Below are 52,281 nucleotides of genomic sequence, written 5' to 3'. Positions count from 1 at the left end.
TGTTGGCATTTAATGACATGGATTCTCTTAAAAAAATTAAAAAAAATAAGAAAACAACAACAAAATAACTTGCTTTCACAAAAAAAAAAAAAACCTATTAAGCTCGTATATGAATTAGACGTAAAAATTATATATATATTTTTAATTAATTATGGTTGTGATCAAAGTAACATAAAAGAGTTTTACCTAAAAATGTAAGAAATTTAGAAATTAAATAAATTATACTATCTATAATTATTTAGTAATACAATTTGGTATAGAATTTTTTGATACTCTCTACATTCAAAAAACATACAATATTTTTAACTGAATATTATCTCATAATAAAATAATTATTTATTTTTAAACTAATCATATATTTTTATATTTACTCTTGTTTAATAAGATATTTTATTTTAAAATAAATATAAATTATTCATTTAATAAAAACACTTTTAAAAAAAGTAATAATTACACTGTAAAAAATATCTTATATTTTTAACATACAACATCTTAAAAAATGCATACATTTTGTAACGAAGAAAATATACGATATGTTTTTTAATGTCTTATAACAACAGAGCACTATATGGTAAGTTAATTGTTGATAAAACAACTATATTATCCAATTCATATTGCCAACATCATTTAATCTTATTGTTATTCAAAGTAAGAAATCTAGAACTCATAAATTAAAATGCCTTGAGTTGACTTTTTTTGTGTGCTCCCACCTCTTTTAAATTTAGAGTATTTTTAATTATGTCACAAATAAAATACTCCCTTTGTTTTAAAGAAGATATTTCCACCTACTACCCACTTATCAAAAGAAACAGTTAAGCAGGTAAATTTTTTTTATGTTTTCCCAACTTTGTCCTCCTTTTAAGTGCGTATGGAAGGGGCCATATTGTTAATAAAGGGATGAGTAATTTTAATATATTTTTATTGGTATTTTAAGGGGGGTTGATGTCATCTTGGAAACCCATGACACGCCTGTATATTGAAACATTAAATTTTCAAAAACACGTTTTATATTGAAGATTGAGGGAGTGATTTTATAAGCCTACCTCTTCTTAAAAGAGAGAATTTCAGCTAAGAATTAAGAATGCAACTTAATTATTAATAAGTCTTAAAAATTTTTAAAATTTTATTTAGTTCAAAAGGACTAAAATGCAAATAATTTTAACTATATAAAGATTAAAATACTCTTCACTTATTATACAAAATTATAAGTTATTAATTTTCTTATTTTATTTGTTAATTTACTCATATAAGCTGTAAATTACATTCATTTATCAAAAAAATAGTAATATCAATTCTTGATTTATTAATATTAATTTATAATTTATAACTGATATTAATAAATTAACAAATAAATTTGATAATTTAACAATTAATATTACTATTTGTAATTGAATAATTGATATCAAGTCTTGCATAATCATTAATATGTCAATTCATATAATTTATAACTTATATTACTAAATTAATAAATAAAATAAAGTAATAATTTTGTATAACATGTCTTGTCAATGTTAAAATTATTTTTACTTTAATTCTCGTGAGTTGAATTAAAATTTTAATTTTTTTAAATCTACTAATAACTAAGTTTCATCTATAGTTGTTAATTGAAATTCTTCTTTTTAAAATTATAAACTAAAAAATATCCTAGAATGCTGTAATGAAGGGCTAATATACAGCACCATCAATTTATTGTCAAAGAAACTAATGGGACCCGCAAAACTACCCACATAATGTCACCCTCCTCCGGATGGTAAGTCAATTAAGTGGGTTATAAATGATGAAAAGCAACCTCTTCAACCATTCAACAAACAATTAATGTGATTTTTTTCAGGCAAAAAAAAAAAAAAACCACTCAACAAACAGTTAATGTGATTTTTTTAGGCAGCCCTAACCTAAAAAAATCACATTAATTGTACTAAAATGATCATTTATTCATTCATTTTGGATTCTAACATGGGGCTAAAATTTTTAAGTCTTAGAAACATGCTATAGCTATTATATATCTCCAATCCTACCCTAAACCTTTAAAAATTATAAAAAATTGAAAATTGATTTTCAAGTATATGGAAAGATCACTAATTCACTTTGCCTTCTGACTAAAACAAGATGCTCTCTTTTGGGAAGATGTTAGGATCATCTCTATGTAAGAACTTAAATAATATACTCTCTAATTTTATTTATAAGGTACATTCTAGAAGATTTATTTGATTATATTTATGATATAACTTTTTAGATAATACTTAAAAGATACTTTTAAAATTATTCTTTATTAAAAAAATAATATGACATTATTTTTTAAATTTATTATATAAAAATATATTTAAAATTTTATACATGTTTATTTTATATATTTTTATATTAATATTAATGGGGTTAATAAAAATGATGCAAACCATTGCAAAAGTTAACATTAGCCATCTCAAGCCTCAACCACATGCGTCAACTTTACCGGATTGTAAGGTGAGGGAAAGATAATATAAACAACATACAACCTACAAAACACCAGGCTGCTTTCACGTCATAGCTTTATGTTTTTGTTCCTTTTATTTTCTAGTATTCATGATTCCATATAGTCTTTTTTTTTTTTTTTGGCCAACGTATTCATGATTCTATATAGAAATAGGAATTCTTCCCACTACGCCCGGTGAGCCTAGCCACTTGAACCATCACCTTTTAAAAAGCAAGAAAAGTATCCGAAATGATATTGAGAAAGCTAGCACAACCTTCTACTAGAATCAAGGACAAGAAGGGAGGAAAATCCATTTAGTGGCTTGGGAAACCATGAAGCAAGATAAGAAGATTGGCGGCCTCGTTTTCAAAGACTTCCAACAGAATTGGGCATTCATTATGCAATTATGTTGGAACTTGCGAACAAAACCAGACGCTTTTTGGGTTAAATGTCTTAGAACAAAGTATATATGTGGAGAAAGGGGCCTTCCAAGGGTTGTAAAGAAAAAGAAGGCATCAGTAGCCTGCAACAATATTATATCGATTTGGGATAACTTGATGAAAGGAATGGGAAAGAAAGTGAACGATGGCAAAACTATAAGATTTTGGTAGGATTTGTGGACTCCACTCTAAGAATCACTTGTGCACTATGCATCTTAGAATCTTTCTTTGCTAAACAAAGAGGCAACTGTTAATCATTTTGTTCTAACCAATGATGATTGGAATGATGAGGAATGGACTCAATACTTTTCCAACTAGGTGATTCAAAAAATTATGATGGTGAACCCTCCATGCAAGGGAAATGAGGATTTGTTTGTTTGGAGATCATTCTCAAATGGATGATTTAGTGTTAAGGCAGCCTATAACTATTTGCAAAATCCCAATATGACATTATAAGAACCTATCTGGAAGAAAATGTGGCACTAGCAAGTCTCTAAAAGAGTGAAATGCTTCTTTTGGCAAATTTCTCATGAGAGACTTCCTACAACCTACTCAAAGAAAAACATGGTTTATCACTTAATGAATGTTGTCCATTTAAATGTGAGATTGCTATAAAGTTTGGCTTTCCTTAATTAACCCTATATATTTGTCTTCTTTTCTTTCTTTTAATTTGAAGAGTGGCTAACATACAACTCACAACAAAATTGGATAGAGTTGACAATCAACAATGGCCTTGGATTAAAGTTTTTTGCTTTGTGTTGCGAATGTTATGGAAGAATTGATGCAAGAAAGCTATAGAAGGAAAACATCTCAATGCGTCTAAAATTGTTTAAAGCATCAAATTCCATTTGATGGAAATAAAGGAAAATGGGAAATTCAAACATAAAATTTTTTAGAAGATGGAACGCTTGGAGGAGAAATGGAGACATCCCTTGACTGGTTATTATAAGCTTGCTACAAATAAGTCAATCAATCAAGAGGGATACGCTACTTGCAAAGGAGTTATTAGGAATTTAAGTAGAGATTGGATTATCAGACTCCAAAAACAACTTGATTTCTTATCATCTATAGCCTCTAAATTCTAAAGACTCAAGGAAGGATTAAAAATTAGTAAACAGTATAATTTTACTCAGATTCACTATCATGTTGATTGCATAACTTCAATTCAACTTTTGCAATAGAGATATGTGCCAAATCATCTACTTAGGCAAAAGATACATGAGGCTAAACATCTCCTCTCTTTGGCTGAAGACATACATGTCTAATACTCTAATAGAGAGACTAATCATGTGGCAAATTATCTTGCAAAGGAGCACATAATGTGACTGGTCGGTTTCTCCTTTTGAATACACCCTCATTAGATTGTCTTGATTTCTATCATCTAAATAAAAATATGTAATCTATTTTGATTGCTCTTCCTTAAGAGTTAGGAATTTCCAAATTTAGGCTTGCCTTGTAATTTAAAAAAAAAAAAAGAAATAGGAATTCTTCTTCTATATAGAAATAGGAAATTGCATTCGAGCAATTCAATGATTGTCCCCTAACATTCAAAAACATATGACTTTAAGAAAGCTCATCCTGCATAACTAAACCATTGCAATTCATTATGCCTCTAGAGGGAGGAATACCTACATTGATTGGTTGGCTCACCAACAATCAATAAAAGTTTGATACTACCATGTATAATGATCCACTTTTTGAATACAAAGATTTATTATTAGTTGATTTAACTCAGCTTTTGCTTTTATTCATCTAAGACTTCATTGTACCCTTTGGATTAAAGAAGAAACAGAAAAAAGAAAATGAAAATTCTTGAAGCCTCAATTTGTTGTAAATTTCAAGATATTGAAAATTACACTAATTATTGAACCGGTTAAAATAATAGTTTAAAAATTAATAGTTCAATTGTAATCAACTTGAGATCAGATTAGTCATGATTAAAATAATATAATTTAATTAAAATATATAAAGTATTCATATTTAACTATAAAAATAATATTTAAATAAAAAAGTCATCAATTCTCAAGTAAATGGAATATTTATCCATAAAATCTTATATATGTCTTATATAAAAATTAATTATGAGTTTGTAACAATAATAAAATACAATATTAAAAATATTAATTAAAAGATTTAGATTTTATTTAGCATCACAGTTCAAAAGGAAGAAGGAAAGAAGGCAAAAAAACGGAGGGGGGGGGGAATCTAACAAGAGTCAGCCCATTATTGACTAGGTTTTCCCAAGTCAAAACCAGGTTACAAGGACCAATTTGCTCGATCAACCAGATCGCTAAGTGACCGGTTTAGCAGTTCAGAGGTCAACGGGCAAGCAAACAAAGTCATACATAAAAGAACAATTCAAGCCTTTCACCAAGGAGCCACTCTTTGTAAAATAAATGGTTGAATTTGGAGGACAATTTGGATATTACAGCTTTATCTAGAATGAAAAGAAAATAAGAAAAAAAAATTAAGAGATAAAATTAGAAAAAAAATATATTTTTCATTTTTATTTTTCTCTAATTTTTTTAAAGGAGAATAACTAAAGGATAAAACTTTATGCTGTAGAGAAAAATGCATTTCTTTTACTTTTTTTTATTTTTTTTTCCATTCCAAACGAATGATACATCTATATATGATAAATAATTTAACAATATACAATTTTTATAAATCATAAATAATAGAATTTACTTTTCAAAAATTCCCTACACTCAGTTCTCCAAATTAATTTGCAAAAGTACTTTATGATAATTTTTATTACAAATATATAGTACTTAATGTGCTAAGAAGGATTAACTTGGAGACAACGGCAAATTTCTGATACAACCCAATGTTTCTTCCGGATTTGTCAGTTGCAATAAGTCGCGGCTGTCCCTTTTCTAATACTAAATAACGTAACAAGAAAAAAAAAACTCAAATAAAATCATAACAAACCTCAACCAATAAATTATACTCTTTCTTTTAAAAAATTTAAAATATTATTAATCAAATCTTATCCTCAATAAAATAACTACTTATTTTTAAGTCAATCCAATCTTTTTATATTTATTTTTGTTTAATAAGATACTTTATCCTAAAAAAATATAAAGTAATCTATTCAATAAGAACATTTTTTTAATAAAAAGTAATAATTACACTTAAAAAAAATGAAAACATCTTATATTTTTAAACATATAACCTTTTTAAAAATATTTTATATTTTTTAACAAAGGAATATAATTTATTTTTATATTTTTTTCCTATTTTGTAACATGCTAAAAATTAAAGTACAAAAAACTATCTGTCATTAAATTGTTCTTTACAATTGTTTAAGGGTTAATGAACCAATCATTGTTGAACTTCAAAGTAATCCATTACGATTAAAATAATATAATTAAATTAAAATATATAAAAAATATTCATATATAACCTTGAAAACAATAATATTTAAATAAAAAACCATTATAAAAACAAAATTACTAAACCCCAAATTTGACAGTGTTACTTTTTCATTTTAACTCAACAAATGTTGCAGGCTTGAAAAGAATAAAAACAAAATCCAAACCAATCGACTCATCCAAACCCCTTGACTAAACTGACCTTAATACCGGTTCACTGGTTCCCTAATCTAGTTACCGAACACAGATTGGGTTGTAATACTGTTAAAAACCCACCTAAATAAAAAGATCGGGGAATTAGCAAAAAGACCCCATGGACATAACAATTCCTTAGTTCAAGAATATTAGGAGAATTTCATTAAAAGTCTTTGGATGATACAATATATTTTCTATTGAAGTTACAATTTTTATTACAAATAACATTATTAGAATAACAAATTAGGTTATAATTTTTACAAATATCATAATTGAAATAACAAATTAAATTATACTTTTTTACAAGTAATATTGGTTAAAAAAACGAGCCGATTTACAATTTTATAAGTAATATTAATATAATAATAAGTTAAATTATAATTTTTACAAATAACATTATTAAAATAATGAATCAAGTTATAACTTTTACAAATAATATTATGACAATAATAAAAAATTATATTTATTTTAATAATATTACTTATAAAATCTAAAACTTGACTTGTTATTCGAGTAATATTGCTTGTAAAAATCATACTTTACTTATTTTAATAACAATGCTAATTATATTTAAAAAACATTTTAGTTATTTAATCAAGAGAATTTATTTCATTTCGGTCTTCCAACCTTATAGTAAAATTTCAAAAATTTTTGGGCCTCAATTGAAATTATGTCACATCCAAGGATCTTTAATAAAATTCTCCCCGATAAGGGAAAATTGCATTGAATGACCACTATAGCACCTTAATTATGAAAAAGGATCAAGAGTTATTAATTTACTCTGAAGTCCCTAAAATGACATCCGATAAAAGACAAGCATGCATCTGAAAAATCATAACTATAGTAATTTAACAAGCACGGATGTCGGAAACACCGAGTATAATGGTCTAAAAAGTGTGGTAGTAAAAAAATAACAAATGTATTATTTTGACAAGCATGCATAAACAAAATGATAGATAATCATAACGTCTTAACAAACATGGGGGTGAAAAATAACAAATGTAATATTCTAAAGCGCATGGTGGTAAAAAATGACAAATAACCACAGTTTGACAAGCAGAAGAATAAGAAATAATAAGCATGATGATAAAAAATAACAAGTATAGTTGTTTTCATCTTTTCTCCTTCAATTTTTTTGTTAGATGTCACGTCAGGGATTACAGAAAAAATTCATAATGTTTCGGTCTTTTTCGCAATTAATATGATACAACCGTCCTTTAATACGATTTTCCCTAATAATAACACAAATCAAATTGTCCAAGTCTACGAGATCCCAGAACTTAAAAAACAAGAGGCACAGGATCCCTATGCACAAACAAGATGTACAAGTCTATAAGATCCAAGATCCTGGAAGGAGGATCCTAATTCGTGATCACCATGCTAGTGACAAGAGAAAAAAGCTGCAAATAGAGATGTGGGAATTGGCTTTCACAGTTTCACGTGATAACGGAAGACAAGGGATGGCATCTGAGTCAGACATGACTATTACATAACACTCTAATGGTGTCCAACATGTTTTTAACTGGGGAGAGATACTTAAACAATATATATTACACTCAAGATTAAGAACACGATTGTTTTACACAAATTTAATTTATAAAATCAAGTTAATCAATTAATATGCTTGGCCTTTACACCTTGGAGCGCATAGATATGATAAAATATAATGTAAAAAATTTAAAATACATGAGAAAGTGAGAAAATTTACCAGTGTGTAATTTTGAATTGGAAAAAATTTATATATTTGGTCTTATAGTGATTGTTTCTAATTAATTCATGACATATGAATCTTTTATTTCATGACAAACTCTTATTAATCTTATTAACACATCAAAATCTACTTATTTTAATTTAATTGAATAAAAATATATTAATATATAATGTTAAGTACTTAAGCTTTGCCTTTTTAATGAATGCAAAGAGGTAAATAATTACTATTAAATCACAGATTAATGATTATTGATGATGCAAGAGTTAATCATGCAAATATCAGAACATATTGGTAAACTTGTCATAGAGTCATGATTATGAAAATAAAATCTAAGGAAGAATCCCTTGAAAGTGACTTAACGACTGAAAACCCCCTACAATCTTTTAGCCCGCCAATGGAAGAAAACAAAACAGACCAAAGAGAATCATACAGTGTTCTAGTTCCTCTCTTTCTTCTCTTTTTCTAATTTTTTTTATGTGGATCATTGATAAAAAAGAACCCAAATGCTGAAAAACAAAAATCATAAAAATTGCATAAAGGCAGCAAACAAAGAGAATAAAGCGAGCAAGATCCATCCTCTTTGACAATGTTGATTCAGAAGAAACCACCCAAGTGGGATCATGAAACCTAGATTGGACAGCGATTAAAGTAAAAAGGGTAGCACTAAAAAGTACTAATTTTAGTTAAAAAGGCTATAACCACTCAAACGCGGGTCTCAAATTCAAATTCATGTAAATACCAAAAAAAAAAAAAAGTGCTTTGAAAAAACTACTCCCAATTAAATCTGACAATGCTTAAATTTAATCTAGTTAGATAACTAAGGGGTAAAAAGGGTAGCATAATGGATGAGAATTCATGAGTTTACCTTTTACCCCTTCCTTCACTCTTTCCTACTCCCTCCATTAAAAAATGTAAAGCACTTTCTGAAGAATTAAATGTTCAAAAATGTAAGGCATTTTAAATATTTTGAAGTGTAATCATTGTCTTTTTTTTAAAAATACCCCTACTGATAAGTAATTTTATATTTATTGTAGAGCATTTAATTAGAGTAAATATGAAAAGATAAAGTTAGTTTGAAAGTAGGTAACTATTTTATTGAAGGGTGAGAATCAATTAAAAATGACTTATATTTTTGAACGGAGGGAATATGCCTTTGGGCCCATTTGGATTTCAATTGAGTATAATTAATTATAAAAATAATTGGTTAATATAATTAATTTTAATTATAATTGATTATGTCATAATACAATTTGTTTGGATACTAAAATTGATTTTAACTTTACAAATTACTATAAAGGACATTTCTTTTTAAAATTAAATTATTGATAAAGTTGTATTTAATATGATTAAACTTATTAAACTTTATTTTAGAAGTAAAATATATTATTTAACAGTAAGATTGAATTTATAAGCAACCTCTCAAAACTTATTTCAAAACTTATTTCAAAATGTGATTCTGTCTTAATAATCAATAATCAATAAATTATGCTTCTTACTCTATGGCACATGGTTTCAGAGAAAACCAATAAAACCAATCGAACAAACTCAATGAATTCTTTGGGGAGAGGTACAGACAACAGCATTTACTAGCAGAGAACTTCCTAATATCAGAAATGTGTTCTGAGTAAATATGCAGCAGAATCATACGTGGAAGATTCAGTCCACATTTAGGGGGCCCCAGGAAGTAGGATTCTTAAGGAGATATGTACTAATGTGAATGATTAAGATAAAGCATCCGAAGATCCTTACAGTGATTGCATGTCCATGGCAATAAAGGAGGGTCCAGGCAGTAAGAATGGATTTGTCGAATATGGCAAAGATGGCAACGCATGAGCAGATCCTCAGGTTCTCGCCCCCGGCAAGCAACACAAGCACCTGTCTGTGAAGACTGTATAAAGAATAGAAAAGACGCATCAATACAAAAGAAATTAAGTGTACATAAACTTCCTGTCAAATCCGGACAAAAATGAATAATTCAAACATGTTGCAAAATAATACATAGTTGAAGAAAACGTCTCAGAAATAAACATTATAAAGGTCTAAAGTGGATAGCCTACAATTGGAACACGCCAATAGGATTAACTTTTGTTGACACAATCCCCATAATCGCGAATGAGTTTTTATTTTCAATTTAGTGTGATTAAATTTCGTAAGATTTCAAGCAGCAGTAGACATGTTATAACCTCAATAGAGCCTAAAAAGGCGGGATCAATCATCTCATATATGGCCATTCATAAAATGTTGAAAAAGACTTTAATCTCGTTGATTTTTTTAAAATCTAGATATTCGTTAATGACACATCAACTAACGCTTGAATCTCAATGATTTCAGTAACAACTAACTACTAAACTTCGCTAATACAAAATTTAGTCACTATATTCATAACAAACCAATGCAAAGCCACTCCCAAATGCCAAACGATTCATTTCAGTTATTACCAAAGCAAAAATCCCTGCAGGCAAAACAGATTATTGCCATGAAGGCAAGAAGTTGTGTACACAAATGTTGGGACAGAAAACGCCTAAAAGTTATTCTTTTTTATTAATTGGAAGCTGTCTACTCATATATTATGGCTTGGCAACTTCTTTAATCATATGGCACTGAGCATGCCCCACACGTCACCTATACGCAGTCCATCAGAATGCAAGACATATATAAACCATCCAAGTTAAGCAAAAGAGAATGGCAAGATCATACTAAATTCCTTTAGATCACTCTATTGCAGATTATATATATATATATATATATATTCAGAAACATAAGGTAACAAAAATAAGTTTTTCTACAGCAATTAGATTGTCTGAAATCAGAAGCATAAAGCTGTGAATATTACGAGGGTAAGAATACCTCAAAACCATAATACGGTTGTTCTCGATCCATAAGAAAAATAATATCCGAGATTGGAACGCCGCATGGGATTGTTTGGGAATATATCTTTTGATCCCGGGCTGCATCCTCATATTTAATGATGCTCTCAAACCTTGACTTGCACAAGGGACATGTTGAGATTTTTCCCATTGCAGTCTACAGATATTGACAACCCCTCATAAGAATAAAATTCAAACATAATTAAACTGCTAATATGCTATGGAGGGCAAAAAACCAAAAACAAGGGAGAACATTTGAATATCACATACCATTTATTTTATCAACTAAGTGAATAGAGAGGACATTAGGAATCGCATTTCATTGACATAAATTACACAGTACAATGTTGATGCATATATACACTCACAGGTGACAATCAAGGGATGAGAAATACAGAAAGAAGTCGTATTCAAGTCAGCACCTAATCACTCACTCTTAAGAATTTTACACAAATATTTACCTTAAATATTAAATATTATCACGTGCCTACAAATTGAAATTGTTAACAAATTTTGGTAGAAAAATCAGCATTGTGAATTTGATGGCTCTTAAAATTCTCCAACAAGACATCAGAAGACGTTTGGATTTATGGAAAGCACTTTAGTAGGATCAAAGAAATTGAATTTAGAATTAAAATCAACAGAAAATAATATGCAAAAGAGAAGATTATGGCAACCAATGAAGAGAACAGAAAGACAAACCATTTTTTATTAGCATGATTAAGAGAAGGAAAAAAACAAAAGGAATAGATAATTTACCCTGTGATCAACCCAACTCTGAATACAAGAATAACAAAACCTATGTCCACATGGCAAAACCCCCCGTGTTGAGCTGAATTCCGTCAAACATATGACACATGACAACTCTGTTGAAATAGGTAAATTAGCCTCATTACCATTCTGGATACCATCTGTGAATTTTTCAAAACCATCATCTACTGATGTTTTCTCTGTAGTAAGCAAGGCATCTTGTACGCATAGAGTTGAAATTCTTGAACTTGATAAATCATTTGAATCATTGATTTGTCCAGTGGCATTTGATGCTCCATTGATAGCTATGTTCTGATTATTTGACACAATATCTGATCCTTCTCTGCCTTCTAAAATAATATCAGAAGAGACGCCACCAGAAAGGCTAGAGGAGGCTGCAGCATCGGTATTTAATGTATCCGTTCTGCTAAGGTACTCCTCAGAGCTCAAATCATGTATGGGAGCTGACAATCCTCGAATATTCTTTTTCACAAGCCTTCTTCTGTGGCGAGAAGGACCAGCATTAGTAGCCACCCCATTACAATTGGAGATCTTTCTTTTTGCTGTCATTGACTGTCTGGAAGAAAAAGTTGTTGGCTCCTGCTTTTTAAGAGAAAGGAAGACAATAAGATCAACAGATGTTTTAAAAGAAAAAAAAGTATCCTAAATCACCTGTAAACATATTTCCATGATTTTTCATGAGCATTTCCATCATGTTCCTAGTACACCACCCATGCTTTTAACTGTAATTTCATTTGAGAATGTACCAACATAAATATTCTAAAGCACATGCGTTCAGTAGAGGGGATAAAAGATAGTCAAAAGAACCCGTACAGCTAGTGCATCAGTTTTTTTTACATTCCCTATTTTGCATCAGCTGCTACTGCTTAAAACAAATTCCTTGAGCAGAGTACTCAAGTCAGACATAGGATATGTCATCAGCTTCAGGTAACCACTTCAAGAACCAATGTTTTTGTCAAAATTTCAAAGCAAGAATATTTGTAGCAACACGTAATCAAAGTCTAAATTAATCTACTAAAGCACCATCATAAACATTTCAGAAGATAGGTTGAGAGTACAAATGTACAACTGGAAGTAGCAATTATTAAAAGACAGCAAAGAAAAGGGGAGAGAGATCCAAATCTAATAGATACCTTGTTCATTAAATAAGAAACTTCCCGGACAGAATTTCCAGAAGATCCAGAACTGATATCAGTCGTTTGATTTTTGGAGCCAATGTCATCTGACCCATGATCAAGCACTTTATTCTTAGTCAAGCTACTTGCCTCGACAATAAGTGGAACTTGCAGCAATATTAGCCCCACTTCTTCTCCACTGCAAGAAAGTAGAACCTAAGGACAGCTTAGTTTCAAATTCTACAGATGTAACTAACATCAAAATTATTTTTTGAACTTCAGAATTTATTATGTAATAGCTTTAAACCACAAAATAGTAGTTTTGAATCATCTCAAAGCCAAATGAGTCGTGTCAGATTGAATCAATTTATGAACTTTCAATTGTCATTTCAATGTTTCAGAGGTGATAGTGGATGCTGAAAACGATTTTGAATCATCAAGATTCAAGTTTTCCTTTTACTGAAGCAGAAGCCATAGTTCATTATTCTCTAATGAGAAGAAAATATCAAATTCACCTTTTCGATCTATAAGGTTCCTCTGGAACACGCCTTCCTTGCTTTAAGCAGTCTTCAATCCACTGGTGATTTATTATAACTATTCTGAATTTCCGAGCAAGATTATATTTCTTTCCTTCAAATCGCCAACAAATCTGACCATTTTCAACAAAATCAAAAACCATGAACCATCAACTAGTTTCTCCAACTAAATACACAAGCAACTATTCCTCCAGAGACTTGTCTGTTTATTGTCCCGCAGTCTATAATTCTTTGCTATTCCTATTGAATTCATCTCTTACGTTCATTTGTTTACTTCTGATTTTTTCTTTTTCAAAAAGGTATACTAACCAGGTGCGTGATTGATTTTGACATTGCGCCAACATAATTCGCACCAGCATTTGTAATCAACTTAATAAGGTTGAATCGCTCTGTTCCATGGTAACCACTCACTGTAGCCACCACGGACTCCATACCTTGAATTGGAAATGAAATGGATCCTGTAAAATCGTGGCATTAATATGATGCCAGTACAAACAGCAAAAAATCATTATCATGAATGAGACAGCCCAAAGAATAAATTGCTGAAACGTGAAAACCAAATAAATAACCTCAGACCAGAAAGAGTGCCTTATAACCAAAATCCTACGCTGAAAATGAAAAAAAAATGAACGGCGTCTATCAAGACGAGAATCCGCCTAACCTAGAACAAATATTTTTCGAAGAAATCACCGGAATTTTCAGTTTCATTTCCCTAGAAAGCCTCAATTCAAAACGAAAAAGAAAACTACGAAGGACTGCATTTTCCCTTTCGAAAGCTTTCTCTTCTACTACGACCAAATTAAAAGCCCTACGAAGATAATCCCTTCCTGATGAAATTGAAATTGAATAAGAGATGCCATGGACTGAGACAGAGAAAAGAGATAATAACCTTGAGGTTGCTGTCGAAGCTGATCTTCTTCCATGCTATTCCAGAATCAGTATTGTGCCGGGAAACCGAAAATTTTAAATCACAAAGGAGCAGAGGGTATTTATAGAACCCGAAATGTCGACGTCGGCTTTCAACGGGTCCGGTTTTGTCATTCAAATCAGGTAGGAACCGGTTTGAAAGGAATTTTTTATTTCTTTTTCCCATATAAAAAGCCAATAAAAGGCAAGCCGGACGAGCTTATTTTGGAAGTATTGGGAGCAAATTTAAAGTATTTTATCTTATATAAAAAATTTATATAATCAAATTTAATTTTAATACTTTCAAGTTTTAGGTTTACAAATACCAAATTTTTTCTAAAAAATATTTTTTTATTTTTAAATCAATTTTAATTTTGAAATAACTTTATTAATCATAAAATATTATTCTGACTTATTTAAAAAATAATAATTTATCAACCTTATATATTATTGTTTCGTTATATTATATGTAATTTATTTATAAATATTTTTTTACTTGTAAATTAATGTATTAGTTGTTTAAATATTACTTTTACCATAATCATATATAAATATTTTATATATTTTAATTAAATTATAATATTTTAATTATTATCAAGTTAATATTATTTCAATCATAATTAGATTACTAACTTAAAATTATTACCTCAATTAGTTTAAAGTTTTTAACAATTTTTGGGTAAAATGTATTTTTTATTTTTAAGAATATGAAAAAAATAGTGATCATTGTATTATATAAATTAAAATCGTTTAATTATAAAAAAATACTATTTTTAATTATTTTTTATAAATTTTTATATTTTTTAATCCTTACATATGAGGAGTATTTATTCTAATTTATTCTTAATATTTAATCAAGTCTTACGTGGACAATAATCAAATAATTATTTAAAAATATTATTCTATTTATTATAGTTATCTAATAGTAGAGTTAAGAATTTTTACATGTCTAAATTTTATTTTAAAAATATTTTAAATTTAAATTTTTACTTTAAAATTAATTATCTTATTTTGTAACAAATACAAAATATATTTTTTTGGATACTCAAATGATATACAAGACTCAAAACTTTTTTAAAAAATAAATGTGTCTTCAAATATAAAAATAAATATTAAAATATATTTTAAATATTATTTTGAGATATTTTATTAATAAAAAATAATAAAAATATGAAAGTATAAATATTTTTTATTTTTTAAAAAATAATTATAGTAATAAACTCAAATATATAATATTTTAATATAAAATGGCATAGAAGTCAAATAATTAATTAATATTTATTATATTTTATATTTTTTAAAAATATTATTTTTATTCTAATATTTGGGTTAAGCAGGAATCTGATTAAGCTAGCTTAAATTTTTTTTGAGCCTATTCGAGTTAACTCATATAGGCATGAACATTAAAAAATATTTTTTTGGCCCAACCCTAAATTTTTTAGGTTGGTTTAGGTTGACCTATTGAGCATGTCTAAAATGCCGGCTCTATATCCTTGTAAATAGTAAATAAATGGCTGAAAAGAATAATATAGATTAAAAAATAAATTAAAATCTAAATTATACAATTGTTTCATTATCCTTTCCATCAACTCCAAAATTTGAGTCATATACAGATAATTTACCTGGCTTTTTTTTAACCTGAATATTTAGTTATTTACATGGCTTTAAAAAACATCATAGTAAACACTTTTACATTTTCTTATTTATGCAATTAACATTTTGTCATCATGAAATCCACTATATTGCTTATGAAGCGTGATATCTAATTAACATTCGCAATATACCTTAAACTTCATTTTTTTTTCAGAAAAAGTTTTTTTTTTAATTTTCAAACTTTGAGTTGATGTGATTTAATCCCTTACATTTAATTTATATTTATATGAAGGGAAATTTTTTATTAAAAAATTTAGATCAATTGGATCTTGATTGTTTTAAAATCAAGGCATGTCTCTAAACTCAAATAACACTTATAGAGATACTTACAATCAGCCACTAACAAGATTTTCATATTAAGAGTAGTATTTGAGTTCACAATTTTGTGAATTATGAGCTAAATTTTTATAATTAGATCAATAGTTGTTCATGCTATTATCTGTATATACATAATTTGAGAGTTTGGAAAATATGTATAACTACATAGCTGGACTGGTGCATCCATAACAAACTGTAATGTTGAGAGCTAATGAACTTATGGCTCTAGCTCTACACATTTATTTAATATAAAGATTTATTCTTTAATTATTACATTTTAAAATATATTGTTATATATATATATATATATATTAATATAGAATGATGGATGTTTAATTTAATTGGAAACCATTAGCACTTGGATTAACTAATAAAGGTTGTTTTAACTTAACAAGAAGTCTCGAGTTTGAGTCTTAAAAATGTAACAATATAAGTGGCCAAGGATGCTTACCCTTATAATACTTGTCATACCTCAATCTAGATTAGTTTGGATCTCATTAAGTTTTCATAACTCAAGTGAAGCATGCCCAGGACACCGAGTGCTCAATAATTTAATGGAAAAATATAAAATTACTTGGAAAACAGCCCATATTTTTTTTACCGTTATTGACAATTATATTTATTAATTTTTACTTCAAAATATGAGTACAGAAAAATTAATCTTTTTAATTGTTTTATTTGCTACCTTCTAAAATTAAATTATTATATTTTGTGGCCAAGTTTATCTCATTTCAATTCCTCTTCCATCTAATATGAGAGGCTTCACGTTTACGCTCAAAATTCGCCCTCCTTATCAATTCAGGTTTTTAAATAAAAGCTAAAAATGATTCCCGCGCACATGATTAGTCATATTTTTTTGAAAAAATTATGTATAAATTTCGTGGAACAAAGTTATTTACTAATAAATTTTATGAAATTTAAAAACAATAACCAAGTCCCTTAAAATTTGAATGTAATTTGAAATTAGATTATAAAAACAATAATGCCTCTATCAAATATATATTATATCAATCAAATAATTAATTTACAACTACTTCATCAATAATTTACAATTATAATTTTAACTTTTATAACTGTAACTTCATATATCCAATAGTTAAACAATCATGTGTTTTTAACAAAATTTAACATTAATTTTTTTTTCAAATTAATATGAATTGTTTATAACTATTTTACTAGTAATTTATAATTATAATTTTAACATTGTGCAAATGTAACTTCATATATTCAATAGTTAAATATAAAATTACAGTTGTAAAGTGTTGAAGTTATAATTATAAATTACTGATGAAATAGCTATAAATTATGACTGATGTAATGTACATATGTTTAATATGGGTATTATTATCTTTTTATTTTAATTTCAAATCACACTCAGGTTTCAAAAATCTAATTATAGTTTTTAAATTTTATGGCACTTAAATAAGTCTACTTTATGAGAGCTATATGTAAAAGCGCGCGCGCACAGTATGTTATCAAAAAAAAAAAACAGTATTCCCATTATTAAAAAACATTGTTTTAATTGAACGGCATATACTATTTTGTGTTTCTTTTAATATTTCACAAATAAATGGTAGCATATTGATTTATGTCTCGCCTATTAACTGCATATAATTTGATAGTCACTCTCTCAAACCACCCAGAGATTATATTAATGGTCCGACACTTATTTAACTAAAAATACAAAATTGAAACTGATATTATTTTTTAAATAAAAATTAATCACGTTATTAAATCTCGTGTTTCACTGTGACATCGTGTAAATCCTCATTTTCAATCATATTAGCTCTCGTTGGACGAAAAATAAAAGTATCAGCTCCCTTTCAATATTTCTTCCTCACTCGTAATAGATATAGGAATGCAATTGTTTCGGTCTATTGTTCTTTCATCATCCCCACCTGTTTGGTGGCATAGAAAAAGTCGATGAAAAAATTATAGGAGAATAATAAATAAAGAATTCATAAGAAAATTAATAATAAATAATAAATTTTTTTTAAAGATTTTCGTACACGTGAGAAAAAGTGTATTGAATTTAAAAGCTTTACTTGTGAAAAAATCCTAAAATAATATTAATGTTTTTACAAGATATTTATTTATCATTTTTCCAAAATCAGTGGAGGGCATATTTGGGAGTTGCTCTGCTTTCTCTTTGATTATATTGTGCTCATCCTACGCTCTTGAATCAACCAGAAAAATGAAATTTTCTTCATCAGCCATTACTTTAATTAAGGCAAGGTTCAATCCATGGAGAAATTAAGGAGCTTGCAATAAGCCGTGGAACTTTAAAAATATCTTTTTAAAGGGAAAAAAATATATCGAGAAGTTTAAAAAGGAAAACAAACCTTGAATTATGAAATCTCAATAATAAACTATAATCTTTATTAGCAATTAAAAAATATAAATAATCAATTGAGAAATTAACTAAATACATTTGAGATTATTTATAATGTCTATTAAAAAATTATAAAAGTCAATTATGAATATATATATATATATATATATATTTTACTATCAATGCACTAACAAACCACTTAAAAAATCAAGTAACCACATTTAAAATTATTTGTCACGTTATTTAAAAGTTTACAATAATTATGAATTATAAGCCAATCATTTATAATTTTTTTGTTGTCAATATATAAATAAATTGCTTGAAAAATTTATTAAAAATAATTAAAATTATTTGCAACATCAATTAAAAATTTACAAAATATTAATTGCAATAGCAAGTCAATAACTTATAATGTACTATTGCTTAGGAAGTCTTTGTGGCATTAATTAAAAATTTACTAAATTTCATTCTGAATCTCAAGCTAATTAACAAAAAATAATTTATCACAAATAAAAACCATAAATTATTATTATAATTTTAAAAATTCAAGATCTACAATTATCATTAATATTCATTCTTTTTTTTTTGCAGCAAAATATTCTTATAATATTCTAATTGTCATTTTCCTAAGAAAAAATTGGATTTAACATAGATGCAAAAATTTAACCACAAATTATTTTCTGAAGACCACTTAATAACATATATTATAAGATAGTGCGAAGTGAATCATGAACTAATAAAATCAGAGCAACAGGCACCTCCCATTTATTTTCAACTAACATCCTTCTATTTGACCAATTGTTTGACTTGAAAAAAAAAATACCAAGCCACATGTCATCAATTCATTTGATCCCCTCATTTGTCGAAAAAAATACCTAAACTATGAATGAAGTCAAAATTTTGAACTTCAAGGCGTGAAGGTTCACATACCTTCCGCCTCTCACCACAGCCCCAACTTCATGGCGTGAAGGTTCATATACTTCAAGCTATGAAATAGTCAAAATTTTGAACTTGAATTTCCTTCATTTTCATGCTTACTTTGTGAATCTTCTGTGCAATGAGATTGATATCTTCCATCAATCTCTCTTTATTGCTTCAACAGAGACTCTAAAATTTCGTACAGTATAATTATTTATGCTCAAAACAATATCTGAAGGTGATTATTGAAGCAACCACGTTTTTAAAAAATTATGCTTGTCATGTTCCATCAACAACAGAGACAGAGAACAGTGGAGAACATGGCCTCCTGTCGCCGTAAGCAAAAAGCAACCTCGAAGCCGAGGAAGCCAGTGGCGCAACAGCATATGCCAAACTTCCAATGACCAGCAGCTCCGCCACAACACGCTCGACCATGTCTGCAGCACCGACCTTAGGGATTATATAAAGATACAGAGACCCAAGAAAGTACAAGCACTCAAACAAGATTAAATCGATTCAAAATCCAAATTTGTTTAACCAAGCGAATTCAAAACCAGTGTTATTTTAAATAGTGAAGCACAAAGATTTGATCTCCGTGTTATCCACTGGAATCATTTTGCTGCAATGAGGAGGCAAGGGCATTGATCTGGCCAAAAGGTAAGACACGGAAGAAAGAAAGAAAAGAAAGAACAAACCGACAGAGGAAAAGGTGAAGAGGGAGAGGGAGAGGTAGAGAGAGTGAGAGAGAAGCTAGAGGGTTAGAGAGAGTGAGTGAGGATCGGGGAGTGAGGGAGAAGATGTAAATGGGCCCCACAGTACAAAATAAACGGAGATACCCATTGGTCCATTTTAACAATTCAAGATTTATTTGGCACGTCATAGCATAAGCTAGTCACTGATTCTCAAAAAATAATTCATAATTAAATTTATATATTTACCATCGGATTTATCACCATCAAATTGTAGGCTGTATAATCTTAGGTTCATCTCTGATATATACATGTCAACATATAAGTTAAATCCTTATTATATATTAACTATAATTTTAACTATAATTAATCAATTGATCTCTATAATTTTAACTCAATTATAATACAATTCCAAACTTCAACTAGTTAAAACTCACTTCTTATAGTTTTAAGCTTTAACTCATTGAAATTCAGTCCCTTTAATTTTGACTTAATAAAACAATCCTTATATTTTAACAACTCAATCCCTATAATAAAGGTTAAAAAAAAATCCTTATAATTTTAACAATTTAAAACACGAGTCCTTCAGTGTCAAGAAATAATTTTAGGGGAAAATGACAATTAAGAATCTCATAAGACCATTAATTACAATTAGATACCTTAAAACCATGATCTTTACTTGAAAATTAGAATTAAAAACACAAGTTCACAAATTTGCCCTCAAATTTCACTTAGAAAATTAAAAAAAAAAACACTACTGAAATTGCTATTATGAATTAGAATTATTGTTAACCTTAATTGAGAAAACAAATATCCACACTTAAAAATGGGTTGTTTCCTGGTACAATACTAAAATTCACTTGTGAAATTTTTGAAAGACATTTGTGAATATACAATAATCACTTAAAAATTTACCATAATTGCTTTTGAATATAAAACCAATCATTTGTGAATCTTTATGCTAACCACTTGGAAAATCAAGAAAATGTACCACTAAAATTACTACCATGGATTGAAACTATTGTTAATCTCAATTAGAAAAACAAGATCCTAAATATTATGGGTTGGGAATTGGGACTACTAAAATTACTATTAAAGGTTGAAATTATTGTTAATTCTATTTCCAAGTATAGATCTTAGTTTTTCCAACTAAAATTAATAATTGTCTAACATATAATAGTAATTTCAGTAGCATCTTTTCCTAATTCTCCAAGTGAGACTCGATCAACTGTTTTAATTCCAAGTAAGAACCATAATTTATTATTGAAATTTCAATAATTCAAAGTTCCTAATTATGATTAATGGTCTTGTGAGGTCCTTAATTGTCATTTTCCCTAACTTTAGCCCTTATAATTTTATTTTTCTAAAATATAAAAACCAATATTGTAAATGAATAAAGCTACAGGGACTAAGCTATGTCAAGTCAAAACTCAGAGACTAAATTTCAACCGAGTCAAAAATTGTAGAATCCAAGTAATATTGAATCAAAGATCAAAGACTTAGTTTTAACTAAAACAAAATTGTAAAAACTAAATGATTAATTTTTTCAAAAAAATAACTACCTATTCTTTGCTGCATACCAGCATGGATTCCAAATGAAGGTTGTCCTTTGAAGATTAACTTTACATACACACATACACATACATGATAGTGCTTCTGTTAAAGGTCACAGTAAACAAAAGTGGACTTGTGTAAGAAATCAGTTCGGTCATCAAAGATCATAAATGCAAATTTTTATCATTACATCACAAAGAGTGGACGCAGTTTGGCACAATTTATTAAAACATCTAAATGGAGCCGCATGCATTGTGCATAGCCTAATAAGCAGGCAATATTATTCATGACCTATAATAATGCAACTCAAGTTTTTTAAAATACATCGTACATTCCACCAATCAGTAGAAACTAACCAACTCTACGTGTGCATCCACATGGAAGAACAAACACTTTCATGTCTTCGATCCTAGTGAAAAGGGCTATAGCCACTTAAGAATGAGATTATTGGGTTCGAGTCTGGTGAATGCAAAAAAACATCTTTGAGAGTTGCTTCTAATTTAGCCCAGCAATGGTCGAATCAAACCCAGTCAAATAGTAATTAAAAAAAAGCTCATCCTTGAGAAATATGTAATGATTGTAATAAGCGACTACATCTGGTTGAAAAGATCGGAGATGAACCACCTATCCCATTGATTAGCATATTTCAGTTCAATAAGGACTCGTAAATTTAATTTTGCAGATAATTATAATTGGGGGTGAACAAAAAGTCACGTAATCTAAATGTACCTTTCTTTTTGATTCGTTGCAGGCACGTGTCGTGCAATATTTCAAGCAAAATTCTTCCACCCACCCACAAGACATTCCTAATGAAAAAGCATCCCAATAAAATCGCTTGAAGGGGACTGCACTCAGAAACAAGAACCAGAAGATAGCATTAGGGCCAATATCAAGTAAAACTACAAATCGTGGCCACAAGGGAATGCATTCCCTAAAAGACAAACAAGTGGATTCTGCATTCTGCACTGCTTCAATCTAACCCCATTGTGCAAATTTCTACATGCACAATGAGTTAATGTCCAAAAAGACTTTGCTCAATAGTCACTAACCATATTGCAAATTTATTCTTTTGCAGTATAAACAATTTCATGTCAACTAGAACTCAATGCATAATCAAGGTCAAATACCAATTACAAAAGGCTAAAATCCAGAACCTTTCAATACAAGAAAATTTGGGAGATTTGCAGGCACTAAGTTCAGGTCTATATTGGGTTTTTCAGAATTTCAAGACATCAACAAATGTTGATAAAAGCTATACATGCTAATTATATGCTCCAGGGCTTTTTTATTTTCTGTGATTAACTTGATTTCAAAATTTAAACATGAACTCCAGGAAAAATTATCTGCAAATGTTCCACTGCAATATATGGTAAATTTGTTATCACATAAAAATTTCAGAAAAAACTGTAATGACCGTTCAACTGATTTCCTACTCAGAAGCATCAATTTGTCAGGAGAACTTTGCCCAGAGTCAGAGAACTCATTTGGGCCTACCTTAGGCATCTGCAATGATTCATGCTGTAAGATGCGTCTTGTTGATAACTGAATCAATAAACGTCAAACCAGTATTGAAACATTGAATTGATTAACTGTAACTAACTGTTTGTAACCATATTTGATAGATAGACATAATCTGAGAAAGCATGAAACAACTTCTACATAGATAGATCATATCGAGCCCGTATACTTCCCCCAGGAACATGTCAAAGTGCAATCCTCATCCCTTGAATTTGCTCATCAAACAATCTACCGTTGAGTTGCTCACAACAACCAAAATTCCTTATGACATATGACATTTATTTTCTTTGTACTATAATATTAAAAATTTGAGATAGAAAATAATAAATTAAAATCATTTGCATTCTCTGAATTAATGCATCACCAGTGATGTAACAAGCACAACAAATAAGAGAAACTGCAACGATGAAGGAGCAAAGCTAAAACCTATTCCCTAAGTCCTCCAAGACAAAAGCCTGACCAAAACAAACAAAAGATTAAGGAAACATAGTGACATGATAAAATTACAGACCGAGTTCTCAACTTCTCATCATAATGGGATTATTATATCATCAATCTAATTCATCAACTCAATGTATAAATCCAGCAAAGCGATCAGAATATCAGAATACTAAAAAATAAGGAGCCTAACAGCAAATATAGCATAGTTCCTTTTACTCCTACTACAACTGACAGTTAATGAAAAGAATATGGATAGTTGTGAGGAGATCCAGTAAGCTATTTCCTGTCATTTGTGCTTATAAGTTATACAAGAGAGATACATATTAAAACCCAAACTTGGTCATAAATTCCAAAATATATATACATATATATTATTCTGTATCTTACATTACCATTACTAAGTCTAAGTGAAGGTTAAAAATAGGCCTTAAAAAGACGAAGAAGCCTCACAGAAGAATATAATTACATGAGAGAAGGATAAGAGAGCCTCCTAAATAAGTAAGAATCCAAAAAGGGGGAAATGACAAAAAGGAAAGATAAAAACAAGAACTTGACAAAATAAATATGCAACTGAATCCCCACTCATATTAATCAAATAGATTCCCCGAAAAATTCTGAAAAGAACAAGGGAATCAAGATGCAGGAACCCTTCCCATTAGTCGTTTAGAGCCATCAAGGTGCCTTTAAAAATTTCTAGCATTCCTTTCTAGTCATACATGCCACGCAAATAAATATGCTATAAACTATCAGCCCAACAAATAATTGGATAACAATGCCAGAGGCTACATGGATGTAATTAATGAAAGAGACACACGCACCACACAAATACATGACCTCTTAGTACCATGAACAGTAAAAATTACATCCAGACCAAAATATGTATAAATTCATAAGGGCAAATGCAACTGAGGCGAGATGAAACTCACATGATTTTCAGGTGAAATGAAGGAAGATATCAGAGGCAGTACAAAATTATTTGTTTGCCAAAAATTCAAGGTCAATTACAATAATAAATTATAATATGAAATATTCCATATGACACATCCTATAAGGACTAATAAATGAGAGTAGGTTCCCATATCATCTATTAACTTACAAACACCTCATTATTGTTGTTTTGAGATTTTGACCACTGTGGCTTAACATCAGAGGATACCTAAAATGATGACATCTCTTCTCCTACTTTAAAAGAAAGCGTGCATCACCAGGAACGTCCTGAACTTCCAAAATCAAGCTGCCATCCGTTGAGGGACTTGTAACTGCTGCTGACTTGATTCCTCAACATGAGGAGGGAATTCAGAAGGGGGCTGATAAGGTCTGACTGCATCAACTGATGGTCCAGAGACTGAATGATTTGATGGTGAAATTTGAGCTGCTTCCCCGGAACGTGGATAATGTTGTCCTGCCATTGGGCATAGAATTAAAAATTAAAAATTAAAAAACAATCATGTACAGTATCTTGCCAAATTGTTTTGAGTAAATTAACTCGTAAGGAACTATTAATCCAACTGATTATTCGGGAACCCAAGTAGCTTGTGGAACAGTACCTGAGGGTGCATAATATGGTGGTGATGTTTGAACTTGCTCCCCAGATGATGGATAATGTTGCCCTGCAGGATGAGGTGAAATCCTTGATGCAGGCATATGAGGGCTAGACATTTGATAAGATCCACCCCATGAAGGTTGATGTGTACCTATCATTTGAGGCTGTGGTTCTTGCTGCTGTCCCATCATTGGAGATGGAGGTGCAGAAGGTGGTCCTGCAGGATGCGGTGGAATTCCTGATGCTGGCATATAAGGGCCCATCATATGATGAGATGCACCCCATGAAGGTTGATGTGTTCCCGTCATTTGAGCAGGCTGCGTGGGGTGCATCTGTCCTCTCATTTGAGAAGGAGGCACAGAAGACTGGTTCTGTGGTCCTGTCATCTGAGGAGGGTATTTTGCTGCTGGTGGAGGTGGTGGACGGTATGGAGGCCTTGGTCCAGAAGGACGAGGATTGTGTGCCCATCTATTCATGCCAAGAAGTCTCTCAATCTCCTCACCCCTCCCAGCTTTCCCAAAAACCTCAGTTACAAATTCCTTCAATGCAGGAGTCACCCCCACACCATACCGCATCACTTCATCCAGCAAATCACGGCCTTTGTCCAATAAACCTTCACCACAGAGTCCCATTATAACAACCTCATAGCAAGAAGGTTCCGGCTTGGGATCTTTTTCTCCCATCTTACTCAAAATCTGTGCACTATCAATAGCTTTGCCATTCTTGATCAATTCATCAAATACCCTATTACCAAAGCTAGCAACCACCCTCAGACCAGCATCCACCATTCTGTTAAATACCCTCAAAGCATCATCAATCCTTTCCATTTTCAAGTAGGCCTCAATCAAAGTCCTATGGGTTGGCACATCCGGGCTTAGTGATTTTGAACACAATTCTTCAAACAGAGTTTCTGCCTCTGATAACATCCCATTCTCACAACATCTGGAAATGATATTATTGTAGCCTGCAACATCCATGGCAAAAGGCTTTGAATTTGCTCTTGTCCCGACCTTCTTAAATGTTGAAAGGGCTTCCGAAATCTTACCAAGCTTAAAACACTCATTGACCATTATATTAAATGTATCCGAGTTAACAGCTTGGAAATTTGGAGGGGTGTGGTTGTCTAACATCTGATCGAATAAAGCCCAAGCCTCTTTTTCTCTACCATGCCTAAGCAAGACCTCCAATAGAACATTGCAAGTTGCTGGAATCATCCTAAACTGTCGATCCATTAATGACTTGTAGGATTCCATAGCCTCCTTATCTCTCCCCTGATTGAAGAACCATTCCATGTAAGTTGCGTTAACAACTCCATCATACACCAAACATCTCTCCTTAAGCTCATCAAATAGCTCATTCGCCTTCTCCAAATTTCCCAAGTTTAAAAACCCAGAAATCAAGTTATTATAAACCAAAGAATCTGCACCGTGCCCTTTATTTAACATTTCACGCAAAAGGTCAACAGCTTCACCTATGCGACCAGCATCAATCAATCCTTTGGTAAGGTGTCTATAAGTCACTGGAGACGGGCTGAATGGCGCATTCGCCATGATATGGCGATAAACCTCAAGCCCCACATCAACTCGACCCTCATCACAATGGGTGTTAATCAAATTATTGTAAGATACAATATTGGGCACTATATTGGACTGGTTGAAGAAAAATTGAAACAGAGAAACGGCATCGTTATACCTCTTCGCCCGGTACATGGCAGCTATGATGGCATTGCAAGTGAAAACAGTGGGCCGCGTCCTAGAGAAAACAGAGTGACGTGCGACTGCAGAGGCAGCATCGAGGTCACCGGCGCGAATAAGAGATTGGACTCGATTGTGTAGGCTGAGGCGCGGTCCAACCAGTGCAGAAGTGGAGTCAGGTAGGCGTGGTGCGTTAGGATCACGCGAGAAAGACTGCTGCGGAGGAGGGCGAATCGCATTCAGGGGCGGCTCGATACGGAGGCGACGCTTCCGGCGTCGACGCTCAGCAGCGGCTTCTTCGGCGGAGGAGAACGCAAAGGCACGGCTCTGTGAGATTTGGAATGGGTTTATATTAGTCTCGAAGTTCACACATTGGGTATGGTGAAGATGGTTTTGGGAAGCGAGTTCGGAGGTGGAGAAACGGCGGAGGGAACGGATGAGAAGGCGGTATAGCGACATGGTTTCGTCGGAAAAGAGGTAATGAGTGGCGAGGGATCGAAACGATAGATAAACCCTAGCAAGCCAGAGGTTTTTCGGAGAAGCCGAGAAAATGACTCGTAAATAGTACAGTAGTTAATTTAATTATTAATTATGAATTAATTAACAATTAATTTCACGGGATTTTGGCAAAAAAATAAAAAAGAAAGAACCTACTTTTTCACCGTAAGTTTGAGTCATGTGCTCATTTTTCAAGACATCGTCGATGTTTTTTCCACGATAAAATAGAGAGTAGCAGTAGCAGACACCGTTCTTTTTCTTAGTTTACTGCAACTTTTACATGTTTTCCAGTTTCCAGTGTAGCTTTCATTTTTTTTATATAAAAAGATCAAATATATTTAAAAAAGTAAAAAGATAATTTTCAACAATATAAATTTCTGAACTAAGTTTAGAGGAGGGAAATTAAATATAGCAGTGACAAATGAAAAGGAAGTAAATTAAAAAATTAAAAAATTTAGGGTAAGCATAATTTTTTGTCCTTATATTTTACTTGCATTTTACTTTTAATCTCTACACTTTTTTTAATATTTTATGTCTTTATATTTTTATTTTTTATTATTTTAAATCCTTTCAAAATCTCTATACTTTATTTATAAAAAGATAAAAAAATAATAAAAAATAAAAATGTAGGATCTAAAATATCAAAAAAAAGTATGAGAACCAAAAGTAAAAAACAAGTAAAGTACCTACTCAAAAATTATGTTTACCCAAAAATCTATACCATAATTAAAAACATTTAAAATCAAATATCTTTGTTGGAGAGTCTAGAAAAACTTTATAGCAAATTATATAAAAAAGGCAGGATCCAAGGAAATTATATATAGATTGTTGTTGATAATTCACAAAAGCATCAAATGATGACAAATAGGATTGAAATATTTTGGATATCGTTGCCAAAAGAAAAATTACTTTTGCCAAATGAAAACTTGGCAAAAAACTAGGTCTTTTTTTTTTAGCCGAAAAAAAAAACTATGTCTTTTCCTCTTATACTTTTTAATCTAAATCTTTCATCCCTTGTAATTAATCAGAGAACGAGAAAGAAGTACGTTACCAATTTCATTTCTTGAATGAAGATAATGAGACATCTAAAATGTAAGACCATGGACAAATATTAGTTAAATGGTGAATAATGCTAGCAAAATCATTGATTAAGTGACTTCATTGTAAAAAGCTGCATTCCTCTTTTGCCAAATCAAATTTAGTAGAATAATGATTTGCAAAATGATATCAATCTGCCCTTCCTTGTTAAAAATAGGGAGCACAGCAACCAGGGAATCAAGCTAATCTGAGCAATATTTGAAGATCTAATGGATAGGACTCCAAACCATTATAGCAAAAAGACATGAAAAGAAAACATGATCTAAAGATTCATTCTCAAGGCATTCAGACACACAATGAGATGCAGTGTTGAGATGATGATCTTGCAAAATATTTCCAATGGGCAATGTTGAATCAATCAATTTCCAAATAAATAATAAATATTTTAAAGGCAATTTCAATTTTTAGATAAAAATGAGACCATCAAGGTCTAATGCAAGAAAAACTCCAAAGAGTGCCCAAAAACTATTATATCCCATCTTCATAGTATAAGAGTTATCAGAACTAGGTAATCATGGTAAGAGAAAATTATAAAAAAAAAAATACAAAAAACTCTCAAGAATAATAATAAAATTATTATTATTTAAAAAAATTCTTATACTTTTCTTTTATTTATATTTTCTCCTTACTTTTTCTTCTATCCAAATCTACGCCTAAAATGGCTCTAAGTCAACTCAGCCACAGTTTCTTTTCTTTTTCCTGCTTCCTGTTTACCTATTGGCTAGTGACTTTACTTGTGTTTCGTTTTAATTCGTTAGTATATTTGACTTTCCTTAAAATAAAAAAAGGATAGTGACTGCAAGAAAATAAGAGAATCAAGATATAAATGTTTGAAAATAATACAAGTTGAGTAATTAAATTTTAGCATATTGAATTTAATTATTCATATTTCTACAATTTAATATTTCAATAAAAAATTTATAAAAATAAATATGAATTATTCAAACGTTGATTTTTTTAATGCAATTCAACTGTTGATTTTATGGTTAGAAAACAAAAAGGAGGATAATCTCTTCTATTAATGAAACTTATTTCATATGCCAAACAGAGAAAAAAGAAAGAAAGAGGGAAAGATGATGAGAATAAAAGAGGGAAGAAAAATCTCATTTTTTTTAAATGAAAGTAAACTTAATTAAAAAAAATAAAAGGGTAAAGGTATACTTTTATCCCTAAAGTATTTTTTGAGAAGCACTCATCACCCTAATAGAAAAGAAATCATGTTAAAATAATTTTGCCTTTAATGTTATCAAAACGGATCATATTTGCCCTTTCTGTTAAAATTTTAATATTGATCTTAAGTATTGACCATTAAAAAATTTGATGGAGAGAGTAAAAATGCTTTGTTTTGATAATGTTAAGGGCAAAATTGCTCTAACAAAAATATTAAAGTGTTGGGTGCTCCTCAAAAAATACGTTAGGGATAAAAATGCACTTTTATTCAAAATAGAAAAGGGATCACAACATTGGCCCAAAGAAATCAAATTCCTAAAGGGTCTATTTGGTTCAATGGGAGGATAGAAAAGGGTAGCGGTTTTAATAGAGGGGATGAAAAGGTTTTAATATTACCTTATTTTATTCAAGAGGGAAGAAGAGAAAAGATAATTATAAATAGATAAATTTATCTTTATATTATTAAAATTATTTTTCCAATAAAATATAGTTATGAATGTTTTTAAATTATAAATATATAGAATAACTATTATTGTTAAATATATTATTAAAAACCCAACATTGCTAAATTTGTTTAAAAAAATAAAAAGTAACAATTAAAAGGGAGACTATATTAGTTATTATGTAACAAAATTATATCCTACCTTCCCAGTCCCCCCAATTTTGAGAGAAGAAGAGGGGAAATTTTTTTAAATTTTTCCTCTCCTCCTCCCACTTTTTTAGGGAGGGAGTCTCTTCACTTTTTTTCCCTTCATTTTCCCAATCCACACCATTTATTAATTTTATAATTAAAAAATATTTAATAAAATAATTTGAATGATGAGGATTGGGAAAATGGAGGGGAAAAAAGGAGAGACCCCTCTCCACACTTTCCCAAACTAATTAAGGGGAGGGGAGCAAAATCCCTCCCCTCTTTTCCTCTCTTCCCAACCAAATATTGCCTAAAGTTAAGAGAGTATAGAGGAAAGATAAAACCAAGCCCACTATAACTTGGACCTTCAACAGACACAATTTTTTTTTATAACAAAAAGGATAAAACCCAAGTTACAAGAAATTAAATATCAACAACACAAAGGGACTGAAGTCCCATACAATCTTTAAAAACAAGGTCCTTCAAGAAAAGGGGGCTAAATCAAACAGAGAAGAAACCAAAATTCCTTCCTTAGCTAGTAAGTCTGCAACCATATTCATCTTTCGATGAATAAAATTAATGTTCACTCACCAGTCATATTGGAGGATTCACTTAATTTCTAACAAAACAAGACTTCCGTTAAGCAAATTCATAGATTCTCCATTTAGTATCTCCACCAAGTTCTTGCAATCAAATTCAACAACAATCTTCTTGAAGTCCATATCCCAAGCTAATTTAAGACTTCTAAACATGGCCCATTCTTCAGCCTCATAAGGGAAGCAAATACCAAGGGAAAAGGAGAAACCTACAATCCAAACTCCTACACAATCTCGTAGCACACTACCATATCTTGCCTTACCCGAAATAGATGACATAGCACCTGTATTGAATTTGACCCAGTCCTTTGGGGGTGGTCTCCAACATATATCCCAAACTCATCATCATTATTATCCAGAAGAGATTCATCTTGAGTAGTGACATAGGATTGCTAAGAGTGTAGCACAACATCCATGGGATTGACAGGTTTGAGGAAATCATGTTGAAAGATAGAATAATTCCTCTACTTCCACAATTCCCAAATAGTCACACCTTAAAGGAGATTCCAATTAGAAGATAAACTAGTGTTGTTGGGTGGTTTAAAATTCCAGGTCATCTACTCTTTAAGATTTAAAGAGAAAAAAATATGATGAAATCTAGTTGGAACCCATTTATGCCAAATTTGTTTTGCATAATAACAGTCCCTGGTCATATAAAGCATGTCTTCATCATCAAGTTCACATTAATTGCATAAAGGAGAACAAATAGCCCATAAACTTCTCCATTTATTAGTGGGTAATCTATTATGATAAGTAAGCCAAAAGAAAGCATGAATTCTTTCAACCCCCTTCTATTTTTAGACAGTTTTGAACATAAGATCCAGTAAATTTAAAGGTGGTTTTTCAATCATAAAGTATGCAATTTTAGTAGAGAAAGAACCATTAGTAGTTTTATTCCACATCATGAAATCATGACCAGCAGACTAAGAAGGAGGTAATAAGGATATAAGTTTAGATAATACTTCTTGTGGCATAATAAGGGACAATCTGATGAAATCCCACGCTCTAAATCGTGTCCAATCAGCAATTTTAGACTCCATCTCTTCTTCAAAAAGTGGACGCAGCACTAGATATTTAATCTTTTTATTAGGAAAAAGCCAATAATCTTTGAGAAACTTAATTGACTCTCCATCACGAAGCTGCCATCTAGTTCCTTTATCCACCAAATCCTTATGTTGGTAAATAAATTTCTAGGTTGGTGAATCATGAGCTTTAGCTTCCAGCAAGTCTTCTTGAGATATGAACATGTACTTTTTCTACAAAAGATTAGCCCACAAACCTGTGACCAATTTCCATGTAATTTAGTTCCACAAGATCTATTTACATGAGTAAGTTTTTTAAAACCGAGTCCTCCATAGGCTTTAGGAAGAGTGATTCTATCCCAACTTAAAAGGTGGAAGCCTTTTGAGGTTGTACTATCCCAAATAAAATTTCTTTAAAGTTTTTCAATCTCATAATAGATAGTTTTTAGAATGTTGGCAACTTGCATTAGATAGAGAGGCACTGTACTCAATATAGACTTAGCAAGCACCACACATCCAGCAGCAGAAAGACAATTTGATTTCCAACCAGCAAGCTTAGCTCTAACTCTATCAACAATATATTGAAATTTTCCTATTGATTTCCTTTCATCAGTTAAGGGAAAACCAAGGTATCTACCAATTTTCACAGAGACCTTCATTCCCGCGATCCTCTTTATTTTTCCTTTTAGGATAGGACTCACATTCTTGGAAAAGAATAAAGAAGATTTATACTTATTAACCTTCTTCCCAGAAGCTGTACAAAAAACATTAAGACAATCAATCATAACATTTGCTTACTGTTCAGTGGTTTTTCCAAAGAGGAGATCATCTGTAAACATTAGATGAGAAATCGAGGGCCCTTCTTTTGTGATATGAATAGGTAACCAAAGCCCTGAATCAACTGTATCACTGATGATATGTGATAGCCTATCCATACACAACACAAATAAGAAAGGTGAAAGAGGATCTCCTTCTCGAAGACCCCTGTGAGGAGAGAAATACTCCATTTGTATCCCATTCCATAAAACATTATAAGAGACAGTAGAAATGCATCTCATAATAAAAGAAATAAAGTCAAAGTTCATACCAGCCTCAATTAAAACTTGCTTTAAAAAATGCCAAGTGATTTTGTCGTAAGCTTTTTCCTGGACTATTTTCATAGTAAAAAAAACCTTTTTTCCTTCTTGCCTTCTTCATAATGTGCAATATTTCTTGCCCAATAATGATGTTATCTTGAATTTGGCGTCTTGAAATAAAACTAGCTTGGAAAGGGGATATCAAGGGGATATCAAGTTAAAGCTTCATTATCATAATATTCTAAAAAGACTTTCGATACATGAACTCAGCAAGCTACCTTGTCGATGGTCACCGTTTGTGGTTTAAACATAGCTTCCCATGGCCTAACAGTGATATAGTAGTCGTAGATCATCCAGGGACCCCTTGTTAATGCATTGAAGTAATCCTCTTGGTTTGAGAGTTTAACCACAAAATAGCCATGTCCTATGTTGATGAACCTAATCACTCCCTTCTTAGCCCACATGGCTTGCAGTCTATTCTCCAAAGCCTTAAAGCCAATAGGTCTGTCCAGTAGCTTCACAATGACCGCCTTCTTCCAGGCATTATAGAGCCTCTTCTTGACTCTCTGGTAGAAAACAAATGTCGAGAATTTTTTTATCGGATCTTCCACCGTGTTGTAGTCTGGTTCATTTGCTTCTTCAGAATTGTTTTGTTCATCATCTGAGGCCCTGTAATCATCTATTTCCTATTCATCGTCAGATAGCTCATCTCCTTTGCTGGTTCCCATAAGCTTCTTGGCAAAGGTTGATTTTCCATTTTTCTTCTCAGGTAGTTTAGTACCCATTTTTGGCCAGTCTCCTTGAATACCATTCAAGTTAGCTGTTGCACCGGTATTCTTTATTTTCTTCGAGCTCCTTGTCAAAAGATCGTCTTCTTCTTCACTATGGGGACGGCTTGGTTGGAGAGAGAGAATTCTGGAAGAGACCGACATAATGCTTTTATGGTAGAGCTATTATTAAACAAGAATTCAACAGACACAATTGAAAATGAAGACTAACATGCATTTCAAGCTTGATAGAACTCCAACTTGCAGAAGTATCTAGAAATAATTCGTAAAAGCAAGCATAAAACCACCATGGTTCTAACGGATGAAGATTCAATTATCAGCTTGTTTGTTTTAACTTATTTTTAAAAAAAATCATTAATTTTGTGAAAAAAAATTATTTTGTGATTTTTTATAATGTTTATTTAAGCTTTTGAAAATAAGTAGAATAAAAAAAGAAGATATTTTATTATTTTAAAATAACTCCTGAAAATAATATAATACAATAGATGAGAAATAATATTATGAAGAGGCAGGATATACAAAAATATTATAAAATTTTATAATAATATAATAATAAATTATTTTTATAAAAAAATCAAGAAAGATGTTATAAAATTTAAAAATAATTAGCTAATAATAACTTTTTTTATTATAGAAACCAAACACAAAATAATATCATCTTTTTATAAAACCTTTACAAAATAAATTTATTTTTTATAAAATTTATAAATTATTTAAAAAGCACTTATTTTTTAATTTTAAACAAACAGACTATATTATATGACAAATTGGTTGGACAGAAATAGAAGATAAGACAAATTTTAGTGAATTAAATTTAAAAAATTAGAGGAGTTAAAAACTTTCAATTAATTTTCCTGACCCTTTTACAAGACATTTTCTTTTTTTTTAAATTTTATAACCTCACATGTCAATTTTTTTAAATCAAATTCATTAAAATCTCCCCCCAGGGGATTATGGACTATTAAATCTCTGCCATTTGATCTATTCTTATTTTTTTGATCTAACCACTGATAAACAGTGGCAAGAATATTCGGTAAATATCTTTTTTAGACCCACGTACCTTCTCGATTATTATGCGAGGAAAAAAAGGATCCTGTTCCCATTAACACCTTAACGGTCACTAAATCATATATTGTATTTATATTACTTTGAAGAATGTTAATTTTCAAAAGTTTAAAAAAAAAAAATCTGACAACAAAGTTAAAAAAGAATATTTATTCATGTATTCAAACACACTTTGGGACAGGGGTGGAGATAGAAGGTACCGCCTCTTAACTTTTTAATTTTTTTAATAAAATATAGAGATTATATATTTTTGATTCTCTTAAGTTGGTATATTATAGAAATTATAAAACATTAGGTAAAATTTTTATTTCAATTATATATGTAATCTTTTACAATATATAGAGCAACTATTTCAGTAACTTAAAAATATAATTGTCATAAAATCTATTTATTTTTTTCAACAAGATAATTCTATACATGCTTTTAAAGTAGTAATTAATGTCACTTCATTTTGCTTTCATTTTATAGTTGACAAAAGAAATTATAAAAATTATTATTAACAAACTTTGCCAAGTATTGCAACAAAAATTTTAAAATATATTAAATGTTATGTGCTTAATATATATATATATATATATATATATCTCATAGAATCACTTATCCAAAAGTAAGAGGGTTGGTAAAAATATTCTTTAAAAAAAATTATTTTTTTTAAACAGTCAAGCTACTAAAATTTATGATATGAATAATTTTTACTCTAATATAATTCAATCTTATCAACATAAAAATTTTATGACAATTAAACATCGTTACTGTATTGATATATTTTTTTTATTATGATTATCAATCAAAAAAATTAAATAGTAAATTCAACAAACAAGTAATAAAACTTATTACATTAAAAAAAACTTTAAATATTAATTATGCAGTTAAATCATTGAATGCTTGTAAGATAATAAAATTTTCACTACTTTAATTATAATCTATATTGAGAAAGAAATTATTAAAACATTTATTGTAAACAAGACATGATAACTAATGATTTTTATACCAAAAAAATTCAATGAGCAAAATTTAAAATATATATATATATATAAATTTATATATGTGTAAAATTGAAAATAAATATATATGTTAACATATTTATATTATATTGGTTATATATAAATGTATGCATGCATGTATGTATTTAACTTCCCCTTAATAATGTAAAGACCACAATTTGATGCTTTGTAGTTTGCAGTCTAATGGGTCGTTTCTCTGCCAATTTCAATATGGAAAAAAGTTGTCAGGAATTTTCTGAGTCCAGTCCCACCGGAAAAAAAAAATGGAGGTAAAACAGCAAGGGAGTTACTAATATAGTTAACCAGGGACTACAATCCAAGGGCATGATTTTATGAACAGCAGCAGCAGCAGCAGCAAACATTACCTCACTTTGCGGGGTCAACGAACGATTTTATGAACAATTGAATGAATAGACTTGATAATGATACAAGTAATACGTACATCTACTCGTACAAGTAAGGGAGCTTCTCCCATGAAAGCTTGCATCAGGTCCTCTAATACTCTTAGTATGCTGAATGTGCTACAAAACTGAGGTCTCTTTCTAGACAACAAAGTGATAGATATAGCTGCATGAATGAATGAATACTCTCAATCAAGCATTTGTACAGCCTTTTTTATACACAATCAGCCGAAAGCACAAGCGGGGTCAACTCGTTCTGGCCCAGGGATGATGGAAATCACATCTTGTGTTAGCTGTTTAGAACTTCATTTCTTCACAGAGCTATTATAAGCTGTCTTCAATGTCATCAGGTACATGCAATTTCTCTATTGCAGCCTGCCATGAGGAAATAACAAGTACTCAAGTTGAATAAGTATAAGAGAGCATGAATTTCAAGAGCTGGTTATAAAATTAGGATCAATGAATAAGACAAGTTTTTAGACTGGTTAAATCTTAAGATTATAAACTGTTGGCAAAGAGGTTTAGACGGCTTAATGCTCAACCACTCAACAGACCTGCAAGAAGTTCCTTCCAGTTCTGGACCTTTTTTTTTTTTTTTTTTTTGAGTTCAGGGATTGTTTTGTCATATAATGAACTTTAACTGGTAATTCTATGATTGAACCTTCGCTCAATGAGTTAAAATATAGTTTCTCCATATGTGCGTGCGTGCGTGCGTGCGTGTAAAAGACAACACAAGTTTTAATGCTTGCACCTAATCACAATCAAAAAGATTGGTAAACTGCGAAAGTGGATGGCAATTTTAGGGCAAAGGATTTGGTGTTGGAAAAACAAATTACCTTGATGGCAGCAGCATCAGTTGCGGATGGTTTCAAATCCAAAGCCATACCATAGTGAAGCATTGCTTTCTGATGCATGTTACGCCTCTTATAGATCTTGCCCATCAAAGCATAGACACTACTTTCGCGTGGAGCATACTCTTTAAGTTCCTCTAGGACTTCCAAAGCTTCGTCAAATTTCTCCAAGCCCATGAGTATATTGGCCTTCTGATACATAGGAACAGGGTTTTTCTTATCCGCTAAAATCGCCCTCTCCATGATCTTCAACGCTTCTTCACTTCTCTATCAAATCATAGAAGCGTAATTTAAGAATGATGGATATACAAATTCAAACAAGGAAACCACTCATAAAATCAGCCTGCAAGAGATTAACCTTTAATGCATGCAAAGCAGTACCAAGGTATGACATTATAACAGAAGAGCGAGGATTAATTTGGAAAGCCATCCGAAAATGATGTTCAGAGAACTCAAACTTCTCCTGGCGAAGATATACCATTCCAAGTCCATACCAGGCATTGTAGTGTCTTGAATCAACACTTAGTGCACTCTGGTAGCACTTAATTCCGTTCTCAAAATCTTCAAGCGCTACGTACCTACCAGCAACAAATTACTAGAACATATAGAGTTGCTGAAAATGTATGACAATATATAAGATCATGAATAAAAATAACATGTTCATACTCATGTCCACAAAGGGTGTGCGCATATGCAAATCGGGGATTTAGTTGAACAGCTCGTTGGAAATTCTTCAGCGCAGTTTCGTGATCTTTCTGCAGGCTGTAGCAATTTCCCATAGCGCACCTACCAGAGCAATTCAACAGAAATGTCACGCCAGAGTAAATCACAAGCGTACTGCAGGAGCTAAGAAAAACAAGCTTTCAATTTGAGCTAGACAAAATACATTTACACTAACATCGATAGCACCAACAAAAAGATACAATCCTTGAGCCCTAATACTGTGGCATCACATCACAAAAGAATAGTGCAATTTTTTTAAATGAGGTTCGCAAATTTTAGCTTCCAGCAGGGAGAGAAAGACATTGGTTTAAACCTTATCGCAATATGGGGAAAAAATTAGTGACAAGTGACATTGAGTTCAAGAAAAATAACTCCAGTCAAGAAAAATAGAAGTTTTACACAGCAAATCACAATTTCAATATGCCTAAATGTGGTATCATATATCAAAAAGAAAAATGCACATTTGTCTTAGTAAGGGGTGCAGTTTTAGCTCCAAGTGATTGCATAGAGAGAGAAAAACCTTTTGGACCTTGCATGCAGAAAAAATATCAGTGAGAAGATAGATGAAATTTATACCATCAAATAATCACAAGACAGTTCAACATGCCTACCAAGATTGAGGAGCTAGGCGATCAGTTGATATCAGTTCCTGTGCCAGATAACTTAATTTCATATCTTCCTTTAAATGCTGCAACAGCGGAAAAAGTCATCTCTACAAGTAATGTGAAGACTCAAGACTAGAGATCAAGTAGGAGATATTTTCACAAAAGCTAGAAATGAACCTCAAGTGGGTCATATTTATAACAAGTTGAGCATGATTATAATCTTCTTATAGTTAGTATAGGCACAATTATAAAGATCCTCATAACTATAGGAAATTACTCAATAATATACGTTTCCTTTCCTAAGGGTCCCAATCTTGTACATAGAGAGAACTATTCTCATGAATAAAATCATTGGATCATTTGTTAGACTCTGATTCTCAGTAATAAAGAGACTACTCAAGGAATCTGCAATCAGTTCAAAGAAGAGCTGCGAGAAAGCAAAAAATTCCCATGTTTAATGCACAGAGAGAGAGAGAGAGAGAGAGAGAGAGAGAGAGAGAGAGAGAGAGACCGATGCCTTTGTTACTTTCTTACATATATGTGACAACACTTTTGCAATACAATGGCTAAAATCAATATAACATGAGTAATGGGATCCTATTCAACTGCTAAATTACTAAATGAGAAGACAAGTTAGGAGGTTGCTTCGGTGGTTAATTGGAGTTGTTTGGCTAACCACTTTATCTAAATATACCAATGTACCAAGGGATGAGGAGGACAATTGTGTTGGTTACTGAACTCTTTTCACCTAAATCTCCCTCTTTCTATCTTTTGTCGTTTCGGTTCTTTTTCATGACATTCTCAAGGAGGCTATATAGAAAGACAAATCAGCATGCTCTATTTTCAGAAGAATTGGTATTTTCTACAACATATTATACTTTACTCACATAAAGGACTGTTGAGTATATATCCATTCCTTCCAAGCTGTAAGGTGTAATCTGACGAGCATGGCAAAAGGCCTGATCAGCTTCCAAATAATCAACTAATTCAAAGTACGCTTTTCCAACCTGCAATGGCACATAACAGAGTAGCATTAGAGTCAAACGCACCTCTGAAAAAAAATGTAGCATAAGAAACATCCAAGAATAGAGAGAGACGCATAGGTGAACAAGCTCTATATAGAGTTATAAGACTACCATATCAAAAAAAAAAAAAAAGGCAAGCCATTCCTCAGAGTCAAATGAAAACCTCAAGGAATTCGAGAACTTAAAATTGAGAGGATGCAATATTATTTGAATAAGGAAAATGAGTTAATCTCCATTGTCTGAGCACAAGTGATTTCATGATGGCATTGAAGTTATAACATCATAAATTCATAAATGGTTCCAGATCTCGTCCAGTACAGTTCATCTTCTCCTCTGCCCGATCATTTACCCAATGTTTGGAGTCCAAAAGCTTTAAATGGAGACTCATGCCTTTAAAGTTTGAGAACGTGTGGCTAATTCCTCATGCTGATCAACGTGATTTTTTGTTCTATTCATCTGCCTCGAAGAACTAATTACATTGAAAGACCCAATCTTTGAATTCTCTGCCATCAAATCTTTGGAATTCAATTTTGGTAAAATTTGTCTGGAAATGCATAGGACAGTTTAGTGAGCATATAATAACACCTCCTCCATTGATGTTTGTTGTTACCACCAATAGCATCTCAATGGGACTCTATCCTGCCTGGAAAAGTTTGGATGCCATCTCAAAAGTAATCCTCCCATTCTCATCATTGAATTTTGCAGCTCATTCACCTCACAACAAATTTGCCCCAACTCTTGCTCCACCTCTCTTGACGCCTTGTCTCTTCTGCCATAGCCCTCCAAGATTATCCTTAGATACCAATTTGGAACAAGGAGAGGGAAACTAAAGCCTTGAGCTATTGTCACACAATTCTATTATTTCATCCACGCCAATCTCTTTCCCAATTTCCTGTATTTATAAGGATAAGCAGGTAGTTACACTAATTATTTATTCCTAACAATTATTATTAATGAAATTCTTTAGTAACTAATAATTGAAACTAACTATAATCTCATGAAACGTTATCCAAACTACAAAGTAAGAATGATTTAGATCATAATGGGTGCAATGCCTACCTCATGCTTACTGCTTGAGTACAGCCTAATTCTTGCACCCATTATCAACCCCCTTGAGGCCAAATACTCATAGGCCTTGTTTAGTACGAGGCAATAGGTGCTGATGGAATGGAAGTGGGTGAAGGAATGCCCATTTTAGGTGTATGGTGCATGAGGATGCACATTCCAAGGGAATGGCCCACTACCTCATTTGATGTAATCCCCATTCCATCAGCAAACCTTGAGGATGGGGATCCATTCCCAGGAATGATTTTTTTCCAGACCAACTTGTCCCTATAATATTTCACAAATCCCCATTTTGCCCATAGCCTTAATCCCTCCCCCTCTCTCAATCGACAATGGTGCTCAAGAACTATTTGAGCTTCATCAATGGCATGGACAAACGAACCATTGCATTTGCTCGCATCTACTTGCCTGCTTGCCGATGAACCATGCCTGCTATCATCATATCTGCTCACTTGCTCGCCAATGGTGGGGAGAGGTTGATGCCTAGCGATAGTGAGACAAAATCAAAGCACCTAACCCTCCACCATTATTGAAAATTAAAACCACAAACAATTTCAATGTCATTGTGGTTGGCTTCAACTACAATGATGTCCAATGTCACAAGTCTCTATCTTTGTCACTGTTCACATCTTCATCACCATTTGCAAGCTTCTTTCACCATTCCTTCATCCATTGCAGATCCACATATCTACTTCATTAATGTCTTTTTTTTCTTTTTAATCTTGCATATATTGATTTAATGATTCAGGTTTTGTCATGTGTTTTGGATATGAATATTTTGATGGATTTGATTTCTAGAAGCGAGAATATTTGGATTTTGATCTGCAATTGATGCTTCCAGTTGCTGCCATAGTTGAGGAAGAAGATCAACCTAGTGGGACAGCGTGTTGGGTTGGGAACCGTGACTGAGATTAGCTTTTTCCCACTTTGGCATGAGTAAGGGTAATATGGTATTTTGATGTTATAATTATGAATATTAAATAAAAATTAGTCAAGCATTCCCATAGCATACCAAACATGTTTTTAAAGCTCATTCTTGTTCCTATTTCTATTCTCAATCCCATTCCCTCAAAATTCATTCCAACATACCAAACAAAGCCATAGCTCCTCCTTCATTCCAACTTATGATGAATGGAATAATTTCTGAAACAGTAAATATTGCCAAGGTCAATTTAGGTCTAACTTGATAATATAATCAAAGGTTTATCATTAACAAATATTGTTTTATACTTTCAGTTTGCTGTTTTCAAGAAGGGTAAATAACTAAATATAGGTCTAATGCAGGGTGTACCCATTGAACATCTACCTTGCAGAGTTGGCAAGTTCATCAGGGGGTAAAAAAACAGCTACAAAAAGCTAAAAAGTTTTGCATGTGTGTATCTTCTATCAAAGTTATAGACTTGTTACAGCCTCCGATCAAATTGCAAAATTCACAAACCACCATCTCAATATTCAAGGTTTATTCCACGTACCAAGAGAACCAATATTGTGAGAGTCACATGAGATTAAAATCTGAAATATGATAAAAACACATCAAAAGTTTAATTGAAAAGAAAATAGTAAAAGGCAACTGAGCCCCAAATGCATCAGAACTTGGCTGGCTGTCATAAGTGAAGGCATCCTTTCCTTTTCTAAGCAGTCAACGGATTGAAAGAATCATAAGAATGATGATAAATCTTTAAATCAATGCTTATGTTACCTGAGAAAGAACCCAGCCTGTATTGTAATGCTTATGTGGAAGTTTCATATATGTTTCTAGCGCATCCTGATATACCAATAAACAGACATGAGAAAAAATTCAGGAAAAACTATTTTCCTCTCAGGTTTCTTCTCATCCCCATAGTTACAATAAATCATTAAATATATAAATACGAACTTGCTTTCCCACCAAAATAACCAATTAATACCTGGCACCTATACAAGCAGGCAAGTCTATAGCCTTCACCAAGAACTCTCAATAGGCTTAATACTTCTGAGGCACCTGTGATGACTTTAGAAAGACTCAAAACTAGCCCACCAACTGAAAAATTGGATCCTTCTTGTTCACAAGATTTAGCTTCAATCACAGGTGATAAACTTGCAGTTGTTGAAGAAACATTTAAACGAGAATCATCAAGAACATCATTACGACTCCCTAAACAATTAATAATTGAAGAGGTATTAGTAATGTAGCTGATAGATGCTTCCCCATTATTAAAATAAGTTCAGTGGGTTCATAAATGATAGAGTAAATTTTGAACAATCCTAAGAAAAGGTGCAAAAACTAATAATATCATTGAAAATGAAAAATCCTTCCTTGGATAATTAATATGATCCAGTAAGAGATTAATCCAGCAAAATCTTTACCAGTATAACCTTATATTTTTTGGAGATTGGATTTCAACATAGGAATGGCAGCAGATATATATTGTTACCAGATATCACCCATTTAAACAGAATATTTAGGCACTGGACAAAAGCATCTGTGCTTTGAATTTGCATTCTGATAATATATTGTAAGATGTTAAAAAGTATACAGCGTAGTAATACACAATGGATTGCCCCCATAAATTGACAGGTACAATAAGTACAAATGGAAGGGAAGACAAGGAAGGAGTGGGCAGTTAAATAACCACTTTTCTTTCCCTTGTCTGAACCTTATCTTCCACATTGGAAGAGCTTAATAATATAAAGGAGGGAGAACCATGTACATGCAAGGTTAGTTGAAAAACCTTCATTATTGTCCCTTGCTTATATAACTCCCAAACAAGGAATGGTTTTGATGAAAAATCATTTACCACCCCTCCCCCTTCTTTTCAATAACTCCCAATTAAGGTAGCATCATAAAACCTTCCCTTTCCCTCACCTGCATTGTCCCCCATCAAGTATATCATTTGGGGACTGACAGCTCAAGAATGGAGGATAAAGCAATTGATGGTTTCCTTGCTGCCCCCACTCTTACATCAAAATATCAAAAAAGGAGGATAAAGCAACAAAAGAGACCTGGCATTACAAATTAGGACACAATTTATGATGAAAATAAATTACTAAACTGCTATGAAATCAGGACCATAGCATTGGTGAAGGGAGATATTTCCATATATGTTCACAAAGCAGTTTCAATTTCATGTCTAAAGATTCACCACCTTCGTCAATGTTTTCGTTGGCCCATGATATCCCTTTACGAATTGTTGTGTTACGAAATGCCATGGAGCTAAACTTAGAACTTCCAAGATACTTAGAAGAGTTATTATTTCCATTTCCAGATACACTTGTTGTGCTAGCATTTACATTTACACTTGCATCACTAGCAAGTCTTGTGCTACGTCGAAGCCCTGAATCAGAAAATAATCTACCAGAAATCTGAAAAATGAAAGACAACAGAATTGGTGAGAAGAAGAAACCTCAATATCAAGTATATCCATAAGTAATCAATCATTGAAGCAAGTATACATATAAATGAAGACATGCTGTAAATTTTTCAGAACTAAGTTAATTAGAAGTTCTGCTCACAATGTGTGGAAACGTAATTCAATGAATATATAAAGATTATAAATCAAAGCTATGGGTCATGGACTTTATAGTTGATATCAAAACCAGTAAAGGAGAATCAATAGGGCCATGAAATCAAAAGTTTGACTCAGAACCTGAATATAGCTTATAAATAAATTTAAAAATATAAGATGCAAAATACTGCTGCCAGTTCACATGTTACACCCTATACAAACAAGTGCTAAGTGCCATCACTGTCTGAAGAGATGAAAGTTTCCATAATCAGCAAGGTACTCTAGTCTCAAACACTTTTCAAATTAATATTTCTGCAAGGGGGGGTTATGAGTTTTTTTTTTTTTTTAATTAAGCAAACTTGCACAGGGAAGTGAAATGACAACGACTGATGGCTCAACAGTCCTCAACCTTTCGTAACTTTCCCTCATCCACAAACTTTCTTCGAGGAGCTTGGATAGTTGAGTTCACTGTTGACTTGGGAGAACTGTCAACACCAAGCGTGCCAAGGTTTGGGCCGTTGGGCTGCATATTCCTACACAAGGGAGGTGGGGCAACACTTGACAACTGCAAAAATCATTTTAGAAAGAGGATATCAAGCAATAACATCAAACCAGTTAACAAAATCACGTTATCTTCTGATTAATCATAGAAATCAACTAAAATTACAACTAATAGTCCATATTATCATTGCTCAAAATGGTAGAAAATGTGACTTGGTAGGTTAACAGTTTATTATTTCCATAAAAGTTCCATAAACAATTCAGTGGAAAAACAGAAGCTAATATAGAGACAATAAAAAACAAGATGCAATTACCTGTGCAGCCATTGGAGAAGGGGTATTATAAAATGATAGGTTGGAAGGACCACTATTACTAGGTTGACTGGCAGCTCCTCCTGTTATAGATGCTCCATTGAGATTTCCAGGAACATCCTTTAAATTATTGCCCTGCACATGTCTTAGATGCCTTGGACTCATATCTTCTGAGGCATAGTGTTTGGCAGCAACCACATTACGGTCCTCAGCTGATGTATGCAGGCTTGCAGAGGCTGTATCATTTAGGTATTGCTTTTGTATTTGTTGAGCAGCTGCTTCACCAAAAAATGCAGTTGCTTCTTCAGCAGAACCTAACATTTACAGAACAGAATCAGGAAGATGGTGGTGGTGATCATGATGACAAAATATAGGAAGGAAAAGAATCATTACTTGATCCATTCATTTTGACAAACACTGGAACGGCCATGTAATGAAAATAAGGTTATTTTGCATTGGTTAGTTCCTCATATGTTATATGCATGAAATTTAAGATAACAGAAATATAGTGAATGAGTAGGCTTGCACAAAGGCAGAACATTCACAAATCCAATGGGTTAGCCCCTCTTCCCAGAATCATTCATAATAACATGAAAATAGAGGTTAGCTTCAATATAGAGGCTTCTACCAATAACCATAAATTTTTTCTTTAAAAAATAAAAAAAGGTAATGATAAACCGTTACAGTAACAATGATTCCTAAATAAATAATAGTAATAAACTCTTAATACTCTAGCTGATGATAAACTTTTCTAGATAAAGAATAACTCCATGTCCAGAAGTTTCACTTGAGTAGGCTCATTAATACTCCCCCTCAAGTTGAAGAATGAAGACCATGCAAGCTTCAACTTGTTTCAAATAAAACCCTATTCAATATAGAATATGTATGTATCCAGAAGGGGACACCTAGCTGTTGCACTGAAACTAAAAAACTTAATCTCTCTAACAACATCCTCAGTAAACAAACAACTTTCACAATTGTTTGACCTGTTTCTCATGAGTGACCTCCTTAAGATTCTCTTAACAGCTGCCCTCCCTGACTACATCATCTAATAACAATGATACAACATCTATAAGTCTTCAATATACATCTCGAGTAGTCCTCCCAACCTCAATTAAATGAACAAGGTTCTCTAATTTTTAAGCCTAAGGAGCACAGGTAATCAGGTGAGTGACATTAGTATCATGGTATCTGACTCACCTAATATGCACAACTCATCAAATGCAGACCACATCAGTGGATCCATCGATAGCGCCTGCTTAAAATGATGTACAGCACTTCTCCTTCTGTCAGTGTACCTGAAAAAGACAAACAACAAGTTGAGGGAACAAAAAAGGATGACCTTTCCAAGAGGTAAAGTAAGAGTAGCAATGAAATAAAATATTTGAAGATGAGGATCCAAAGGAAATCAATCCCCCAAAAAGAACAATAACAAGATAGAGATTCAAAGCACAATACAAAATCATGGGAATCAACAAACATATATCAAAGTAACAGGGGATGCAAGGAGGTGATGAAGAGAGTGTTTTGAAGAAGATCTGTGCTGAGAAAACAATTAGGGAGAATGACAATTGAGGTTCTCTCAAGGGAATTAATTGTAATAAGGGCACATAAGTTCTGCATTCACAAGACAAAATCCGATGTAAAACTCATGGGCCCTTATTATGATAAATTCCCTTGAGATGGCCTTCAATGTCATTCTCCCAAAAAATTATTTCATCTGTAATACATCTTGTAGATAGGGACACCTGCAAAAGTCTTGAACATTATTGATCAAATCAGCATTTTAGCTTAGCAAAATAGATGCCCCAAAACTGGTTTAAGTTCAAGTTCCAAGTGTTCAAATTGAATCATGCAACATAATGAAGAGCATCCTCAATGGTTTGTCTTATCCAGCAAGCAGTTAATTATCTGTCACACTAAGAATATAAAGTACCTTAGTGATAAACCTACCCATAAAAACAAAACACGTTTGGCTTTGAAGGTATGAATATCAATACAGTCCCAAAAAGCATTATAAACACATTTTGTTAAAGCAGTTTTTGAGACTGTCAGGCCTTACATAAATCAGTTGCATGAGATAATATTATTCGGGGTCACAATATAACTATCATTCCATTTAACTTCTTGCATGTGCCAGTGAGGAAAAATTGATACTAAAGTTTCCTATTTATGAAAACTGACACAAATAGATCTGATTTAGCAAAGATCAGGTTGCTTCCTTTCACAAAAGACTGAAAGGATGATTCCCACAAAATCATAAACAGTTGATAGGACAGATGAGGCATGATCAACCTATAAATGAGTCCTAATAGATAATGACCGGCTGCACCATTTGGAACCTGCACAGAAAGATAGACAGCAAAAGAGAAAACATCATTCGCCTTCTTGTAGAGAAGAAACTCAAAGCATTACAAAGAACATTACAGAACCCACGTGATACAGAAAAATGCACATGCATCCAAGAATAGCCATCTTTACTAGAAATAAGACTGACCATGAAAAAGATTTAAATACATTAAAAAAAAATTTATCATATACGCATGGTACCTCTGCACTAGGTTCATTAGCAGGGCATAATGCTGCTTCAGCTTCCCTAAGAAGACCCATATGATAGCATGATATGGCAAACAAGTACCGGGATTGAGCCATTTGTGATCCTTCAAGCAATAAACAAGGAAAGAAAGATAAGAGAGAGATCCAATAAGAAACACTGCAATGCAGGGATAGCAAACAAAGGAAAGAATATGTTATCCTATATCCATACTCCCTCCATTCCTAAATATAAGGTCTATTTCAGGGTTTCAGTTGGGGCCTAAATATAAGGTCTCATTCCCTCTTGTTTCCCATATTAAATTTTTCCCCATGAAAACCCTATTTATCGGAGCATTTTTATCCCTACGCATTAAATTTTAGACACTAAATGGCAGGGGTATTTTTGGAAAAGAGCCACAAACTCTCTACATATTAATTATAAATGGCCAACTTACCTACTTTTTTGGATTCTACAAAAGTACAAATTAGTTAAGAGTGCCTTATATTTAGGACCAGGGGGAATATAAAAAAATTAAAGTACAACAATCAAAAGAAGGGTTGTCATATACAAATAAAACACAAGTGTATATTAAAAGTTGGTAAAGACTCTAATACTGCATGAAGCATACCCTTTAAGATATGGTAGGCAGAATAAGCTTGATTGCTCTGCAAATAACATCCAGCTAACAACTGCAAATTTGCCTGGACAAAGGAAAGTCAATAGTCAAAACTAACATGAAGGGAGCAAAAGATGACATTCCTCAGCAAGAGACAGTGAATGAATACCCTGAGAAAGGGCCTGAAACAAATTTCATTAGCGAGAAGTGCAGATCACAAGGTTTATAAGAAAGCAATACTGTTTTGAAAGCTATAATTTTTTTAGCAGTGTTTAGCAATGTGTCTCCCACGTGTTGAGTGTAATTGAATTTAAGGTACAGTGTTCAGTTACACTCAGGCAAGAGTTTCCATATAAGAACAGCTTCACAGAACGTGGTCAAAGGATTCTTGTCCTAAAGATAAGATCTTTGGAGAAACAACTCCATGTCACGCCATATAATCATTTGAATACACAACCAGATATTTACAAAGTTTATTTTAAGCTTAGTTAAGAGCTCTAATACGCTAAGAAACCCTCTCAGTAACACTGCAGTTGCCACTTCAAGTTTTGGAGGGATACATTATTGTCTATTACTAATTACTGTCAGAAAACTAATTAAGTTCTAAAAGCAAGTGAAACAACCCAGATTCTACCGATATAACCCTATCTAAACATATGATTAAACCAGATACTCTGATAGGCCAAGAGGCTACAACGCAAGAAGCCAAATCTTCTGAGAATAACCACCACTCCAGAACCTCAGGAGTAACACTTGATCAAATAGCTGTGTTATCAGAACCATCGATCTCCATGCATAAATAGCCGCAGCTTGCTAAGAAGCACAACGGAATGGAAAAAAAATATTGAACATTGCCAAGTTCTTACTCTTACTGTATCAATTTCCAATTAACGATTCTTACAATCACCCAAAAAGAGGGGGAAACGAACAAACAGGCAATCACAAGGTGAAGTCTCACTGGTAGAAAAAATATATATTATATATTTATGAGAAAAGAAGAAGAAAAGTACCTCAGTGGGAAACTCGGCACAGAGGCGCTCGCATAAAAAGATAGCGTTGTTGTGCATGAAATGGCGAAGACTCTTCTGCACACAATCTATAAGTATCCCTTCCATGGCTGAAGGGTTCCGAGGTTCGATTGTGAGAGAAAGAAGAGAGAGAAGGAGGGGGGGTTTCCAGTTTTTGTTGGGGCTCCTGGCGATCTCGGTTCAAATTTCAGGGCATTTCAAATTAGGTCACGTGACAGTTGAGTCATGAATTCTATACGTTGGAGAAAGGAAGAAAATATACCCCCTTTAAAAATATAAAATATTATTAATTAAATTTTATTTTTTAATAAAATAATTATTTGTTTTTAAATTAGTTTTATCTTTTTATATTTATTCCTAATAAATATTCTTCAATAAATATAAAATTATTTATTAAAAAAATATTTTTTTAAAAAAATAATGATTATATTTCGAAAGATTAAAAATGTCTTATATTTTTTAACACTCAATTTTTAAAAAAATATATTATATTTTTAAATGGAGAGAGTATGTGAAAAAATAACAATCTTCTCATCCCTTTGGATGGTTATTAAGATCATATTTAATCTTTAATTAAATTACATGTATAAAAAAGTCAGTTATTAGTAGTAAGTGGTTAAAATTATGATTTAAGTGCATCTCTCATTCTTTAACTTTTTACAGGATTTTATTTTGTTCTTTTAATTTCATAAAATAGTTTTTTATCCTCTAATCCTGTTAATTTTATAAAAAAAGTTCAATATTAAATGTTTAATAATGACCAATCATTTTTAAATGTTAGGTTGACATATTAAATCTGATGATTGAAAAGATATTTAGAAAATTAAAAAAAGTAAGCTGAAACTTTATAATAAATTTTAATAGGATTAGATGCTTTTCTTAATTAAAAAATGAAAATAAAATCTTCTCAAATTATATAAAAGACAATCTAATTCTTTAAAATATTATAATTTCATTGAAGTTTTTAAAGACTTTTATATCAATAAATTTTAAATTGAAAAGAATATTTTATCACAAATTATAATTTTTTGTTTAATTCTTGTGATTCTTTGAATAAAAGTTATTATTTTCTAAACAAAAGTTGCTATTAGAGCTTATTATTTTGAGAATCTATTTTTTAATAACAAAAATTACATTTAACAAGTTGTGATTTTTTTATTTAATTTTTACGATTCACAAAATAAAAGTTATTATTTCTCAAGAAAAAGTTGTAATTGAAGCCTATTTTTCAATAATAAAAATTACACATGATAAGTTGTGATTTCTTATTTAACTCTTGCGATTCACAAAACAAAAATTATTATTCCTTATACAAAAATTGTGATTGAGACTTGTTATTTTCAATAAGAGTAAAATGATCTTTTCACTTTAAAATTTATTAACATAAAAATTCTTAGGAATTTCAATAAAATCATGACATTTTGAGTTATTAGATTACCATTTATAAAATTCAGTAGATTTTATTGTCATTTTTCCCTTCTAATTTTCCCTTATTTCATACATGTGCGTGTGTATTTTTAGAACAAGAACAATAACCAACGTCCTGTCAAAACAGGTTACATACTCGTTTTAATTATGAATGCATTTCTTTGATAAAAAAGAAAAAAGAAAAAGTTACATATAGTCTCTTCAGCTAACAAATTAATAATTGAATTAGGTGGGTCTGTGAACGCCACTAAATCCATAACAGCTTTTGGCTCTTGTTCGCACCAGAGCTCACATCTACTAACCACTCTTTGCCGAGCATTCCTTTTATCTCCCTGACCAATCAATGGTTTGGGTTCCTCTATGTCCCCCTAGCTTCAGGATTTGGACAAACTCAAAGCATGCTTTGATAATAAACTTCTTCCACTCTATATCCCACGCCTTTCTTAAACCACCAATGACTATAACATTGTTCCTCAGACCTTCACTCTCCTCCTTTGCTCTATCCACGTTGATTTTCAATGCATTCCCTTCTGACACGATCAGCCCAGCCTACACCTACACCACCCTGCAAAGCGAACGTAACTCTTATAGGATGAGAATGTTCCAGCAAGCTGAGCTCCTTGAGGACGAGTAACAGATCCTCATTTCTATCTAAACACACATCACTTGCCTCGTTAATTATCATGCAAGCCTCTTGCTACTTGAGCTTCATTAGGCGAGAGCCTATTCTGCAAGCATAACCAGAGGAAGGTCTTCGCCCCATTGAGGGATTCTTAAACTTTCACATGCTCCTCCACGTCCCCCTTCTTCGTGCCACACTATCGCTACTCAATTCGTAGAAGGCTAACTTGGCTATGAAAGTCCCATGATTTGACCAATGTCAATGCACCCCATCACTCTTAGCACTTCCTTCAGTAAGTGACTATAAATTTAGCATTATTTGCATGAGTTTCATTTAAAAAATATATAAGAATAAAAATGCCTGACTATTAAAAAATATTACACCACATTTTTCATGTAATATTACAATTACAATACAATACATCTTATATTATAATATAATCACGACAACATCTTATAAATTATTCTCTCAAGTCTAAAATATAAATATTTTATTAAAAAAAATTCACAAATATATAAAGTCCTCATTATCATAAAGAAATATAATGTTTTTCACTTTTACCTTTAATCCCAATTACCATTACACTTCATGATGATTAAAAGATAAATTTATATAATAATCTAGGTTAATAAATACAAAAAGTAGAACGAAGAGAAAATTTTTAAAGGAGTATATTAGTAATTATTTAGGCTAAAATATGAAACGTCACTCGCCAAAATATTGGGTAAGTCATAAAGCTATTTAGGCTGAGTGACTAAAGAGTTAGGCCCAATCAACAATCTAAACAGAGGGGCGGACCCCGAACTTAATGAAAAGCCACGATAGAATGAGCATGCTGAAATTCTGCCAATTACAAACTATGGACTGTTGGCACATAAAGACACGATCCCAAATAATCTCAAAATTCGTGAGAGTGCCCAAGTATCTCAGTGAGACGAGCTAGTTGCCAAAAATGGAAAACATTGAGTAAAGACTGTGTTATAAGTTTCACGAGATCCTTGATTCTTCGGAAAAATGTTCTAAGTCATAAGGGAGAAACTACCTTCAATTTGACACTATAAATAGGATACCAAAGCACAGAAGAAAAGCAGTCAACACTTAAAAAAGATTCA

General features: G+C 31.6%; 4 protein-coding genes across 8 annotated transcripts; all 4 read right to left on the bottom strand.

The window, feature by feature from the left end:
- Positions 1-7,597: 7,597 nt before the first annotated feature.
- Positions 7,598-14,413, bottom strand: LOC129291305 (uncharacterized). Of its 3 annotated transcripts, none has more exons than XM_054928608.1 (8): positions 14,348-14,413; positions 13,768-13,916; positions 13,438-13,571; positions 12,941-13,121; positions 11,796-12,389; positions 11,017-11,193; positions 9,919-10,057; positions 7,598-7,858 (listed from the first exon to the last, which is right to left on the bottom strand). In XM_054928608.1, the coding sequence occupies exons 1-8, from the start codon at positions 14,379-14,381 to the stop codon at positions 7,839-7,841; spliced, it is 1,428 nt and encodes a 475-aa protein (XP_054784583.1). In that variant the 5' UTR covers positions 14,382-14,413; the 3' UTR covers positions 7,598-7,838. The 3 variants fall into 3 exon arrangements, with proteins under 3 accessions (XP_054784583.1, XP_054784571.1, XP_054784576.1); XM_054928596.1 differs by lacking the exon at positions 7,598-7,858 and adding an exon at positions 8,388-8,796; XM_054928601.1 differs by lacking the exon at positions 7,598-7,858 and adding an exon at positions 8,390-8,796 and having other exon boundaries at positions 11,796-12,386.
- A 4,988-nt stretch (positions 14,414-19,401) lies between these two features.
- On the bottom strand, positions 19,402-24,597 carry LOC129315064 (uncharacterized). 2 transcript variants are annotated; one of them, XM_054958582.1, is made up of 4 exons: positions 23,323-24,597; positions 22,558-22,673; positions 21,837-21,930; positions 19,402-20,022 (listed from the first exon to the last, which is right to left on the bottom strand). In XM_054958582.1, exons 1-4 carry the CDS (start codon positions 23,343-23,345, stop codon positions 19,875-19,877), a joined length of 381 nt encoding a protein of 126 aa, XP_054814557.1. In that variant the 5' UTR covers positions 23,346-24,597; the 3' UTR covers positions 19,402-19,874. The 2 variants fall into 2 exon arrangements, with proteins under 2 accessions (XP_054814557.1, XP_054814563.1); XM_054958588.1 differs by lacking the exon at positions 21,837-21,930.
- A 145-nt stretch (positions 24,598-24,742) lies between these two features.
- LOC129315052 (pentatricopeptide repeat-containing protein At1g10270) lies at positions 24,743-27,569 on the bottom strand. 2 transcript variants are annotated; one of them, XM_054958571.1, is made up of 3 exons: positions 25,482-27,569; positions 25,335-25,397; positions 24,743-25,189 (listed from the first exon to the last, which is right to left on the bottom strand). In XM_054958571.1, the coding sequence occupies exons 1-3, from the start codon at positions 27,481-27,483 to the stop codon at positions 25,017-25,019; spliced, it is 2,238 nt and encodes a 745-aa protein (XP_054814546.1). In that variant the 5' UTR covers positions 27,484-27,569; the 3' UTR covers positions 24,743-25,016. The 2 variants fall into 2 exon arrangements, with proteins under 2 accessions (XP_054814546.1, XP_054814540.1); XM_054958565.1 differs by having other exon boundaries at positions 25,335-27,567.
- An 8,773-nt stretch (positions 27,570-36,342) lies between these two features.
- On the bottom strand, positions 36,343-49,300 carry LOC129318160 (cell division cycle protein 27 homolog B). Its single transcript, XM_054962780.1, has 16 exons — positions 49,102-49,300; positions 48,104-48,176; positions 47,490-47,599; positions 47,235-47,281; positions 46,140-46,237; positions 44,943-45,253; positions 44,537-44,692; positions 43,768-43,984; positions 42,550-42,776; positions 42,342-42,407; positions 39,440-39,559; positions 38,559-38,635; positions 37,891-38,010; positions 37,583-37,802; positions 37,210-37,491; positions 36,343-36,748 (listed from the first exon to the last, which is right to left on the bottom strand). Exons 1-16 carry the CDS (start codon positions 49,204-49,206, stop codon positions 36,698-36,700), a joined length of 2,280 nt encoding a protein of 759 aa, XP_054818755.1. The 5' UTR covers positions 49,207-49,300; the 3' UTR covers positions 36,343-36,697.
- Positions 49,301-52,281: the final 2,981 nt, after the last annotated feature.

This window comes from Prosopis cineraria, unplaced genomic scaffold (assembly GCF_029017545.1).
Source record: "Prosopis cineraria cultivar Desert tree isolate PC_DT_omini unplaced genomic scaffold, ASM2901754v1 PC1, whole genome shotgun sequence".
Lineage (NCBI taxonomy): Eukaryota > Viridiplantae > Streptophyta > Magnoliopsida > Fabales > Fabaceae > Prosopis > Prosopis cineraria.
Note: the sequence above shows the minus strand (reverse complement) of the source record. Positions and strands in the feature narration are given on the sequence as shown.

What these genes read in the sequence shown, in the direction of transcription:
- LOC129318160 (XM_054962780.1), bottom strand. Translation starts at nt 49,206, where the DNA reads ATGGAAGGGATACTTATAGATTGTGTGCAGAAGAGTCTTCGCCATTTC. An exon ending in CTAATGAACCTAGTGCAGAG is followed by an intron (nt 47,282 to 47,489) that starts GTACCATGCGTA and finishes CTTTCTGTGCAG; the next exon opens with GTTCCAAATGGTGCAGCCGG. An exon ending in CCTGCTTGTATAGGTGCCAG is followed by an intron (nt 42,408 to 42,549) that starts GTATTAATTGGT and finishes TTGGTATATCAG; the next exon opens with GATGCGCTAGAAACATATAT.
- LOC129291305 (XM_054928596.1), bottom strand. Translation starts at nt 14,381, where the DNA reads ATGGAAGAAGATCAGCTTCGACAGCAACCTCAAG. An exon ending in GAACCTTATAGATCGAAAAG is followed by an intron (nt 13,122 to 13,437) that starts GTGAATTTGATA and finishes ACTTTCTTGCAG; the next exon opens with TGGAGAAGAAGTGGGGCTAA. An exon ending in AGAGTTGGGTTGATCACAGG is followed by an intron (nt 11,194 to 11,795) that starts GTAAATTATCTA and finishes CAATATCTGTAG; the next exon opens with ACTGCAATGGGAAAAATCTC.
- LOC129315052 (XM_054958565.1), bottom strand. Translation starts at nt 27,483, where the DNA reads ATGTCGCTATACCGCCTTCTCATCCGTTCCCTCCGCCGTTTCTCCACC. An exon ending in ACCATATTATGCACCCTCAG is followed by an intron (nt 25,190 to 25,334) that starts GTACTGTTCCAC and finishes GCCCAATGGCAG; the next exon opens with GACAACATTATCCACGTTCC.
- LOC129315064 (XM_054958582.1), bottom strand. Translation starts at nt 23,345, where the DNA reads ATGAATCATTGCAGATGCCTAAG. An exon ending in GCAACGAATCAAAAAGAAAG is followed by an intron (nt 21,931 to 22,557) that starts GTACATTTAGAT and finishes GACCTTTAACAG; the next exon opens with AAGCACTATCATGTATGTGT. An exon ending in TGGTATGCAGCAAAGAATAG is followed by an intron (nt 20,023 to 21,836) that starts GTAGTTATTTTT and finishes TCGGTGCTGCAG; the next exon opens with ACATGGTCGAGCGTGTTGTG.